This window comes from Ochotona princeps, chromosome 29 (assembly GCF_030435755.1).
Source record: "Ochotona princeps isolate mOchPri1 chromosome 29, mOchPri1.hap1, whole genome shotgun sequence".
Classification (NCBI taxonomy): domain Eukaryota; kingdom Metazoa; phylum Chordata; class Mammalia; order Lagomorpha; family Ochotonidae; genus Ochotona; species Ochotona princeps.
The window spans coordinates 20595060-20667148 of record NC_080860.1 but is presented as its reverse complement, the minus strand read 5'-3'; the positions used below and the strand labels follow the sequence as shown (position 1 = coordinate 20667148).

At 43.6% G+C, this 72089-nt stretch overlaps 1 protein-coding gene across 1 annotated transcript; it reads left to right on the top strand.

The window, feature by feature from the left end:
* The first annotated feature begins 39470 nt into the window (after positions 1-39470).
* Positions 39471-70101, top strand: LOC131478249 (zinc finger protein 345-like). Its single transcript, XM_058656654.1, has 6 exons — positions 39471-39787; positions 58222-58279; positions 64780-64906; positions 65135-65227; positions 67732-67789; positions 67953-70101. Exons 1-6 carry the CDS (start codon positions 39672-39674, stop codon positions 70027-70029), a joined length of 2529 nt encoding a protein of 842 aa, XP_058512637.1. The 5' UTR covers positions 39471-39671; the 3' UTR covers positions 70030-70101.
* The last annotated feature ends 1988 nt before the right edge of the window (positions 70102-72089 follow it).

The window sequence follows — 72089 nt, the reverse complement described above, 5'->3', positions numbered from 1 at the left end:
CAATATTTGGTGTTGACACATTTTATCTTAGATTTAGCCCTTCTAACAAGCAGCCTTAATGGTAGTTTTAATACAAATTCTTCTTAATGGCCAATGATGATGAATTCCTTTCGATTTGCTTGTTCTTCATCTATTCTTCCTCTTTGATGAAATGTCAGTTTCGTATCTTTCATCTATTTTCTAACTAAAATGGTTTTAAAGCTTCACTTTAAAAACATAATTTATTTGAGAATAAGAGTCACAAAGAGAGAGAGAGAGAGACAGAAGGAGGTCTTCCATCTACTGGTTCACTCTCCAAATGGCTATGATAGCTGGACCTGGGCCTGTTGAAGCCAGGAGCCATGAGTTTCCTCTGGGTTTCTCACATAGCTAAAGTGGACCAAGTGCTTAGCCCATCCTCTACTGCCTTCCCAGGCCATCAACAAGGAGATGGCAGCTGCAGCTGGCGTGGTGGCCTCGCAGCTGAAGTCCTTGCCATATGGGTGCCAGTTCTGGTCCTGGCAGCCCCACTTCCCATCCAGCTCCCTGCTTGTGGCCTGGGAAGACAGTCAAGGACAGTCCAAAGCCTTGGGACCCTGCACCCACAGGGGAGGCCAGGAGGAGATTCCTGGCTCCTGGCTTTGGATCAGTGCAGCTCTGGCCGTTGTGGTCACTTGGGGAGTGAACCATAGGACAGAAGATCTTGCTCTCTGTCTCTCCTCCTTTCTGTATATCTGGCTTTGAAATAAAAATAAATAAATCTTTTTTAAAAAGGAGGTGGATAACCTGCAGGCAGCAGCTTTACCCCTATGTCGTGGCATTAGCTCCTAGTTTTACTTCTTAAAAATTTATCTATGTATCTATCTATCTATGCAGCATGTCAATAGAGTGACTCAAGGAACTAAAGAGGGACAGACAAACAAACATGGAAGTCTGCTTTGACCGATTCACTCCCTACAGTGGTCTAGGGCTGGTGTTGGACTGGACCAAATACAGGATCCCAGAGCCCAGTGCAGATCCCCCATGTCGGTGGTAGAGATCCAATTGTGTAAGCCGTTATCTGTTCCCTTCCAGGGTTCATGTTGGTAGGAATACTGGCACTGGGATCTGTTAACTGTTCTCTTTCAGGGTTCATGTTGGTAGGAATACTGGCACTGAAAGTAGAACCAGAATTAAAACCCTGGCACTCCGACACAGGATCTGAATGTCCCAGCCTGACTTGTTAACCATTAGGCCAGATGCATGCGGCTTTTCCTGGACACTTACATCCTATGTTCTAGAGTGTGTCTGATACTTAGTTTGCATAGTAAGTATCCAGAATTTACTTTTTCCTTTTTGCTCTCTTATTAAAGCTTTTCACAGAATGCATGTTTTCAATCTGATGTTTCTCAATGAATCAATTTGTCTTGTGTAGATTGAAAGGGTAGTATCAAGCCTAAGAACTCTTTGCTTAACCCTAGGTACTGAAGGTTTTACATGAGAGTCTGTCTAAAAGCTGTACAATATCACATGTTATATCCAGGCCCAGGACTTAATTTTTGTAACAGAAATGTGATTTAGGTCAAGATACATTTTTTGATAAAAGTATAATTGATTCAGTAACACTTGTTGAAAAACGATCTCTCCCTCATTGGATTATTTTTGTCTATTTGTCAAAAATTGGTTTTCACAAATCTATTTCTGATTCTTTATGATCTCCCACTGATCTGTTTACCCTAACACTATGCCTTTAAACACCATAATTATTTGACTGAGGTAAGCATTAATTAGGGTAAAATAATTCTGCATAATTATTATTAAAAAAGTCTTAGTTATGTGAAATTGTGCATATAACCTTTAGGATCAGCTTATCAATGTCTGTACAAACACCTTCATGGAATTCAGATAAGAATTAGATAAAACATACAGATTAATTTAGAAAGAAATGATATCTTTGCTATGCTAAGTCTCCCAATCCACACACGTGTGTTCCTTCATTTATATCACTCATTCTTTTAGCAAGAGTTGGTAGTTTTGGTATATAAATCTTGTTTATATTTTGTTAAGTATATGTTTAATTGCTTCTTTTTCGTTGAATCAATTGTTTATGTTTTTAAGTTGCCTCTGGCGCTTTCGTCTTTATGATATAGAGATATAATTAATTTCACATCCATCCTGTGTTCTATAACCATGCTGGAATAATTATTAGGAACATTTTTGCAGATCATTTTGGATTTTTTTACTTAGATAAATATTTCATCTTAAAATAAAGATTGTTCCCTTTCTTTTCTTCCCACCTACATTCCTGTCCCATTTTTTTTTCTTACCTTATTGAAGTGGGTAGAACTTTTAATACTATGTTGAATAAGAATGTTGGGAACTGATTCTAATTTATGGGGACAGATTCTAATCTTAGATATGGGACGCTCCCTTCATTTTGTGTGGATCTGAAGCAAATACTCAGGCAACGAGGAAGAGAGAAACAAAATTAAACACTTAAAAAGATGTATTAGAGTCTCAGCCCCCACCTTCCTATGTGTTTTTAAAGGCAGTTATTACATATCTCATTAGTAAAATTGGGTCACACTGTAAAAGTTGAGGCTTTAATCCAATAATACTGATGTCCTCAAAAGAAAGGAAGAGGAAACTCAAGAGACACACTCCCAATGAGAACGTCATGTGATGAAGAAGGCAAAGAAGGATATGCGGACGCCACAAGCCAGGCTCTGCAAGGGTGGTGACCACACCGCCAGCAGCTAGGAGGAGGCATGCAAACGGGCTTCCTTACAGGTTTCAGATGGAACATGGTGCGTTGAAAACTCAACCTCCGCAACTGTGAGATACTCAGGTGAGCCAAATGCCTGCTGATTGGTTATGACTATCAAGGAAAACTCAGCATGCGTTCTTACAAACTGCAGTCACCTATCTCTAACACATGCATCTCAAGCCTCAGGATAACAAGCACATTGTATACCAAGCATGATTTAACTCACAGGCTATAGGCATGGAACTCCGAGAAAAAGACTCCCACCATCTCAACCCCACTATTTCCAACTCCACTTAGCCAAGCATGCACAGTTCCTAATCTATGTGCAGTCCAGATGGCCATGTCTTTGCTTTCTTCTTGCTGACAATACCACATTTCCCCATGCTGTTCTCATTTGCATGTCCATCTCCACATATTTCAGACTCTATGTTTCCTGTGCTCAAGTACGAGTAGCACACAGGAACTGCTGTATACTTCCACATCATTAATCTCCCGATGAAACTATTAGCCCTGTGTCATTCTTCTCCGTTCCTGGAAGGGAACTGTGTAGATTTATTTTTCCACTCACATACATAATGCCATGCAGAACACCTCAATCCCAAGTGAACAACCTTAATTGCCATGACTTTGGTATAGTAGTAGCATTATAAAACATCTTGATATTAAGACGAAAAAGGATGTCCGCCTTGCAGACTTGCTGTCAATGCTAGATGATAGAAATTATCCAGGAAAGCTTTCTGAATATCGTAAATGATTCAAGGCTGTTCACAGTTGTGACCAGCCTGAAAAGCCTTAATCCATGAATTTGTCCATCACCAACTCTTAACTATAGGACACAGGGCAGTGGAGGGTCTTCCTGTGTAGCTATACCAAGGTTTTGTTCTCAAATGTACATGAGTATATGATAGGATTGGAGTATTGAATACATTCACATAACAAATATTCTACATTAGTCAAATGACCATAATTCATCTCTCTGTTTAGGAGCTTTAAATAAACACACTGGAGAGCCCCTTAAGGGAAGTTTTAGTAAAAAAACAGTTTATTTGTGAGTCCCTTTTTTATGTAATCAGGTCACTGAAATTCAGATTCGTAGGTAAGATATGTCAGGATCAACAGGAAGTTTTCAAAGAGCAATTTCTCAGAGCATGTCTCCCTCCTCCTCTGTCTCCACTAGATGGAGTTTCTCTCATGGAGAAATGTCGTGGAATCTTCATTTCAAATTCCCAGGCAATCCCGTCACACAGGCACACTTGACGAGGACTACCTAAGCCAATCCCTGGTTCCCAGAGGATCAACTTGCAAGATAGGTCAAGTGTTCTTAAGGGATTAAATAAAAAAAGTTATTGAGACATAACAGGAATTTTGGCTTAACCCTCCCAGTAGAACTTTGGTGGAAAGAGGGTCCTTGTGATACAGTGGATTAAACCACTGCAGTGTCAGTATTTCAAATCAATAGTTTTAGTCCAGGCTGCCCTGTCTCAGATCCAGAATCGTGCTAACAAGCCTGAAAAGGCAACAGAAGATGGTTCCAGTACCTGAGCTTTTGTTGCCACTGATGTGGGAGACATGAATGAAATTCCAGGTTCTTGGCTTCAGTCCTATTGTGACCATCTATCTGGTGCAAGTTTACCTCGCAGGATCTGGGGAGAGAGAAACCAAAAATAAAATGGGGCATTGGGGCAGAGCTCTGACGGCTACTGATGAGGTTTATTTCCAGGGTTTCAGTTTTTATACCCTCAGTGGAGCAACAGTTAAAACTTAGTTCAAGCAGGTTAAACTTAGGTCACAATTATCAGGTTTTAATTGGCAGCTCGGGTCATTTAGGTAAGCAGGGACTTCCAAGAAAGCTAACAAGGTACCTTGACCAAAGCACTTGGATGCGGAGTACTAATAACGAGCACCACTTTGTTCTTGGACTGTTAGACGGATATCTAACTAGAGTGCAGATATCTGTTGTTACTCTGGAAGGCAGGCACCACATCCAAGGAGCCACTGTTGGGCAAAAGGGCGCTCTGCGTCAGGAGGCCCTCTGCCTCCTCCTGCATGGACTCTTTTCTCAGCTGTTACTCATAGACTTCTGCCAACTGAGCTAATTTGGTTGGATGCATTCTGACAATCTGGTGAGTGAATAAGAACTCTCTCTCTCTCTCGTCTCCTCCCTCCCCCTCCCCATTTCTCTACCACCAACCTCTAGTCCACATGCTAGTCAACCAGAACCAGGCCAAAACCAGAAGTCAGGAGTTTCTTCAGGGTCTTCCACATGGATACAGGTGCACAAGCACTTAGATCCTCCTCTGATGCTCTCCCAGGCATGTTAGCAAGCAGCTGGATGGGAAGTGGAGTAGCTGGGAACTCAAACTTTGGCCCATAGACCCAATCTTGGAATGTAGACACTGCAGGTAACACCTTTGCACACTGTGCCACAGTGTTTGCCCCATTCAATACATTTTTAAAAATATTTTTGAAGATGAGCCAGAGTGAGGAGATACCACCCGGAGGATGATAGAGGCTAAGCTGGGTAAGCAACATTCGTCCTGTAACTAGCCTTTACAAGGCAGCAGTGTGCATCTGGGCCTGAGAGAAGCTTCAGGAGGCGGACTACAGTTGGGCTCAGCAAAGAGCACTTGTCATGGGTAAAGCTGGAAAGTTGAGCACGTGGAGAACCGAAGGTGAGCAGAGAGAGGAGCCACAGAAGTGGAAGGAACCAAAAGGTCTTCCCCTGCCTTTTACTACTCAGGATATGCCAGGCTCTCATCTGGCCAGCCCCTAGAGGGCGCTCTTTCTGGGCGGGGACTTCTCCCTCTTCTAGAACTCTTTTCAAAGACGAGAATTATGAAATGGGAGGCTTCTGCTTTGACCCTCTGCTGGAATTAACTTTCATAGGCAAATATTTCTCCCAATAATAAATTTAAAAATAAATTGTTAAGCTCAGAAGCAAAATAATTTAAAGACGAGGAATGCAGCAAGTTGAATGTACTATTTTACCATTAAAAAAACACCTTTTCACCTTTTTTGCTTTGTGAACACCATATGTTCTTTGTAGGAAAAAAACATACTGCATATTCATGAAAGTCAATACATCCAGATTGTATGCAAATGCTGCTGAAAGGACTAACAAATGCCTAATCAGTTTAGCTCATTTCATGAAAACAAGTATATTTTTCAGCACTTTTTCCCTAACCCCAGTTCCTTCGAAAATAAAAATAATTTTCTCTCATTTTGATATCAGAGCATTTTCAATGTGATAATCCCCTCAGCTAATGGGTGCTTTTGTTGTTTTTCTCACAGATTATATATACATATATGCAAATAGCTGTTAAAATAGAATGTGATGTCTTCCAGTGCAGCTTGAGGGAGTATATTACCAGGACTTTTAAACCATAGTCACCTTCCCTAGAACAGCCTTGGATGAAATATGTTACCACCTACAATCTCAACTCCGACTCTTACAGACTGCTATTAGAATAAACGGGTTTAAATTTTTTAAACTGCCAAATGCAGCAGCCGCATGGCTATAAAAGGTGATTGAAAGTGCCTATTGGTAATATTGTTGCAGAGTGCCAGAGCGATCACACCCTACCAAGTGTAGGGTGTTAGGAGGAGCTGTTAATGCCCAAGGTTAGCAACAGCAGCTACTGCACCATGCAGCAGAAATCAGGGCTTTATAAGCACTCTTCCTCCAATCGGATTGAGAGCCGTACAGAACAAAGTTTCCACGCATGCGATTACTAAGTGCAGGAGTCAGGAAGGGAGTTTCCGGAGTCCAAAGTTTTCCTGTGGTTAACTCACCTAACCCTAACCTAACAGGAGGCAGGAGGGGCCAGGTGCATGGAGCCCCTGGAGTCATCTTACTGTCAATGAACTTGGATGACGTAGGAGGCAGGAAGGCCGGGGTGCACAGAGGAGCCTCCAGAGTGGGTTTCCTGCATTCAGTTAACCCGGATGACAGGAGAAGAGGTACAAAGGGTGGGATGTGGAAACTCTGTTTCCACACTGTCCGCATGTTGCATCCACTAGATCACTAAAACAGAATGTTACATACACCAATGACAAGGACAAGTTTTATTACAATGAAAGACAAGGCAACTGACTCACTGACCAGGACGGACACCCCTTACTAGAGTGCACCTGAACAGCACATTTACGGGGTTTTTATAGGGGCAGTTTACAATGACTTGTTGTAGCTGGGCAGCCCCTGCCTGGTTCTTCTCCGGTCCAGTAGTTAAGGTAACCGAACTCAGGCCTTGGAGCCACCTGTGAGATGACCGGACTGGGACCTTGATTCGCAGGAACTGAGAACTATTCTGTCCTGAAGGTCATGTCAGCAGCTCAGCCTGTGAGCTCACACAGTCACACAGTTCTATATCCAGGCAAGCAAAGCAGAAGTTACAAAAGTGAAAAGTATTGCAGTTAAGCAATGAGCCATGTTTATTCCATTTTGATTTCAACTCTACACATGGTCAATTACCCTTACAAGCTGGTGCTAGCCGGTAACTGGCTGCACCCCATCACGATATGAAACCGGCTGCTTTCGACTCTCACAGATGCTTATTTTCTGGTGACATTTTTGTGAAAATGAAAGGCTGTTGGGAGACTTGGCTCCACCCTGCTTTGATCAGAGACTGTGTTGTGCTGAGGGTTATCCACCTGATCTCCATGTGGAAAAGCATCTTGAATGAGGATATACTAGTTTAGTTTTCCCCAAAGTCATCCGGTGTGACTTTAATGTACAAGTCTAGATTAGTACTTTATTAAGATACATTTTGTTCATTCATCATTTGTACGTATGAGTTTCCCAAACTCATGATTTTCCTAGACTTTTGTTATGATTTTTTTCCTCTTCACTTTTTGTAATTGACATAATTGTTCTTCTTATAGATACTGCAGTGATGTATTACCCAAATTAATGAAAGAGTATGAGCTTCTGTAAGTATTGCTATGTGCTACTCAGAATATTACTGTTCTGCCTTAATTCTGAACCAAAGGATCCATGTAGAAGTCCTTGCCTTGCACAGGTTGCAATACCATGTGGGCACCGGTTCTAATCCTGGCAGCCCTGCTTCCCATTCAGCTCCTTGCTTTTGACCCGGGGAAGCAGCAGAGGATGACTCAAAGCCTTGGCACCATGCGCCTGCATGGGAGACCTGAAAGAGGCTCCTGGCTCCTGGCTTCAGATCGGCGCAGCTCTGTCTCTCCTCCTCTCTGTATATCTGAATTTCTAATAAAAACTAAAATAAATCTTTTTTTAAAAATGATGTGCACCTGCACAAGTCCTAATCATTACTGAACTGCTTTGCCTCTAAGAGTAGCTGGCATTGTTAGCCCCAAAGCAGGCAATGAAGATATTCTTAACTCCATTTCCAGAGATCTCATCATGAGATCTTCCTTTCCAGTACTGTCTCAATAACCAGTCCTTATGCCCTTCTCAAAGATTCAGTCATTTAATGGAATACTACTTTCATTAAAGTAACTTATTTCACATCCAACATAGCCAAAAAAATCTTACCGTTACACACGCTGTGTAGCAGGGAGAGGAATGGCAGAAGAAAGCAAAGGCAGGCAGGATTTAGATGATATTTTGGAATTCTTTCTGAGGTAAGATGCTGCGCGGAATGTCAGTGTCCTGTGTCAGAGCTCTGGGGTTCAACGTGTGGCTCCACTTTGTGTCACGGCTTCCTGCTAATGCAGCCTTGCAGATAGCATGTGATGACGCGGAAAGTTGAGGCTAGTTAGACTGACTTGTCAACTCCCAGCTTTCACATGACCCAGAGTGGATAGTTTGAGCATTCAGGATATCTCCAGCAAAAGCAAGATTCTCTGTCTTTTATTCTCTCTCTCCATCTCTCTAATATTCCGTCAGCCTTCTGGTCACGCCAATTTTTAAAAATAAACTAATGTGTTTTTTAAAAATTGTATCTTTGTTCATGAGAATTCAGAATAGTAGGAAAATGTTCAAAATGGGGTTAGATATAAAAAGCTATCAATATGTCAAAATAATTTTTTTAAATATTTAATTTATAGTTGGTAAAAATGATGCATGTTTGGGCTAGGAGTCAATAATGAATGAGGAGAAAATTCTAAGCTGTAGAAAACTCACTTTAATAACCCTACAAATTCAAAATACTCTAAAATTTGTAAACACGCCGTGTAAGCCATCCCTACTTTAGCATGAAGATCAAAAACGATAATAATAAAAATGATGGTAACTACATTCAAGTGTCGTAAGATAGGCAACATGGATAGAGAAAAATAGGACATCAAGAACTCAAAATATGAGGTGGAGTAGAAGGCAAGTGTGAATTCTAGCTTTGCATTTCTCTTTTTGTTTTGTTCTTTGGCTCTTTCATTATCCATATAAGTAATATCATATCCCTGTCATTTCAAAATAAACTCCATAACCAATGTACTAACTGTAAGCCTCATGCTAATTACAAATATAAATTTCGAGTATCCTTTTTATGATGAATAAAGAAGAGATAAAATTTTATTCACAAAAAAGTGTGGTAAGTATAAATCAATATTGCTGAGGAGGGAGAAAGGAAGAGCAGAAGAGAAAAAGATCAAATTGATAATTAGACCTTAACCACCAATAATTGCCTTGCATGAAATTGTAAGAATTTTCCAATTAATAGGCATACAATGACCAAATAGATCAATAAAAACAAAAAGAGTGGGTGTGGTACCATGCTAAGTCTGAAGTATTACAAGTCACATCAAAGTATCAAGGATTAAATCCTAGCCTTGCTTCCTGTCTAGCTTACTGCCTAATGTACGGGAGAAGGTAGCAGATGATGGACCGAAGTTTGCATCCCTGGCACAATGTGGGAGATTGGATGAACTGACAGGATTCTGGCTTCAGCTTACCCTAGCATGGGCTGTCATAGCCATGCGACGAGTGAAATAGTGGACAAATGATTCCCTCAGTTCTTTGTCTGTCTCTCACCCACACAGACACACCACTGAGAAACTTCCAGTTTCCATGCAAATAAGATAACATTCCACCGGAATTGCAAACTGTATCAAGTGTTCGAGATGTACTCTGAGGTGTGTATAATGAGGCCAAAAAACAGACTGAGAGATACATGAATTCAAAGCTTTAAAGAAAATAGGTCTCTCCAATAATTTTCTGACAGTAACTGAGCAGGCTAGATTTTCCTTACAAGCTAAAGAACACAAACTTCACAGAGTTAATTTAATAGTCCTGAAAAAGCAACAACAAACCCTGGAGGCAGGCATGGACAGAGAAAATCTGATGTCCAGATAATGTTATCTTAATTACCACTCTTGGAAGAAAGATTATGATACGTGCGAAGAAGCAGAAAATATTGGCCCACAAATTTACATTCAGATTAGAAATAAAGTGTCTTCTTTGCCCACTTCTATTCAACAGAAAAACAAATCAAATTGGAAGGAATAAAAAACATTTATTTGTTGATAGACTTACACACAAGATATAATCGTATGTGCTGCAAATGTTAATGAACTCATGAAATAAAATACTAGAACCAATAAGTAAGCTCAGCAAGATTGCGGAATAAAAGTTATTTTTCTGTGCACAAGTAGAGAAAAATATAAAACGCATTCAAGAAATCAATTACATTCACATACATTACGTTCACAGTACATGCAAAAAGATAAAATACTCAAAATAATACAAACTCTAAAAATACACATACAGTGAAGATTCCCAAATAATGCCAAAATAAGGACGAACCAAAGACATAGAAACGTCCTATGTTATGCTCCAGGTAATGTTAAAATGTAAATTCTCAAAAATGAATCTATAGATTCAAGTAATTTACATCAAACTCCCAGCCGATTTTTTTCTATCAAAATGCAACAGCAAATGTGATTGACTCCAGATAACCAGAATGGTCTTGGAAAGGAACCAACGGGTGACTCATGCTTCCCGATTAAAAACTTAAACACCATCAGCGTAGTACCCGGGTAAGGCTTCAAACTTTTATAGGTCGGTGTAATCTCGAGCCCAAAAATCAACCCTTACATTCAAGTTCAGTTGATTTTCTGCAAGACTGTCAAGAAAAATACATGTGGAAAGAACATAATTCCAAGAAGTAGTACTGAGACAATCAGATCTCTCTCTGTAAACGAATAGAGTTGGATCCCTTATGCTAAATCTTATGCATAAAGAACACAAAATAATTCAGAGACATGATTGTAAGGATAAAATCAAAATAAAACATTAGGGAAAAAAAAAAAAAACAAGTTGCGAATGCTTGTGACCTCGGATTACACAGTGGATTCTGACAGTCAAAGCACAACCGATCCAAGGGAAGTAGATAAATCAGGCCATTGAGATATTTGGAAAGTCGTGCTGCTAAAAAAAAAAAAAAAAAAAAAAAAAAATCACCTTAAAGAGCAAGAACAAATACCTACTAGAGGAAGCTCATATGAGATAAAGAACTAGTAATATACTGTTGCTTGTGATACCAGCAACCCGTTTTCAAGTGCTGATTCAAGTCCCATTTGGTCCACTTCCAATCCAGATTTCGTGCTACTCCTAGGGGAGTTGATGTATGCAGGTCAAGCACTTGGAGCCCTGTCAAACACATGGGAGCTCCTAAGTGAGTTTCTGAGTCCCACCTTTGGCCTGTCCCAACCCTGGCTCCCACGGCCACTGGCAGAGTATAAATCAGAGAAGTGAAGATTTCTCCGTTTCTCAATATCATCAGTCATTCAGGGAAACAAAGAATCAAAAGTGCAAACAGATGCTCCATAAATAATAGCTTCATGACTAAAATAAAAACGGAAAGGAATGTTCTATGGCATTACACATTGAACATGAGGAAAATTGAAACTGCTGGGATTGCAAAAGAACAGACAGCTCTTTACAAGTGACCAAACTGAAAAGGCTTGAAAATGTGATGGAACATTCTTCCAGAATTCCACCTCAAATCTGCTTAACGTTAGAGATTTGTGAAGTCCTTAAGTGTTATCCCAACCGTTTCAGTCTTTTCAATGGTAAAATTCTATAGTGATTAATACTGCCCTCTCTTACCACCTAATCTGTCGTATTTATTCCCAAGGCAATTTAGGGTCTTCAAAACAGAATCGTTGAAGTTAAAATTTGTTGTAAAGCATACCGTGAAATTACACTTTTGTATTTGCATCTGAAAAATCTATGTAAATCTATTGTATCACAGCTAGCAACTAACATTAACTTCCTTCCATAAACTCAATTATTTTTTGTTGGATGTCAAACAATTCTGGATTCACCCTAATGACATAGGTATTCTACAAAGACTATTTCAATCACAATTAAAAATGATGTGTGATAAGGATATCATTAAATGTCAATTAAATATTTTGATAGGGAAACTAAATTTATTTTGATTAGATGATAAATATGTAATTATTTTGACATAAATCTCCACCTGATGTTTTCAGTGTTTCTCAAATGTGTGGAAGGAATAAAAGAGTTTTTAAAGTCCTTAAAGCTTTTACTAATCTCTCCGTAACTGCCACAAGCTCTCAGTTCATTTATGATCAGTTTAATGCTTTTTGTTAACAGGCTCGGTACTGAGAAGACTTCAAGGCAATTTATGAACTGGGAAGAGTATAACTTTCTTCATATCATTAGATTTTCTTTCCTTACTGTCATTATAGAGTATTTTAATTTTAATTTTTTAAAGGATTTATTTGTTTTTATTAGGAAAGTCAGATTTACAGAGAGGAGAAACAGAGGAAGATCTTCTACCCACTGGTTCACTCTCCAAGTGACCACAACAGCTGGAGCTGAGCTGATCTAAAGCCAGGAACCAGGAGCTTCTTCCAGGTCTTCCACATGGAGAGAGGGTGCCAAGGCTTCGGGCCATCTTTCACTGCTTTCCTAGGTCAGGAGCAGGGAGTTGGATGGGAAGTGGGACCGCTTGGACATGAACCAGCGCCCATATGGGATCTCAGCAGTTGGAGGTGAAGGATTAGCCAATTGAGCCATTGTGCAGAGGCCCACATGTTTTAATATTCAAAACATTTCAACATAATCTAAGAGATGTATTATGTTTCTATAACAGTCTAAAAATTTTGCATACAAGGCTGAAGAACACAGTGGGAGATATACCAGTATGAATAGTGGTTTAAAAAAAAAGATGTCATGGTTAAATCTACTGTGTCCATAAATACACTTATAATAGCAATATGAATGTGACTTTCTCTCTAGCATGACAAAATTATCTTAACAGGTAATCCACATTTCTATGCATGCTACAAACCCAACATCAAGGTTTTCCTCGTCATTAGAGGAGATGGGGTCTAACAGCAGGCAAAAGAGCGGAGAATGAGCTCTGGAGTGGGTTATAAAGGCTTAGAGAGTGGCAGTATCAATTCAGAGGACACAAGAGGGCAAATCAGGAGCGGGAATGAATAAAGCGAACAAATTTCAGACCAGAGTTAAGTGACTCATTGTGTGACACTAGACAAATCAGTCTCTCCCAGCCTTATTCTCTTTCCTGGAAAAGAATAACAATGCACAGAAATATGAATGAGAAATCTTTATCAGAAACCTGGTTGAAATTGTCAGCGCAAGCAATGTGCTCATTATAAAATGCCTTCTATCCTTTTGATGTGAAGATAATGAAATACAGTTTAACTTTTAACTCAGTTCATGAGCAGCTTTGGGATGTGACCATTCGTGTTGCTGACCCTCCCTGATAAATTTAAACTCTTACAGATCGATATTTACCGACAAAGTTTTCTCCTTCCTGCGTAGTAGGAAGGACTCTTGTTATAGGGTCTCTCCAAATTGAAGTTACTCATTTTTAGGAAATACCATGTTTCTCTCTTTTTTTTTTTATTTGACTTGGAATAAGTCAATAAGCATGAAGAGGCTTAAGACAAGAATTCAGAAATCCTGCACTCATCTCTCAGCTTCCAGAGAAATCAGTGTTCTTCCTTAATGCGGAATTATAATTCCTTCTTTATAAGAGACTTGGACCCCACCAGTCCCCGTAGGCCATGCAGTTTGTGCCAAAATTCTCTCCAGCAGCTGTCTAAGACACACGTGGGAGACATAGAAGTGCTGTTTCTTTCATGACACTGGTGCCAGGATTCAGTGGGCATATATGCACAATAAGCAAAGGTTAAAGGATAGAGGACCTCTAACCTAGCTGTTGAATCTCCTTTTCGACCCACACCCAGCTAGTTACAATGACGCTGTTCACATAACCCAGAAGCTGTAGCTGGCAGTCTGAATGGTAATGTCTTAGGTTTCCATTCGACATTTACAGCCAGGGGTGTGCGTGGAGAGGGCTGCATGTGTGGGAGGGGTGCAGGGGGGTTCGAATCAGTCTGGAATAGTTAGAGCGACGTTCAGCTTCTCAGAACCTAAATCCTGGATCTTTCTAGTGTTTGATGCGACAGATGAGTCTGAATTTTGTTCAGTGCCAGACTCCAAGTTTGATAACGGGATAGAGGAAATGCAATATGGTGATTTGGTTATGGACTGGGAGTTCAGAGCCACTTTGCCTTGGAATGACCTTTGTTCTGTCTACAGGAATATTTTAAGACTTGGACAACCAACTTTATGTCTCAAATCCCTTACCTACAAAGTGAAGATTCGAAAGTAACTGCCCATAGGATTGGTTGGATAATTTTTTTAAAATTATATAAATTAGGAGTTTGATACAACACTTTGAAAATTATCAGTAAAAGAAAAAAGAAAATACTGGGGCCCGGCGTGGCAGTCTAGCAGCTGAAGTCCTTGCCTTGCACACGCTGGGATCCCATATGGACGCCAGTTCTAATCCAGCAGCCCCACTTCTAATCCAGCTCCCTGCTTGTGGCCTGAGAAAGCAGTCGAGGACGGTCCAAAGCCACGTGGGAGCCCAGAAGAGGTTCCAGGCTCCCGGCTTTGGATTGGCACAGCTCCGGCTGTTGCGGCCGCTTGGGGCATAAATCAATGGATGGAAGTTCTTCCTCTCTGTATATCTGCCTTTCCAATAAAAAAAGGACCCATTCTGTTTTCCAGTATCATCCAACTGAATCACTGAAAAATATCACACAGCCTCTCAGTGCCTTCCTCTCCGAACATGTCCTTCAATATCTTGCTCAGTCACCTCATGGCTTTTCTCCTTGAACCTGAGTGATGCATAACCACCTAATTTTTACAAATCCTGGTCCTGGAGGTGTCTTCCAATACTTAGTCCCTCTCCCTGAATGGACCCAAATGGAGCAGCTTTTATATAAAAGATATACATGGTGGTGTGAGGAGGTGGAAGAGAAAGAGAGAGAGACCCTGTATTTTGTGGTTCACTACTCAAATGGCCACAACAGCCAGGTCTGAGCCAGGCTGAGGCTAACAGCCAAGAATTCTTCCACGTGGATCATAATGGTGAGCCCTGGTAGGGGTCTCCATTTGTGTATTATCTCCGTGGTCCATGATGGCAGAGCAGGTATGTATGGCTGGTTAGCAGTCATAACCGAATGGATATTCAGGAGAGGAGAAGATACATGTAACAACACATTCCTTTGTGCTCTAATCCACTATTGAAACTAGCATGTATCTCTTCCCAGAATAGAGCCACCTGAGCCCCATCACATTTTCCTAGTCCCCACCTCTCAAAACTTCCTCAAGTTCAGCATCACCACACTGGATAACAAGACTTCAGCACACAAACCTTGAAGGATACATCATAGCAGCAAAAAGTATCCTGAAGTCTCCTCCTGGATTTCAACAGCATCTAGGTCCTGTAGTCTCTCTCTCTCTCTCTCTCTCTCTCTCTCTCTCTCTCTCTCTTCTCTCTGTGTGTGTACATAGAAACATCCTCCCCAACTGATGTGAAATAAGAGTAAAAATGATTCAAGATGAAACACATTTGGAAAATATGACAGCTAAATGCAAATTAGGAACCCTGATGTTTTGTTGATATTCTTCCCTATTAGCCTCAATGTGGTCATTTTAAAGATCTCCACCATGTCCAACGCTTTAATTTTCCTCCCTGTGTATAAGATAATTTGTTTTCACTTGAAGTAACATCTGTTTCTGTAGGTAATTAAGTTATTAGATGAAGATCCACTGACTAAAACCACAAGGCTGTCTTGACTTCTTTATGCATAATCACTGAATTTAGATGCAAAATGTGAAAACGTTCTTACAAATTATCTAAATCTTCTATTCAGAACCATTATTTCCTTATAGCACTCATGCAATCAGTGAGCTATGCAAACATGACATCCTGGAAACAATTCAGTCGTTATAGGGCAGCAAGAATAAGCCCTGGAAGCACAACCTTTCCTCTTGCCATTGAGTAGCAGTCCCTTTCCTTGGGGCCCTGGACATCATTCTTTTTAAGATTTGTTTATTTTTATTGAAAGGCAGATTTACAGAAAGAAGCAGAGACAGAAAGATCTTCCATCTGCTGGTTAACTCCACAAGTGGCAATGACAGCCAGGGCTGAGCTCATCCGAAGTCAGGAACCAGGAGCTTTCTCTGGGTCTCCCACGCGGGTGCAGGGTCCCAAAGCTTTGGGCCATCCTCGACTGCTTTCCCAGGCCACAAGCAGGGAACCAGATGGGAAGTGAAGCAACCAGAACACAAACTGGTGACCATAAGGGATCCCTGTTTGTACAAGGCGGGAATTTATCCACCAGGCCAATGTGCTGAGCCCCAGAACTTATTAAAATTTTTTTTATTTTTGATAATGTTGGCATAGTTGAGAAGGATGGATGCCCCCAAAGAAAAAAAGATACAAATAAAGCTACAACTGGGCCCGGCAACATGGCCTAGCGGCTAAAGTTCTCGCCTTGAACGCCCCAGGATCCCATATGGGCGCCAGTTTTAATCCTGGCAGCTCCACTTCCCATCCAGCTCCCTGCCTGTGGCCTGGGAAAGCAGTCGAGGACGGCCTGAGGCTTTGGTACCCTGCACCCGCGTGGGAGACCCAGAAGAGGTTCCTGGTTCCTGGCTTCGGATTGGCGCAGCACCGGCCGTTGCACTCACTTGGGGAGTGAAACATCGGATGGAAGATCTTCCTCTCTGTCTCTCCTCCTCTCTGTATATTTGACTTTGTAATAAAAATAAATAAATCTTTAAAAAAATAAATAAAGTTACAACTACAAATATGGTCAAACTAAAGAAAGTCGAATAGTAGAAAACATGTTCAGAGAAAAGATTGGGGAAATTTTAAAATTTTTAAATCCCTTACCTATAAACAGTAATAAAAAGTGAACTTATCAGAACTCACAGAAACAACACTGGAGTGGAGTAACGTACTGAAAGGATTGGCACGAATAAATTTCCACCTAACCACTCCGATTCTGACTGTTCCTGCAACAAAATCCTTGTCTGGCTATTGTTTCCTGCATTCACTCTCATTATTTGGCCTCCCTTCACTTCCAGTTCTGTGAAGACAGAGGGTGAGGTCCAGATCCACCAGCCCAGGCCAAAGTGTGACCTTCTCCTTGCAATGGACCCACTCTCACACCACTGAGCTTTTTTTTTTTTAACATCTTGTCTTTTCATCTTTCCCCCATGATGTCTCCTGTTTCTTGCAATTCATAAGCTAGTGTTCAGAATGCCTGACACTGCCATAGGATCAGCATTTGCTAAGTTATTTTACTTTGCCTGCAAAAATATTATTGTAAGACATACTTCACAGGTTTAATGTGCTACTGATCATAATATGTAACAAGTAAAAAGCAGGAAGACCACCATTATTAACTTGGATGCCAACTTTACTTCTCTTTTGCAGAAAAACTGCCATGCCTCCCATACATTCACCATCAACTATTGTTTGACAGATGAGCTGAAATCACTCATGGGAGTAAGGAGTGTCTTTAAAAGATGATATTGGAAAAATCGATTCTATGAATGTAGAAGAGTGAGACAAGATGCCGACTATATGCCCAATATGAGAAATGTTTAGAGATTATTTACTTTTTGTTTCCTGTGCACTAGTAGTTGAATATCAGAGAAAACATACGCTATTTGTCTTTGGGGGACTGGTTTGTTTCACTAAGCAAGAACAAAAAGTTCTTTTATTTGTTTAAACAGAAATCTAAACAGTGTAGGATGTAATACTCAGGATAATTTTATGACCATCTTGTGATGGAGTGATGATCCAGGGTATGATGATACACAATAGTTTTTAAAATCAGCATCACACTGAGCTTAACTTAATGCACATAACTTGAGTATTGGCCAACTGAAATGAAGACTTTCAAAGGAACAGAGACTGTATCTATGCACCCTTATTATCTTCCAATCATTTAGCACAAGGCATGCTATAATTGGCTTTGAATTCATGTTTTAATAGTGTATTGTTAATGAATGTAAAGTTAACCAGTGGGTAATATTTACCCAGTGACTTTGTAAAGCATTACCATGGCTAAGTTGCATCACATTTGCCAAAATTTGTTGTTGCACATGTTGTATCAGTTAAATACGTCATTGGGGAGTTTCTTGTCAGGTGTGGAGGACAGAGGGAAGGAGCAGCCAGTGACAAGCTCACAGCCATTGTGACTGATCCATTCACTTCCTTGACATGAGGATACAACAAATCCTGCACCTACTCTCTTTTTCCTGGATCCTTGAATCTTCCTGACTCCTGGGAGGAAAAATCCGGACTCCCAAAGGACACCCATACCATCGAGATAAGCAACACTGAGAGGGTTTGGTTTTTGGTTCACGATTTGGGGATTTGATCTCATGCCCTGCATTCCTATCTACCTTTGATACCCCGCACTTTGTATTTGCTTTCCTTTTCTTCTTGTATGTCAGGACAGACTTCAAGCTGTAGTATCAGAAGCAAAGATTACAGTCTTCGAAGAATGCCCAAGTGCTGGCACAATTCTGTAAGCCCATTCTCAGTAATGAATCCTTTCCTATCTCCTAACGGCTCTGTTCCTCTGCTTGAACTGATGCAGAGGGTTGATGCATTGCTCTGTGCTCATCTGCTTTGCTCTTCACACGGTTTTGCTGATAGCGAAAGCAGTAATAAGTAAGCAATGAGTAGTTTTATGGTCCTGATTCCACAAATAATTGCTTTAAGGCACATTTTAATAATGCTGTGATCATAACCTTGTACTCAGCTAGACTAAACAATTTCACAGTTTTTAATTGATTCGAGTACTACTTGTGCAGTCAATTTAAATGTTGGACACACACTGACTTATACAAGGGTGGCAGAACAAACTCTGCCATTGGAAGAGGACCCTGTGATTTTTGGCTGTTCATCTTGCTTGCAACTGTTCTTAATCTTGATTGCTCGTGGCCATGGGGTTTGGGATCATTTTGAGTAACAGACTTCTGCTTCTGCAGAACCTACAAATGAGACTTGGGCAATGGTATTTCATAATGACCGCAGTCAAGGACCACAGATCACAGTGTTGGCTCACCTCTGAATCTCTTTTCTAGGCTCTATACTGGAAGCGTCAGGATGTGCCATAGTGATGATTTCATATATTGCCAGAGAAAGGCTTACTGAAGAGGGCTAGAGGCTGAAGCCAACACAGACAGAGACTGCATTTGCCAAAATATGTGGTATCTTTGTTCCTGGTTAAAAATAGATCTTTCTGAAAACCAACAAATGGGATCTAAAAACCTGTCATAATCTGTAAAGGAATTAACAAATTCTAAAATTGGAACTCAGCATTCGGTACAGTCAGCATGCAAGAATGGTTTGTTGGTAGAATTTTGGTTAAACTTTGAAGTGATTATTCTTCACTAATCAGTGATTCTGTTAATAGTATTATGAAGCCATACTTACGGGAAAGAAGATCTCTGTTTAAGTATTATCAGATTTTTTTAAATAAGTGAATATTCAATATAGAACAGAACCTGAGGAACCATTTTTCCACAACAAAAGCCAACAATGACAGTTTTGTTTTGGCAAAACATAAAACATTTAAGTTAGTTTTGCTACTTTGCACCATATGGGTGCAATCATTTGTGTGTAACTCTCTTGATCTCTTAATTATCTAAGAACTGTAAATTAGTTATAAGCAAAATTTAAATATCCATTTATTTTAAATGTTCAACCAATATAATTAAAGGTGATTTCTATTAATAAAAATGGCCAAGAGAATTTTATTTTTCTCTGTAATAGAATTTCTATACACCAAGGAGACATTAAAATCCCTTTGTCTACATTTACACTGATTTTGATTTTCTTTATGATGAGCGAGCCACTGACCGCAACAGCTATTTTAAAACTTTTTATATATTTATGAGATGAAGTGTGAGAATCGGATAGATGTTTTCAGTGCATGACGACAGCATCACTTAGCATTTCCAACTCAGTCCTTTCAGGAATTGAGGATCACTGAGGAGCTATACACATTAGGATGCCCATGCTGTGGCACAGCTTGTGAAGCTGCTGCCCGTGACATGAGCATGTCATATGGGTGCTGGTTCGTGTCCCAGCTGCTTCATTTCCCATGCAGACCTCTGACAATGTGCCTGGAAAAGCAGCAGAAGACGATCCAAGTGCTTGGGCCACCGCCACCCACCTGGGAGACCCACAAGAAGCCACTGATCACTGCAGCCATTTGGGAAGTAACCAGTCATTTGCAGAGTAAACAGCAGATGAAAGAGCTCGCTCTCTCTCGCTCTCTCTCTCTCTCTCTCTCTCTCGTGTGCTCACGCGCTCTCTCTTTCTCTCCCTCTTTCAGTAACTCTGTACTTAAATAAGTGAATCTTTTCAAATAAATAAATATAACATGTGTTACGAAAAAATTTGGAACTAAATTGATTAGTTATATATAGCACAAAATAATTTTTGGAAACTACCCAAGGTAGTGTTTGGAGGGAAATTTCACAGTTTTAAATGCTTTATGTTAGTGAGGATGTGGAGAAAAGGGTACCTAAACACACTGTTTGTGGAATTGTAAACTAGTGTAACCATATGGAATTTGCATATTCCCAGCAGTCTGGAAATTTGTTTAGCATACTATTTAATCATTCCACTCCTGGGAATTTTCCAAAATAAAGCGAAGCAGTATACGCATTTTTTATACATCCACATTTATTGCAACTAGGTTCACCATAACTAAAATGTCCATCAACAAATGGCTGGGTAAAGAAACTCTGTGTGGGTGTGTGGGTGTGTGGGTGTGTGGGTGTGTGGGTGTGTGGGTGTGTGGTGGTGTGGTGGGAAGGATATGATTATGTCTTACCCAAAGGCAACATTAATAAACAGAGCCTTTGCTTTCTTTTACTGATCAAGCTGATTTCTTAAAAATAAATTGTCTACATACAATCCATATCCTCAGTCTTCGTGTCTCTGACAAAACATTTGCTTTCTCCGACATTGTGGTTAATATGGAGAAGCATCTTACTTTTTAAAAGGCAAACAGGAGCCCGCCGCAGCAGCCCAGTGGATAAAGTCCTCGCCTTGCATGCACTGGCATCCCATATGGGCTCCTATTGGTATCCCAACTACTCCAGTTCCCTTCCAGCTCCCTGCTTGTGGCCTGGGAAAGCAGTAAAGCATGGCCCAAAGCCTTGGCACCCTGCACCTGCATGGGAGACCCGGAAGAAGCTATTGACTTCGGGCTTCAGGATCGGCTCAGCTCTGGCCTTTGTGGCTACCTGGGGAGTAAACCAGTGAACGCAAGATATTTCTGTCACTCCTCTCTATAAATCTGATTACCTAATAAAAATAAATAAAATTTTCAAAGCGGAGAGGCAAACAGTGCCTTGAGTCTGAAGTGAGTGTCTCACATTGCAGCTACTCTTCATCGTATACCTAAATAAATTTTTCACAAACATCAGAACAGCAGAAGAAATAGCGTGCATACAGAGGAGAAAATTACTTTGGAAGCAATACATCTGATATACAGACATATATAGTCAGAATAGTATCATTTTTTTAGATTCATTTATTTTTATATTGGGAAGGCAGATTTACAGAGAGAGAGATCTTCCATTCACTGGTTTACTCCCCAAGTAGCCACAAAGGCTGGAACTGAGCTGATTCAAACCCAGGAGTTGGAAGCTTCTTCCGGGTCTCCCACACAGGTGCAGGGTCCCAAGGCTTTGGGCCATCCTCTACTGCTTTCCCATGCCACAGGCAAGAAGCTGGGTGGGAAGTGGAGAAGCTGGGATATGAACTGGCGCCCATATGAGATCCCACCGCTTGAAGGAATTCAGCCAAAGCGTCAGTCTGACTAGCTTCATTTCTTCTCTTGGAATCTCTAGTCCAAAAACACCTACATCAGCGTCCCAACATCCCTTTGCATTCACAGGTGACTGTCACCAAAATCACATTTCCTTTTCGGTTCTGTCCATTCAGTTTTAACCAAGTGTTCCCCAAGGACCATGTAGCAATATATCCATCCCCGTTTACCAATGGTACCTGCGGAGCCTGCAGCAGATCTGTGATGGAGGTCCTGTGTCAGTTTTGATAGTTGCCCATGTTGAATACCTCATTCCCTTCTCTAAAAGGCTTTACTTAAGCAGGGTAGAGTACATTTTAACTCACGTATCTTGAAGATGACTTAGAAGTTTTCATTGAGAGATGCCATTTTTTCCTTGAAAGCATGCAAGGTCCGGGCCCGGCGGCGTGGCCTAGTGGCTAAAGTCCTCTCCTTGAAAGCCCCGGGATCCCATATGGGCGCCGGTTCTAATCCCGGCAGCTCCACTTTCCATCCAGCTCCCTGCTTGTGGCCTGGGAAAGCAGTTGAGGACGGCCCAATGCATTGGGACCCTGCACCTGCGTGGGAGACCCAGAAGAGGCTCCAGGTTCCCGGCTTCGGATCGGCGCGCATCGGCCCGTTGCGGCTCACTTGGGGAGTGAAACATCGGATGGAAGATCTTCCTCTCTGTCTCTCCTCCTCTCTGTATATCCGGCTTTCCAATAATAATAAATCTTTTAAAAAAATAAAAAAATAAAGCATGCAAGGTCCAAACAAGCAGACTGGGCTTTGAACAAAGGGCAGATGGGCGGTATAGAAGGTTCAGAGAAGGTTCACTTCCTGGCCCCAAGAAAAGACTACAGAGCTAGAACGCAAGCTGCTAGGGAGAGGGAAGGGTGTTAGCTTTGTTTTCATTTAGGTTGGAATGAGTTTTGTTTGTTTGCATTTTTAGTTTGTTTCTTTCTCTTTCTTTCTTTTTCAATGAAACTAAATTGCTCTGTAAAGCTATTAGAAATGGCCTTTTAGCAGTCAGGTAGGACTGGAGTAAAATTTCCATTTTAGCCAAACTGACTTCACATACTATGCAATTTTCTCATCCCCTGTTTTAAATGAAGGTCCTACAGTGATATTACACTCAATCAAATCCATCAGGTTTGGGGGTTTGAATGGAGACTAAGTAGAATGGGGATTCCATTGTAAATGTTTCATTCCACATGCCCCACATCCGGGACTTAGGGTGGGCGGGAAACCGGGTGGGGCTTCTCCCTCAATATCCCCCTTTACCTCAGATACGTGATGGAAACAATATGGACATAATAGCATTACCCACTTTCCTATCCCCCTAAACCTTTTTTTTTTTCCTTCTTTTTCCTTTAACTGTAATTAACTATGTAAAGATTGTCAACAACAATACAATAAAAAGAAAAAAAATTTAAAAAAAAAATGTTTCATTCCAGTGGCATACTGCAGTATCTTGAAGAAAGTTTAAAAAAAAAAATTCCGTGTGTTGCTGAAATTGAAAAACAGCTTGTTCGTGTAATTTGGCACATTGAAATAAAAATCACCATTTGTTTTAACGGTTTCTGAATTACAGAGCTGCTTCAATGCGCTGCATTCTCTGTTGGTCTTCACTTTCCAGGGAATCTTAACTAGGACTCTCTCTGGAGATCTGACCTTCCTGAACCCACACACAGAGGACAGGGGCAAACAGAGGCTGCTTGTCTGACCATTCCCAGTTACTGCACTTAGCAAAAAATCCAGTTCATTGGATCATCTCTGGAGGGAAGGGAAAACACACACTTTGTTTCCTTCAGACTTTAACTACGCTTTCAAACCTGCTCTGTTTGGTTCAAGTGCCCTAAAACTAATTCCCTGAAATCAGAACCAAACCTGGAGTTCAGTGGTTGTTACAAATTTGACACATGATAAAGTGATCATTATTGTGCATGCCCATGTGTGTGACTATTGCTGACCTTTTGGAAGAGAAGACAAATTGACTGCAATAGGTGTTTAGCCTAGCAGCTAAGATACCAGGAAGAAGCCATGAAAGGCACTGTCCCATAACAGAGCACCTGGCTGCGATGCCTGGCTCAGGTTCTGAATACAGCCTTCTGCTAAAACGCTCACTGGGAAGAGGCAGTCTTCACGGCTCAAGTGTTTAGGTTTGCACCACATTAGGGGAAACCTGGGTTAAGTTTTTGGTTTCTACCTTTAACCCATCCCAGCACCTGCTATTATGAAGAATTGGGGTGAATTCTTAGTAGGGAGATTTCTATGTCTCTCCGCCTCTTAAATAAATAACTGAACGTGAAGTCCCTTGAAAATAAGATTTTTGTTACTCAGAGCAACAAAAGATGCTTTTGAAGACAGTTAAACAGACCAAAGAAAAAAGATCACATTCATTCAAACTTAGGAGATAGCTTTGGTATAGCACATCTTCAACTTAGGCATTATGGGTAATCTTAATAGAGAGAGATAAAACTAGTGACTCTAAACCCATGCTGTAGCTCACAGCCTTCACAGTTCAGATATTAAAAAGTGACCAGTGGGTAATGATCCAGAGCCAACACAGCATCCTGTGTTGGATGAGAATGCACTGCAAGTCCAAGGATCTGAGATCTCGCCCTCACTCCTTCCCCACTTAGCGATACGACAAGAGGCAGTATTTGTAAGTTTCCCCAGACACCTTCTCTGACAACAAAAGCAAAAGTGGTGACCCACCCTAGAAGGAGCACCACACATCATGTTTATAAACTCTTTGCAGAAATAAAACCTAAAACTTAAAATTAAATTTACCAGAGATTTCATAAAAGCCTGTGTCTGCCCAAGAGTGTCATAGAGGCACTCATGTGGGAGATAGGATGTGAGATCTGATCTATGAGTGAGATGTGAGAGTGAGACCAACGAAGCTTGCCTTGTCCCACGAGTAAATTTTTACCTCCTTGTAGGATTCTACCTCCAAAGTTACCTGACTGTATCACCAGGCCAAATTGGCCCTTCCTTGGTGAGGTAACTTAAGTTCTTGCTTAATGTCCAGTCCTTCCAACTCCAATCAAAATTCATGCTACTCTTTGCTAACTCTCATACAAAATTAACTCTGTATAGTTTCTATTGTTCGATCCTTTTTATATAGGTGAGAATTCTCATGTCTCTAACCAAACCACAGGTAACTTGTACCAAGATAACAAGGGAACTGTTTTCGAACTGATTTCCTTCATTTCAACCCATCAGTCCAACATGATATTCCTTGAATAGGCGCTTCTAACCGTGCTGCGCAAGAAAGGCACTGTGTAGAGCTCACTGAAGCCCAAGACAATGTTACAGAACAACTCTGCAATCACAAATAATACTAAGCCCTCTTATGCTGTGCTATTCATATACACGTCTATAATGAAGTTTAGCAACAGATTAAATGAGAGGTTAAAAAACACTAATGAAATAATTGCAATGGCAATAATCCTAAAGATAATGATTATAATGTACTATCCTAAAAGTTGTTTCACACTTCCAACTTGTTTCTTTCTGGATTTTCCCATCTAACTTCATCAGTCACACACCTCGAAACAAAGGTTTTGGTCAGCAACAGGTCACACAGAAAATAGTGGTCCTGCAGAATTATTTCCCTGAGTGACAATGTAGCCCATCTCACATGAAGACATGTGCCGTGATGTTCACATGATGATGGCACAGCCAAAACATGAATCGGTTAGAAGGTTTCTTTATACGTCATCAGTGCATGGTTTCCAGATCATGCAAGACTGAAAACTCGAAGCAGAATTCCGGAATGGAGTGGGAGGGGCTGTTGTATCCTGTTAACTGTTTACAGGATTGGATATAACATTTGCAAAAAGGCCTGACACTAAGCCTTCAAAACGCAGGCTCTAATGAACAGTAATGGTGCTCATTAAAAGCTCAGTATGTGGCAGCACCCTTTGGTTACACACCAGCTGTTCACTAACTTAAGCAGCAGATTTTTCATTTTTCGTTCTCTCTGCTTCCTCCGGCCATTCCATCACAACTTACTATTTCCAGAATGAAATGACCTTGTCTTTCAAACATACCTCTGCGTTTGTTGGATAATTCAAGTCTGGATTTTCTCTTCCACAAATGGATCCACACATGGAACTTCTCTATAGCACATTTCCCAGATGGGTTCAATCCCTTGACCCAATGGCCATAAGGGAAGTGCTCTCATTAATACGAACCCACAGTACAAACAGGACACATCAAATCCCTAAACACCTGCATGTCACCCTAATATCACACTAAAATGTTCTTCTAACCCTAAAAACTCAAGGAAACTGTAGTATAGGCATCAAGGTAGAAATCTGGAAGGGGAGGCATTGGATTTATATTCTGGAAGGTAAGTTTTCAGGAGTTTGGCTGGTTTAAATTTAGAATGCAAAATTCTTGAAATGAAATCTTGCTCTACGATACAACATGTACACACATATTGCTTACACGTGTACATCACACGTGTACACCTGAACTTGAATATGCACATGTCTGCATATGAACTTGAACTTATTGTACAAGTTCAGAGTCTACAATGCTGCCTTCAGCTCCAGTCCCTCTGTGTTTTACAGTCCTGTGCTGCTTTTTCTCGTGGAACACAGGATCCCAGAACACATCTCATTCATTCATTCATTGACTCCAATAGCATGCCTAAAATAGCTCCAGAATTCTTTTTTCACAAATCTAAAATAAGAAAACTTTCAAGTTCAGAATGTATGTGTAGCGCCCTAATCACTCATTCCTCGCTGCCCCCGATCAGTGAAATATTGTGAAATTCTTTCTTTCTTCTCCTTACACTATATACAGGACATTTTTGAGACAAGATTTGGCACTTTTGTTGCAGCTTCCAGTTTTATGTTTGCTTTTCCTGACATTCCAACTGATTGTATCCTTGAGTGTTAATACGTTTTAAAAGCTGAGCATTACAGAAGTTATTCTTGGAAAAGGCTTGCTCTCTGAGTCACCTCTCACAGCTATCTTCTTGTGGGCAACAAATTTGGTTTTTTTTAAAAACTGTATTCTCCCTACATTTCTTCTAAGTTAAACCTTTAATCCAAGACTTCCTTCAGCCTGAGATGCAGAAGTGAAAGACCCCTGCAGAGATGGCAGTGGGAATGAGCAGCTCAAAAGAAGCCATAGATTTCATATAAGGTTCCTGATCTTTCTGGACCATGAGACACTTAGCAGAAGGGATCCATGGCCTGCAATGAAAGTTTGACTTGCTTTTTCTACTCAGCTTAATAGGAAATAAAATTAGACTTTGGATTAATAAATTTTTCATGTCTAACAGGCTTAGTATAGGAAGGGATGTAAATTAAGCAATTCTCATTTCTCTAACATTGGAGTACAAAGGGTATGGCTTTATGAGACAGCCCTGAAGTGATGATGAGTGGCTTTGATTAAACAAAAGCCTGGATCCAGAAGCCCCATTGTCATTGTTTGGGGGAGAGTTAGTTATGTGAATAAGGAGAGCAATTCAATGTGTTCATCTCCTGGCTTTTTTAAAGATGTATTTTTATTGGAAAGGCGGATATACAAGACAGGAGGAGAGATAGAGAGGAAGATCTTCCATCCGATGTTTCACTCCCCAAGTGAGCCGCAATGGGCCGGTGCGCGCCGATCCGAAGCCGGGAACCTGGAACCTCTTCCAGGTCTCCCACGCAGGTGCAGGGTCCCAATGCACTGGGCCGTCCTCAACTGCTTTCCCAGGCCACAAGCAGGGAGCTGGATGGGAAGTGGAGCTGCCCGGATTAGAACCGGTGCCCATATGGGATCCCGGGCATGCAAGGCGAGGACTTTTGCCGCTAGGCTACCACGCCGGGCCCCTGATTTTTTTTTTTTTTAATCTGCATCTACTCAACAGTGTTCTCAGTGAATGCTTCATACGGCAGGTACACCTGATCAGAAAATGTAAAATTAAAGAAGACATTGGCCATATACTCTCAAACTCATTCCAAGAAGATGTGAAATTGTGTCCCACAGCAATTTAATGGGCAGGTTGATAACAAAAGGAGGCATTGTAAGGAAAAAGACCAGAATGGGGCTCCCTGAAATCAGGAAGAAAGGCAATGCATAATAACAGGAAGGCTGTGTGAAGGGTGTATCTCCAATTAAGAGTCATAGACCCAGGACAGAGTGGTAGACCTGCAGACCCATGAAGCAAGAACTTATGGTGGGGTCCGGTGGCGTGGCCTAGCAGCTAAAGTCCTCGCCTTGAAAGCCCCGGGATCCCATATGGATGCCGGTTCTAATCCCGGCAGCTCCACTCCCCATCCAGCTCCCTGCTTGTGGCCTGGGAAAGCAGGAGAGGACGGCCCAATGCACTGGGACACTGCACCCGCGTGGGAGACCTGGAAGAGGTTCCTGGTTCCCGGCTTCGGCGCGCATCGGCCCGTTGTGGCTCACTTGGGGAGTGAAACATCGGATGGAAGATCTTCCTCTCTGTCTCTCCTCCTCTCTGTATATCTGGCTGTAATAATAAAAAAAAATGAATAAATCTTTAAAAAAAAAAAAAAGAACTTATGGTGGCCATCCTGTGAACTCAAGAAGCTTGGCATTTAGGGACTAGGATGAGGAAAGAGTCAGAGGCACATACATCCCCAGATGGCAAAAGTACAGATGTGTGCCCAGCTCAGAAGACCATGCCACAGGGCTTACGTACGAGAAAAGTTAAATAAGGCATGAGGTTGAAGCTTTAGCTTTAGCTTCTTCAGAGCCATTATCACCAGCAGATGTCAGAGCTGAGACAGTCTGTGGTAGATCAGGAGCCTCCGTAAAGGGACTGGATGTCAATCAGAGATAAAATATGCCAAGGCCTGTCCTACAGGTCCAACCCAAGAATGCAGTTGGCGGCAGTGCTCAGGAGCCCTGATTGGTCCATACACATTCCCACACTCCGGATCATCCCAGAGCCTGAGTGCACAGGTAGAGTGGGAAGTGGTTGGCAAAAAGCAGGGCGGTCCCATATACCACAACTAAACCCAGGTTTAATGTCTTACAGTAAAGGAATTTTATGAAATTATTGCAGTTTCCTTGCCAATAACTCTGAAGAACTATGAGAACTATGAGATTAAATACATTAAAGATCATGTCTCTTCTCCAAGACTATTAAGAGCTTTTAATATAACAATGTGTATTTGGAATTTCAAAGAGGAGATGCAGCATGAATAATTTTTAGTGTCTGTTAGACAGTTGGATTTTATTTTTCCTTTTTTGTTCCAGCCCACACATGGATGAAATGCTTAAAAAAAAAAAACTGAAACATTATATGCAATCTAAGACTTCAAATATCTATGTAAAAACTTCAACAAAAGGTTTGGAAAATGGAATTAAACCGTAAAATTTGCGGTAAGATGTTTGACCTAGCACTTTGAGACATATCAAAGCACCTATAACTGATGTCCAGCTCCATTTCAGACCCCAGCTTCCTGTTGCCATAGACCCAGAGAAGACAGAGGATGACTCAGACCTTAAGGTTCCTGTCACATGTTTGAAACCCAGATGGATTTCCTGATTCCAAGCTTCAGTCCCTATTCGTAACAGGCATTTGTGGAGTGAACCAGTTGACGAAATGTGTGTGTGTGTGTGTGTGTGTGTGTGTGTGTCTTTTTATCTCTGTGTTTCTATCAGATAAATAACATATATAAGGATTCATTACAGCCCAGTACACTAACAAATCTCCCTTCACATAGTAGGCAATCAAGATATATTCATTGAGTGTATGCAGGTGCTGCTGCATAGAGAGTAAAGCAGCTCCCCAGGGTGTTGGCATGCCATATGAGAATGGGTTCAAGTCCTTCTGCTCAATTTCCAATCCAGCCCCTGCTAATACACCTGAAAAAAACAACAAAAGCTGCCCCAAGGCTTTGGGCTTTTGTACCTATGTGGGACACCTAGAAGAATATCCTAGCTCCTGTCTTCTTAGTAGCCCACCTCTGGCTGTCTCAGCCATTTGGGGAGTTAGTCAGCAGATGGAAGATTCTCTCTGTCTTTCAAACAAACAAAAATAATAATCATAAACTTCTTTAAAAAGATATGTCCACTACAGAACCATAATATGGAGCAACCCAGACCAGGCCAGAGGAAGATACCCACCATCATACATATGGCATACGTGGGGGGCAGACCAGGCTGAACCCATTCACATCAAGCTCTGGCGAATCTGAACACCAGCAAAGAGTGTGGGTCAGGCCAATTTCAGTTGCAACACATACCAGTGCACATTAAGGAATGCCAAGGTGAGGAGAGCTGTACAAGATGTGGTTGCCAAGCCCAAACAGCACACATGAGAACTGTGGGGGAGGAGGTAAAGCCAGCAGGAGAATGTGGGCTCCCCTCCAAGACAACCACTCCCACTGGAGAGCATGAGTTGGCATGGGGGCAGACCAGACCAGGCAGGGCTACAACACCTGTGGGCCTCATCTGAGCTAGATCAGGGAAAAACCAGGCTGGGCTGACTGTTCCGAATGGTGCAAGCAAAAATTAGAGTGGGTTTGGGTTGGTTGGGCTTTGCAGAGGCGGGCACTGGGGGCTAATTCTGTTAAGTTAAATGCCAGAACCACCTGGAGAGTACATAATCCGGAAGTTGGAGTGGCCTAGTAGGGAAATGGTGGGCACCTCCCTCTTGGGTAACCACTCCCATTGGAGGGCATGAAAACTAGGCCAGGGGCAGAGGTGGCTAGACAGAAAGGCACCTGCCAGTATGTGTGTGGGCTGAACAGTAGGTTGGTTGGGTTGAACTAGGCTTCAATGCCCATTGACAAGTACAAGACCTAAATGAGATGTGGGACAGACTGAACAAGCCTGCGGTGCATATTGGCATGCATGGAAACCAGTGTAGGGAGCAGACTTGATGGGAGTTATGGGGAGTCACCCCAACTAGGCTGCAGCTCCCACTGGTTTGCATAAGGACCGAGTATGAAGTGGGTAGGATAGAACTGGACTACAACACCCATTGGATCTAGTGGGAGACAGGGCTGGAATCAAAACTGACCCAGCAATTGCAATGGCCAGCATGTGCAAAGTTGATTGGGGTGACAGACTGTGCCAGACCCCGTACTGGCAAATTCACACAAGAATCAGGTCTGGGATCAGCTCAGACAAAGTTTCTTTCCAGATCCTTCCAACTGAACTGCTGATCTCAGAACCCCAACCATGAAGACACTATGTCAGCTAATGGATTCTTGAATAGGTTTCATCACTATTGGAATGGCGAGATTGGCAGCAATTCAGACCTGTTGAACTATCAAAACTGCTTGAGCAGGACCCTCGGAGCGTGCCTCACATCGGGGACCTGGGATGGGTGGGAGGCTGGGTGTGGCTTTTCCCTTTGTTTCTCCCCTGACACCAGATACAGGGGGGAGAAAATGATATTAGTGTGGAAACAATGGTAGTATCCACTTTCCTGTAGTCCTTGACCCTTTGTACCCTAATCAACTAAGTAAGATTATTTTAAAAAATAAATACATTTTTAAAAAACATGTTCACTAAAAGTATAGATAATAAGTTAAATACGTAAAGCTGTTCACTTGCACTGCCTCTTGCACTTGCAGAGGTGTAAAGTGCAGTTTCCCATTCTTACCTTTGTTTCTTAAAAAGGCTGTCTCTACTGACATACAAGTGACTTTTTCTTGTATGTAAATATCTGATTTACATGTAGGAAATGCATCCCTAATTCATCTTAACCCAGCTGATCGTTTTGCAAACATTCGTATTCCATTTGAAAAGCATTCAGAGTTCTAGGTCACGTGAGGCTTTGCTGTGGTTCAAAGTTCGAGTCTGAACGTTCAGGCGCTGCTGTGGCTCCGCAACCTCCTGCACCTGCTGTGTTTGCACTTTTGGACTCTTCTCTATGTTTTCTCCTGCCCCCATGGGGAACTACCTCCTGAACAAGGAAAAAAACATCAAGTCCTTGGTCTTTCCCTAAGCCTTTGTTCTCTGTACCGTTGATGTCACTGAGTTTTATAGTACCACACTCTCTCAATGATGTGTTCATTTCTTCCCACCCTCCCTTTACTTGACCCAAACTCCAGCTGGGTCGCTGGGTAGCTGAACAAGTCTCAGGAATCTCTAAAATAGAGAGAATAACACATTCCAGACTCTATCTATACTCTAGAAACTTAAATGCACTAACCAAAGCTAACCATTGCATAAATAGTCATGTGCAAGTAAGATGCGAAGTGTTACGCTTAATAAATTGGAGTGGAATAAAGGAAGACATCCCATTGCTCTTTTGCTTTCAAGAATATGTAATCCCAGGGTGCCTGGGGATGAACCATCCAGACTGCTTCATTGGGATTTTTTTTAACTGATAATGTTACTCACCATTCTGCTTTGGTCTTTTCTAGTTGACACAGTTTTAGAGAATAGTTTACAAGGTAGCCCTGTGAGTGAGCTTTCTTCTCCCATTGTCTCAAGCAACTCACTGCCCTTGTTAGACAGTTTTAATGATGTAATACAAAGAATCATTTTCAACTATGACTAGGCTATACATACTATTGAGTATTGGAACTGCAGTCAATTCATCTTTACCCCAGAGATTGACCAAGTGAATTTTAGTACTATGGCAAATGTTAGGCCACACAGCCCAGTGATTAGAGGCTTGGTGATTAACGTGGACCAGTTAAAGGTGTCTTGGTTGTAGACTGCAAAATTGATCACATTTTCTCTCCATGATAAATTGATGAGGAGACCAACCTTTGTGGCACATCGGAATGCCAGTGTCCCGTATTGAAGTGCAGGTGCTGAGGTCTACCAACTTCACTGCAAATCCAGCTCCCTGCTAACGACTTCGGAAGGTTATAGAACTGCTCAAGCACTGTAAAGCATATGGCAGACAGAAATTGAGTTCCTGGCTCCTAGCTTCAGCCTAACCAGGACCTGCATGTTGTGGCCACTTGGGGAATCAATCAACAGATGAAAAATCTCTCTCTCTCTCTCTCTCTCTCTCACACACACACACACACACACACAAACACGCTTCAATTCAAATAAGAAATTTTTTTAAGAAGTGGAATGTATTTATCCAGTTTTTTAATCTGGGTTGGTCAAAAAACTTGTTCTGATCAATAGATGATTAGGCAGTACTATAAAAACAGACACTTGCAAAGTATTTATTCAGCGTTACTTGGTCTGTACCCCTTCAGGTAGTGCTATACTACCACCAAGTGGAGGAACCTGAAGACAACTTCTGGAATGTGATGTGCCTGTTACCTTCCACTTTGACCACTGCAGACATTTACCAGATCACTAAGTTCATCAACAGACCCCCTAGCTGCCTACAGCACCCATAGGAACTAAAAAGGAAAAAAACCTGCCCAGGCTTCAAACAGAATGTCTGATGTAACTTCAAAAAGGTTGTAGAAAGTGACACAGAGGTTTAAAAAAAAAAAGCTGACACAGAGATTTCAAAAGATTTTGCACCAAAACAAACTTGTATTTTAATTCCATTTCCACTTAGTTTTGGAATTGTCTTCAAATTAACTAATTAGGTAGCTACCGCTTTAAATCATGGAGCATCGTGGTTGGTTTGCAAAGCAAGGGAAAAAAAAAAACAGAACTGATACAGTCACACTTCCCTAAACGTGTGATGGTGTGGTGGATGGGATGCTACTATTAAAAACACATGACACTGAAAATGATAATGAAACAGAGCAGGAGTGGCCAAATTCTTATTTCAGAAAAAAAATAGATTTTAAGGCAAAAATTGTCACAAGAGACAAAAAAGGACATTTCATAAGGAATGAGAGGGTTGATCTGTCAAAAAGATGTAGCAATTTTTTGGTTAATTTTTGGTTTTTTGGATTTTGGTCTTTTTATTTCAAGATGATTTATTTTCCAAACAAGTCCCAACACTGAGCTTCTGGCCTGTCTGCTATCAGACAAACTACAAACGCTTGCCTAGCAGTCAATAGGTCCTCTTTAGCAGCATGTTTGAAAAGTGAATAAAATTCATATAAACAAACATTTAGTTTTCATAGGTACACGGATAAGTGTGGCCCCATCTGCTAGCCTTCCATACCGCTTGCCAGCCCTATTCTTACACACATTTCAAAACCGACGGTCATTAAGTTAAGTGGTCCCCCCACATCCTATAAGTCAACCCACGGTCGCAATTCTCAGCAGCGCACCTGCGCCCCCTAACCTCGGGTGGCAAGTCGTGGCAGCTCTGGATCCGTGGCATGAGCTATCACAGGGGTCCTGACATCATGTAGTAGATAGTGAGCCTCTGGAAGCCTTTGAGTTGGAGGCCACAGCCACGGTGTAGGTGCCCATGTTCTCAAAGAGCATCCAGTCCCTGATATGCACCTCAGGCAAGCCGCAGGGCTCTACAATCGGAGCCATCACACGTGGAGCCCCCAGATGCTGAAGGAATAGTATTTCTCGTTTGGTTTGGGTCTCTTCTGCAGTAGGGGCCTCAGGTGCACACAGGCATACAGGATGCTGTTGAAGGAGCCGTAGACACAGTCATTGCTCTTCTCGTCCTCATCATCAGAGCCCAGATGGTAGATCATAAACAAGTTTTAACAAATTTATCGAAATTGAAATCCTAGTAGGCACTTTTTTTCAACAACATGAGACGCATTTCTTCAATTAAGACATCTGATCTTTCGTGAGAACAGTGAGATTCATTATATTTTTAATTATTTATTTATTACTTATAAATTGTACTTATTATTTATTTTGGCTTTGGATCGGGGCAGCACCGACCATTGCGGCCATTTGGGGAGTGAATCGTTGGATAGAAGATCTTGGGAAGTGGAGCAGCCGGGATATGAATCAGCACCCATATGGGAACCCGGTACATGCAAAGTGAGGACGTTAGGTGACCTAATGGCTACCATGCTGAGCCTTTTTTTTTTCTGAAAAGCAAAATTAGATACAGTGGCAGAGAAATCTACCCAGTGTGCCACCAACATGGGAACAATGTCTGGGAGCCAGGAACTTCTTCCAGGTCTCCCACATGGGTGAAGAGCCCAAGGACTTGGGTCACCTTCTGTTATTTTTCCACATGCATTACAGGGGAACTGGATGGGAGTGGAGCAGCCTGACATTTGAACCAGTGTTAAATGCAATGCTGCCACTACAAGCAGAGGCTTAACTTGCTATGCCACAGTGCCAGTGCCTAAAGCTCATCTTGGAATAATCGGGTATTGCCACAGGACATGGACAGAGCTATCCTGTGGTCATAGGACTTTCCTTATCAGAAAAGCAAAAGAGAACTCAAACTCTCATCAGAATGTCACTTAGTGCCTAGGAAACCAGATAAGAAGAATTCTTTGGAGAATATTGGTGATTAACATGCTATCATAGTGTGGTGCCTTAAAAGTGGCCACAAATGGAGAGAGGACATGTTACAGGATGAGGTCAGTACATCTAAGGCCAATAGACAGGAAAGAACTGAGCGTCGACTAATGTGGCTGGCAAATGTGGCAAGGAGAGGAGAGAGGCAGGGCAGACTGGGTAGAGGGGTCGTCAGCAAGGGACTTACTCTGGGCATGATGAGGACCACTGGCTTGTGTTGAGAAAAGATGCAGTTTGTTAGAGAAAGATTGATCTGGATAGAAGGAAGAGCATCTGGATGTAGATAACACCAAAGGGGGAATTCAAAAACCACGTGGGCACAGGATTGGTGTTGTGTTGCCGCCTGTAGTGTCAGCATCCTATGTGAACATCCAATTTCAATAGAGCCCCCTGCTAAATGCATCTAGGAGGGTGCCAAAAGATGGGAGTTTCAGGCTCTTGGCTTCACTCTGGTCCAACTCCATTTGAGGAATAAACCAGCAGATGCAAAATCTCTGTCTTTTCCTTTTCTCTCTATAATACTGCCTTTCCAGTAAATCTCTCTCTCTCTCTGTCTCTCTCTCTCTCTCTCTTTCTCTCTCTCTCTCTCTCACTCTCTCTCTCTCTCTCTCTCTCACACACACACACACACACACACACACACACACACACACACACAGTGCAAGAAGGTGCCAGAGCTGTGATGTAGTTCATTAATCTACAGCCTATGATGCTGGAATTACATATGGAAGCTGATTTGAGACCTGGCTGTTCCACTTCCCATCCAGCTCCCTGACAAGGTGTCTGGGAAAGCAGCAGAAGACGGCCCAAGCGTTTGTGTCCCTGCACCCACATAAGACACCTGGAAGAAGCTCCTGGCTCTTAGCACTGACCCAGCTCTAGCAGTTGCAACCACTTGGTGAGTGAATCAGCCAATGGATGATCTGTCTCTCCATTTCTCCGTAACTCTGTCTTTTAAATAAATAGATAGATCTTTTAAAAAGACTTTTAAAAGAGAAAGAAAATAGGTGGGCAGAGTGGCAGTGAGTTTTCCAAGTGGATTATGTTTATAAATCTCCTGGAAATCTTGTTCAAATGCAGATTCTGATCAGGACATCCAGGTGGGGGCTGAAATGCTACGTTTTCTTTTTCTGTTTCTTTTCCTTTTTCATTTTAAAAATTTATTTATTTATTTATTTGAAACTCAGAGAGGGAGACAGAGACCTTCGATTGGTGGTTCATTGCACAGATGACTGCCAAGTATTTAACAGGGCCAGCCCGAACGCAGGAGCTTCCACCTGATCTCCCACATAGGTGGCAGGGGCCTAAATAGACCATCTTCCATTGCCTCTCCCAGGCCATCAGTAAAGAACTGGATCAGAAGTAGAGCAGCTGGGACATGAACTGGCACCCACATATGATGCTGGAGTAGTATGGGGCATCTTTACTCGCTGTGCCACAATGCCAGATCTAAGCCATTGCGTTTCTAACAAACTCCCAGACAAGCTGCTGGTGCTATTCTGAACATCATGCTTTGAGTTGCAAAGATTCCTCAAAAATTAAAGAACTAAACAGAACTGACCCAGCAATTGCAATGGCCAGCATGTGCATAAGCTGATTGGGGTGATAGACTGTGCCAGACCCTGTACTGGCAAATTCACACAAGAATCAGGTCTGGGATCAGCTCAGACAAAGTTTCTTTCCAGATCCCTCCAACTGAACTCCTGATCTCAGAACCCCAACCATGAAGAAACTATGTCAGCTAATGGATTCTGAATAGGTTTCATCACTATTGGAATGGCGAGATTGGCAGCAATTCAGACCTGTTGAACTATCAAAACTGCTTGAGCAGGACCCTCGGAGCGTGCCTCACATCGGGGACCTGGGATGGGTGGGAGGCTGGGTGGGGCTTTTCCCTTTGTTTCTCCCCTGACCTCAGATACAGGGGGGAGAAAATGGTATTAGTATGGAAACAATGGTAGTATCCACTTTCCTGTAGTCCTTGACCCTTTGTACCCTAATCAACTAAGTAAGATCATTAGAAAAAAAATTTAAAAAACTCACAGGAGTTTCTGATTGGATGGGTTATCAAGTGAGAAAATATTGTTGATGATCAAGGCCGAACTTCAGCCTGAATATCTGGGTGAGGTGTTGCTATCCATAGATACAAGATGTAGAACAGGTTTGGGTGAGGTAGATAGCAATAACAGATAATATTTATTGGGTACAAAATGTTCCATGTGTGGAGCTCTTCATGGTTTATTTACTCTGCACAACTTGCTTGTTTGGCAGGTACTACTGTGATACTCATTGTGGAGTCTGAGGAAATTGAGACCAAGGTCAGCAGGAAGTGGAGCAGCCCAGAGTTAACCCCTGGCAGCCTGAAAATAGAACTCACGCAGCTACCAGATGGAGTTAAGGCACCTCCTGGAACCACGAGGAGCTCTCCTTGTGACACGATAACCTCAGATTTAAGATATTTCAGCTAAGGAGCTGGAAAGAATGAAGGCATTGGAATGAATGTAATTAATTAAGTTAAAGCCTATCTCTTCAGGGTGCTATCCGTTCTCTCCCATCTTCCTTGGGCATTTATTGCAGCAAGGGCATTTGAAGGAGCTAGTTTTCAGCTTTTTATTAAAAATGCTCCCCCTCTTCCCTGCATACAGTTGCTATTTGTTCTTTATCCCTAAAATCTAGCATTTTGAACAGATATGTCTTGAGGTTGATTTCAGCTTTTTTTTTTTTTTTTTTTTTCTGGCTTCTGGTGAATCCACTCAAGTTTTCACTTCTAACTCAGATCTTTTCAGGCCTAAGGAAACCTTGATTTTTAAAACTTTATTTGAAAAGCAGAGTAACACAAAGATCTTACATCTGCTGCTTCAGTCCCCAAATGCCCACAACAGCCAGGATTGAGCCACGTTGAAGCCAACAGTCGAACAGCATGTGGGTCTCCCATGTGGAGTTCAGGAGCAAAAGAACAAGGGCCAGCTTTTGATGCTTTCCCAGGTATATAGCAGGGAAAAGTATCAGAAGTGAACATAGATTGGATGGATCAGTAGGGACATGAACTGGCACCCATACAGGATGCTGACATGTTAGGCAATGGCTAAATCCATTATGGCCCGGGGGGGAGGGGAGGGAGTTTTCTTTCATTAGTACTTTGATTTTTGCTTCTAAAAGATAAGCTCTTTTGGAGAGTGGGTGCTTATAGTTTAAATCTTGTTGATGTTCTCCATTCCCATTAACTCTACTCTTAAAGAATTCCAACACTTGTTTTGGATTCTCGAAATTTCTCCTCACATTTATCCTACATATTGCTGGTTTGCTCTTAGGGTAGCATCAAGTCTTCTTTTAACTCCTTCAATCATTACTTTTATCTTTGCTATTGTGATTTTGATTTCCTGTTAGACTCCATTTACCTCATCAGTCTATTATTTATTTATTCATTTATTTGAAGGTCAGAGTTAGAGATCTTTCCGATCTCTCCCCAGAGGCAGTTGGCCAGACCATCTTCTGCCTCATTGTCTTAGCTTTTCTTTCATTCATCTGCTTCAGGATTTCATCTTTTTCAATATTTCATGTGTGGCTATATTTAAGCCCCGGGGTGTCTGTCTCCCTTTCTGTAAATCTTGATGTCTCAGTTCCAGCGATTCCTTTTGTGTATGTGTGTCCCAGTTTCAGTATGTCCTGTGTCCAGGTTTGTATCCATCGTCCTAATCCAGCCTGTCTCTTAGAGCATCACGGTCTTGCTCAGGTGTCTCAACCCCCGTGTCTCTAAGACCTTACTCGCCTTTACATCTCTTCATAGAATTTATCCCAGTTTGACTATACGATGTCTGTGTCTAGAAGATACCTTTGTGAGAACATGCCCCCTGTGTCTAGAAGATATCTCCCGATCATCTATTTCTGGTTTCCGACCTAGTCTCCAGGACTCCTACAGTTTGGGCCACAGACCCCACAGGCCCGAAGCCCGCGCCTGCAGCCGTTGTTCCTCCTCACACCAAATGAGGACACTCCCTGGATCTGTCAGGACCGGGCCGCGAGCTCTCCACGAGGACACTTCCTGGATCTGTCAGGACCGGGTCTCGAACTCGCTTCACCCCTGGCTCTCTCAGATTCCCCGCCCCCGGCGAGTCCGCGCCTGACCCCTCCCTCTCCCTCAGCGTCGGACGCACGTGACCGCGCCCTCCGGCGTCACCGACGCAGCGCTCCGCCCTCAGCTCGCCTCTTCCGCCAGCCCCGCGAGGCCCCGCCCCTCGCCTTGGGCAGCCAATGGGGGCGCACGCTTCTTGGCCCCGCCCCGGCGCCCTCCTCGGCGCGCGCCCCTCCCTCCGCCCGCCGGCCTGCCCGTCAGTCAGACAGGCGGTGGTTCCGAGCGCCGCCGCCGCGAGCTCTCGGCCTTCTCCTGAGCGGACGCGCTTCTCTCCCGCGTCCCGGTTGGCGGCAGCGGCTGCTGCGCGGGCGGCGACGCGGTCCTTCCGGGAGGCGCGACGGGAGTGGAGCGGCGGCCGCGGAGCGACGAGCCCAGCGAGGCGGCGGCGGCCCGGCAGCCAACATGGCGGCGGCGGCGGCGGGCGCGGGCCCGGAGATGGTCCGCGGGCAGGTGTTCGACGTGGGGCCGCGCTACACCAACCTCTCGTACATCGGCGAGGGTGCCTACGGCATGGTGTGGTGAGTGTCGGCGCCCCGTCCGCAGGCCCGGCCCGCTGCACCGCCCGGGGGCTGCAGCGGCGACCCCGGTCCCGGGGTTCGGTCGCAGGTCGGCGCGCCCCGAGGCCCGAGGTCCGAGGTCTAGGTGCCGCTCGCTGCTGCTGCTGCTGCTGCTGCTGCTGCTGCTGCTTGGGAGCTTGGGAGCTTGGGAGCTCGTCCCGGGCCAGTTCTCAGTGCCTGCTAAGGGAGAGGTTGTAGGGGGGCGGAGGCTTTTGGCACTGATGGAAACGATTTGGCAAATGCCATGAAGGGCAGGTTTTACCAGTTACCTTAGCTAGATAGAAAAACAGGATCCTTTTCCAAGACTCCTGGAATCAGTCAAGAGCAAAATGCTCTCCAGTATAAGCTCCGGAAACTGACAGGCGCCCACAACTTAGAAGCCAAAGGAGAACTTAAAGAATTAGGTCGAACCTCAAAGAAAATCCAGCTCCAGCGAGTCACTGGGAGAAAGTCCCGCGCAGGGCTTCTGGGTGGCCACACTCATGCGGTGACACCCGCGTGGAGTCCATCGGGAGCTGGGTCTCCTTGGCAGAGGCTCAGGATTGCCTGTGTCCCCTGAGCTCTCCCGTTAAAAAATACATATGTATCTTAAGTGTGGACTGTAAAATGTCTTCTGGATAAGTCAGTTGAAAGATTGTTGTTCCTTTAGCTGATAAGATTTTTTTTTTAACCGATCTGAAAATAATGTAGATTAGGGAACTGTGTCGTGATTACGGACATATTTGACATCTGTCTCGATTTAAGTGCTGAGTTCTCTGTAATTTTCACTTTCTAAATAAAATACAAATACACTGGATATTGGATCATGGGAGTCCGGCTTGTGGCCTTTTATCTTCAGGATGGTGATGGGACCTCACGTTGACTTGATCTGTTTCATTGGCATCTCATCAGTATAAGCAGTGCCGGAGTTTTGAAGACTTTGTGGTTGAAGTGGTAATGTTTTGAATAGCCATTTTTTAAACACTGTTAGACTCAGAAGTTTGTTAATGTTTTGCCTTTTTTTTTCCCCCAATTTTTCAACAAGTTCCTCAGGATTTTTGTTTTGGTCAGCGCCCCTTTCTGACCACTGTGTGGAAGCTGTAGAGATGAAGAATGAGGCTTGAGTTGGGCCTTTAAGAGTGGGCGTGAGTTTGACAGGCAGAAATGGAAGCAAGTGACAGCTTGAGCTGTGGAATCTAATCCTGGAAAAGCACTCAGGTGGCGAACCATCGGGGACCCTCAAAACCCCACATTTAGCAATGTGTTTGTGCTGTGGGGGAAGTAAGAATGTTTTTGAAAGAGGCAGTCACTTTGTCAATTTTGAATTTTTGGAAAAGATGGCTTCCCTGGTGGGAACGGTAGGAAGAGCAGCGACTGGAGTGGTGGGGTGTGTGAGGCCGTGGTGGCCTTGCAGGGCTGAGGGGCTGTGTGGAGAATGGGCAGCAAGGGCCGCTGCTGGAAGAGTGGGAGGGAGAGGTCCCATCGTGGCAGGCAGGAGCAGGAATGAAGGATGAGGCAAAGGTGTGAGACGTGGGAGGAAGACAGAACTGGTATCTCCTTGTTTTATTCTAGTTTATCAGAAAGGCTGGAAGAGAGACCCCTGAGAGCCTTCTTCCACTGACTGACTCCCCAAACTCCTGGAACAGCCAGGCCTGGTCCAGGCTGAAGCCAGGAGCCCTTGACTGCTCCTGGGTCTCCCAGCCAGGATCTGAAGCAGGGTAAGGCCTGAAGCAGGCACCCAAATGAGGGGCGGTCGTTCTTAACTGCGTCCCCACTGCTCTGTCAACTCCTGCCCCCAGGATTGCTGTTTTCCTAAAGGGTTGCATGTTTTTGAAAGATGGACTTAGAGTGTTCTTGCATCTGTTGGTTCATTGCCCTCAAAGAGCTGGACTGATCTGAAGCCAGCAGCTTCATCCGGGTCTCCCCAGTGCCCAAGCAGTTGGACTGTCCTCCGCTGCTTTCCCAAGTATATTGGCTGGCCGGGAGCCAAATTGGGGGTGAAGCAGACAGAGCTGGAACCGGCCCTGCATACCCAATACAGCACTACACCAGCCCTTGGAGTCAGCATTCGAGGGGGATTTCTGAGATGGGAAGAGACAAGGTTCCATGAGTGAGTGGGTGTGAGCATAGCTGTTCATCCAGAAAGCCTGGGAGGATGGGGTGCCTTTATCCAAACAAAGGAGGCTGTAGGCAGAGCAGGTTTGTCAGGGAGAAGTGGTAAGTACTGGTCTGGACTTGAATTTGATGGCCTAGATGATTAGGGGTGGGGAACCCTTTTTTTTTCCCCCTGCCAAACACCATTTGGATATTTATAGCATCTTTCAAGGGCTGGGTGAAAGTATCAACTTAAAAATCAGCTTGCTGAGGTGTCCCCAGACCAGATTCCTGTATGTACTAGCGAGCACAGGGCCCGGCACAGTCCATCACCCCGATCAGCTGGTGGTTGCAATTTTTGGGTTGGTTCTGTTTTCAGCCCCAACTTCCACTGGAACCAATGGGTGTTGCAGTCCAGCCTGGTTCTGCCCAGCACGTACTCGGTCCTCACATAAACCAGTGGGAGCTGCAGCCAAGTCAGAGCGACCCACAATAACCCCCACCAGGCCCGCCCCTGCCCTGGTTTGCCAGTATGTGTAGCAGACTAGTCCAGTCTGTCCCACATCCCATTTGGCTCTCGTGCATGTTGATGGGTATTGAAGCTTGGTTCCATCTAACCAACTCAACTATCCAGCCCCTGTCCTAGTTTTCGTGCCCTCCCGTGGGAGTGGTAACCCAAGAGGGAGGAGCCCACTATTTCCCTCCCAGGTCTCTCTCACTCCAGGATTATGCACTCTTCGGGTGCCAGCTTCTGCCAGCTGATGCTGCAGCTAAGCCCAAACACCCCTCACCCACTCTAATTTTCTTTGCACCAGTCGGAACATTCAGCCCAGACTGGTTTTTCCCTGATCTAGCTCACATGAGGCACACAGGTATTGTAGCCCTGCTTAGTCCGGTCTGCCCCATGCCAGCTAACGCTCTCCAGTGGTATTAGCTGTCCAGCAAAGAAACCTTGCCTTATTCCCACTGCCGGCTCTGCCCCCTCCTTTCCTGGTTCTCACCAGGAATGGCATGCTGGATGGGCGCTGCGGTCACATCCGGTACAAGCAACCTTGGCATTCTGTATTGTGGACTGGTTTTTGTCGCAACCGAACCTAGCCTGACCCACACTCTGTTCTGGTGCTCAGATTTACCAGTGGATGATGTGAACTGATTCAGCCTGGTCTGCCCCCGATCCATGCCAAATGTATGCCAGTGGGAAACTTTCCATGGCCCATTCTGGGCTGTTTCCTATCATGTTTCTTGCGCTTACCTGCAGGGTGTGTCCTGCCAGAGGAGTTGACCAGGCTCCTCCATCAGAACCCCTCCCATTGCCAGATTTTGTGCATACCAGGGGGTCCATGAGCCAGCACCACTCAGTTCACCTCCTGTCCTAGCAGGAACAGTGGCTTTTCCTGACTGGCCTTCAACCCAAGCTGGTTCTTGCTGTTGGATGTTTCAGCCCAGCCACGGCTCGTCCATACCCACATATGGCTCACACGTGGTTCAGTAGGGGTTGAGACCTAGCCTAGCCCATCCCACATCTACCCTGGTCCTCCAGGACACCAGACGGCATTGGGGTCTGGCCCAGCTTGGTGCATCCAGTCCCAGTCCACACTTGTGCCAAGGGAGACTGCAACTATATCCTGATCAGAATGCAGCCCCCATTCCAGCACATGCGCCCCTTGGTGGGAACCTCAACCCAGTTAGGGTGTCCCCTTGGCTCCCCAGCCAGGCCAGTTCCCAGCCATAGATGACGCACATGCCAGTGGTTGCTCTGACTCAGCTTGGCTCAGCCTCTGCCTTTGACACTGTGGCTTAGCGTCCCTGACTCACGCAGACGAGTAGGTGCAAGAGCCTAGCTCGGCATGACCTGTGCTCCATCCTGGTTTCTAGTTTCGCTTGTGGGCTAAGATTTCTCAGTCCTGCCCAACACATCCCATTCCATTACCAATTCACACATTAGCCAGCTGTTGGAGCTACTTTGCCCAGCTTGTCCTACCCCCAGGTCTGGACCACATGTTCACCAGCGGGAGCTATGACTAGCCAGGGGAGTTTCCCAAGTTCCTCCGCTTGATCCACTCCCAGACCCAGTTCTCATTTTTAATATGAATGCTTAATTTTTGTGAAGTTTTTTTCCTGCCTCCCTGAAAGGAATGTGAGTATGTAAATATCTTCTGTGTGTGCAGTCAAGCTTTGGGTCTCTTGTTACATTTGAACTGGTAACTGGGTATTTTCTTTCCGTTTCTACATTCTGAAATAGCACTGGGCCTGCCTTCCCTTTAAATGTTAGAATTTCTGGTCTGGTGCAGTAGTTCAATGGCTAAATCCTCACCTTGCAATTGCCAGAATCTCATACGAACTCTAGTTCATGTCTCAGTTGCTCCACTTCCCATCCAGCTCCCTGCTGGTGGCTGGGACAGCAGTCAAGGAAGGCACAAAGCCTTGGACCCTGCACCTGCGTGGGAGACCCGGAAGACGCTGCTCCTGGCTCCTGGCTTTAGATCAGCTCAACTCTGACCATTGTGGCCATTTGGGGCAGTGAACCAGCGAATGGAAGAGCTATCTTTCCCTCTCTGTAAAATCTGATCTGCCTCTCCAAGAGAAATAAATAAATGTTTCAGTGTTACAGTCTCCCTCTGAAGCCCTGGGCCTGGCTGCTTTTGTGTTCTTACACATCAGTCGGTCCTGTCTGCTGCTGTCACACCCTGCTGCCCTGCCAGCTGTTGCTCTGAGCACTTAGCCACCATTCAGCACCTCTCCCTGGTTTTCATTGCCTGTGTGTGCTGTAACACAGGCCTGGGGGTTTTCAATAAGCTCAGGGTTTTATGTGGGGAAACCCTGCTGTATGTATGTATGAACTAGCTTCTTACTCATGTACATCTTGTATTTGAGGGCAGGTGCTTTGTGAGCATCATTGATCATGTGTGTCACCGTTTACCCATCGTGGCATGCGTGGACAGGGAGTATTTACTGTTTGGGCACCCTTGTGCCTTGCTCCTGGTACTCAAGGCAGCCCCCAGGTTGCCTCTGCAGAGGCCTGTGCTGTGTTCATGTCTGTCTTGTGTGCTTTCTTCCTTGAACCTTAGGTTTGTTGGTGCCAGTGCACGTGATACGCCTTTGCTTTGTCTATTGCAGCTGGCTTTTTTTTTTAATATTTATGTATTTTTATTGGCAAAGCAGATTTACGGAGAGAAGGGAAGACAGAAATGTCTTCATCTGCTGGTTCACTCCCCAAGTGGCTACAACGGTTGGAGCTGAGCCAATTTGAAATCTGAAGCCAGGAGCCCTCTCTGGGCCTCCCATATGGGTGCAGGGTCCCAAGGCCTTGGGCCGTCCTCTACTGCTTTCCTAAGCCACAAGCAGGGAGCTGCATGAAGTGGAGCAGCCAGAACATGAACTGGCACTCATATGGGATCCCAGCATATGCAAGGCAAGGACTTTAGCCACTAGGCCATCTCGCCGGGCCCATATGTTTGGCTCTTATAAACTGACTGTTTATGTAGTAAACCTACTATTTTCTGCAGTCATTGTTTGAATTATGTAGAACAGACCTGCCATCCGAAAATTGTGACCATTTAAATGATTTTGTCCATTCTGTACATGTTTCATACATACAGTTGCGCTGACCAGCCCTTCTTCCATTACAGAGTGGAAGAGCTGTGGTGATAGGGTCATCTCTGACTTGTGATGTGAAAAGCTGTTTTAGACGTGCTGGGACTGTGCCACAGTGGGTTAAGCCTCTACCAGTGTTGCCAGCATCCTGTGAGCACTGCTTTGAGTCCTGGCTGCTCCAGTTCCAGTCTCGCTCCCTGCTTACATCCTGGGAATGCAGTAAATGATGGCCTTATGAGACACTCAGGTTATGTTCCTCGCTTTGGCTTCCTCGGGGCTGGTTGTGCCTGCCATTTGATGTGTGAACAGCAGGTGGAAGGTCTCTCTCTCTCTCTCTCTCTCTCTCTCTCTCTCTCCTGCTACTCCTACCCTTTCTGTCCCTATTCTCTGTAAGTCTGCTTTCCAGGTAAATAAATATTTTTTAAAATGACCTTTTACTGAGTGACACTGGCTGTAGGTTTTCCATAAAATTTTCAGGTTGTTTCAAATATTTTTTTTTTTACTCTATATAGTCGAATTTCTACAAATGATTTTTTTAAATAAGAAAATGGACTGTAATTTGCTTTTCATCTACTTGAGAGAGAAAGTGAGATCTCCCATCTGCTGGTTCACTTCCCAAAAGCCTTCAGTAGCCAGGTTTGTTGTGAGGATGTGGTCCCAGCTGTTTCTATTGCAGGTTCTTGTCTGTCAGAGAGGGATTCAGAAAGTGCAAGAACAGAAGCAGAATTTATTCAGAGAGATAGAAGGGGTTTGGCACACACTCCGCAGTGCATGTGGGCTGCCCCAAGAGGGGGACTGCCTGCACCCCAGTGTGGCTGGAGCCTGGATTGGGTGGAGGCTGGTGCTCTAATTGAGTATCCAAATGGGGAGGGGTTTGGTTGTGATGAGGACATGTGTGTTCCTCGTGGCATCTTCAGGATGGCAGCTCAAGTGCATCATGGGAGGCAGGTGCGCTGAGTTGGCATGGAACAGGGAATGTTTTTGTTTCTTTGTTTTCCTTTAGCGGTGCTGGGCTGTGGCACAGTGAGTGCTGGAGACCACAGGCTCTGCAGTCACGAGCTCCCTGCCTGACCCGGGTCAGTGTTGGTATTGAAGTTGGATAGCTCTTTGAACATGAGTTAGGAAGCACTCCTTCCTTGTTCCTATTCTGTTTCTCTGAAGTTAGGGTTAGTGATCCCTGAAAAGTTTGGTCGAATGAGCCCGTGGGGCCCAGCACGATGGCTCAGTAGCTAAATGCTCACTTGGCACGTGCCTGATCCCAAATGGGTGCTGGTTCATGTCCTTGCTGCTCCACTTCCCATCCAGCTCCCTGCTGGTGGCCAGGGAAAGCAGCAGAGGATGGCCCAAAGTCTTGGGACCCTGCCACCCGCATGGGAGACCCAGAGGAGTTCCAGGCTTCTGACTTCAGATCGACTTGACTTCAGCTGTTGCTGCCACTTAGGGAATTAACCAGCAGATGGAGAATCTTTCTCTCTGTATCTCTGTGAATCTACCTTTCCAATGAAAAGAAATTATTAAAACAAAACAAAAACCCTCTTCAACATATGAGATTTCCATGTGATAGCTGGTGTTGACAACTGTCACGTTGCCGATTGTAGCGAAGCCATGTTCAGAGGTGGGCCTGTTGCTGCTGGTTGAGTTGATGTAACATGATTTATTACATATCAGCACTACAGCTTGGTGTTCACTATTCTCATCTTCTGTAATGTAATCACTGTGTCTTTTTTGTTTTAATTTATGTATTCTTATTTAAAAGGTGAGTTTACAGAGAGAAGGATAAAGAGATCTTTTCATCTGCTGGTTCTGAACGTATGCCACAGTGAGTCATTGTGAAGCCAGGAGCCTTCGCTGTATCTCCCACACAGGTGCAGGGTCCCAAGGACTTGAGCAGGAAGCTGGATCAGAAATGAGCAGCTGGGCCCGGCGGCGTGGCCTAGCAGCTAAAGTCCTCGCCTTGAACGCCCCGGGATCCCATATGGGCACCGGTTCTAATCCCGGCAGCCCCACTTCCCATCCAGCTCCCTGCTTGTAGCCTGGGAAAGCAGTCGAGGACGGCCCAATGCTTTGGGACATTGCACCCGCGTGGGAGACCCGGAAGAGGTTTCTGGTTCCTGGCTTCAAATCGGAACAGCATCGGTCGTTGCGCTCACTTGGGGAGTGAATCATCGGACGGAAGATCTTCCTCTCTGTCTCTCCTCCTCTCTGTATATCTGACTTTGTAATAAAAATGAATAAATCTTTAAAAAAAAAAAAGAAAAAGAAATGAGCAGCTGGGGTGGAAACCGGCACCTCTATGGGATTGAGACTTAGAGCTCCACCATGCGGGAGTTCTGTAAGTGTATTAATCTGGGGTCTGCATTGTGCTATAGCACATGAAGCCTCTGCTTGCAGTGCCTGCATCCTATGTGGGTGCTGCTCTAAGTTGGCTGCTCCACTTCTAATCTGCTTCCTTGCAAATGTCCTGAGAGAAGCAACAAAAGATGGTCCAAGTGCTTGGGGCCCCTGCCACCCGATGAGGGACCTAGATAAAGCTCCTAGCTTTGTCCTTTTCCAGCTTAGAATCTTAATTTTTTTTTTAAGATTTTATTTATTTTTCTTGAAAAGTCAGATATACAGAGAGAAGAGACAGAGAGGAAAATCTTCCGTCCGATGATTTACACCTTAAGTGACCGCAATGGCTGGAGCTGAGCCAATCCAAAGCCAGGAGCCAGGAGCTTATTCCAGGTCTCCCATGCAGGTGCAGGGTCCCAAGGCTTTGGGCCGTCCTCCACTGCTTTCCCAGACCACAAGCAGGGAGCTGGATGGGAAGTGGGGCTGCTGCAATACGAACTGGGACCCATATGGGATTCTGGTGCATGCAAGGCGAGGACTGTAGCTGATAGGCCACTGCACCGGGCCCCTTGATTTTTTTTTTTTAAAAGATTTTCTTTTTAATTGGCTAGGCCATAAACAGGGAGGTGGATCAGCAGTGGCTTAACTGGAATGCAAACTGGCACCCGTATGGGATGCCAGCAGCTGCAAGGGGAGGATTTAACCAGTTAAGCCATCACACCAACTCCAGGAGTAAAAATTTTTTAACGAAAAGCCAAAGATACCAAAATTTTAAAAACAATTTCTCAAAAAGCAAATATTTTATAACACATACTATTCAGATCAGGCCTTAAAACCCACAGGCTAAAATTTAGACCCATACTTATAGAACATTCCAGAAATTTAAGGAAAAGTCCATTTCCCAGATTTATGTGAAGTGGCAATAAACAGAGAATATGTGCAAATCCTAATTAATATTACAACTCAGTCCCTGAGTCAGATCCTGTGACATACATCTTTAACCCCCAGGTGTGTGCTGTTTCCCAAGCCCCAGTTATTCTGTGGTGCCCGAATATAATTTTTGCACTGGTAGGATTACAGCCACCCAGAATACTGTTATGTTTTGGGTTAGGGCCTTGTTTGGATGCTGTAAATGGGTCGTTGTGGTTCCGAGGGTCTCAGTCTGACAGCCCCAGGCAGCACAGTGGTAACTTCCTACTTCCTGACAGTTTGACTCACCATTTGTGGGGTACGCGTAGGCGTCTGTCGCTTGGAGACCTCTAAGTCTAGATCCCGCATCCCATAGAAGCCCCAGTGGATTCAGCACATCCGTAAGCCCCGCAACCTACAGTAAACCATTTGAACCAGTTCTCTCCAAATAAGTCACACAGTTTCACATGAATTCAGACTGGTCAGAGGTTAGCAATGTGAATATTACTCTCCCAGAAGTAGTGTCTCAGTGTCCTTCTTCAGCTGGCTGTTAGGGAACCATTTTCGTTTTCCAGCTACCTTGACAGCCGCACATGTTGCCAGGATAACAGTGAATGGTCCCTCTCACTGTGCCTCCAGGCGCGGTGAGTGATGATACAGGATGCAAACCAAGTCCCATGGGTCAAACGGAGACTGTTTTCTCCAGACTACAGGCCTGGCCAGTGGGCCTCTAACGCACCAGTGGGTGCCTGTGGTTAAGAACCTGTTGGAGAGTATGCGGAGATTTCAGAAGATTATGATACCAGTAAGTTCCTCTAACCCCTATTTTGGTACACTATTTCAGATGGGGTGGGGTGAGTTCCTTAGTACAGGGAGTACATTGAACCCTCAACAAGGCATAGGGCAGTAGGTTCACCCAATTATCGCCAGTTTCTAAGACTGATTTAGTTAACGTTTCCTTATACTCTGTTCAGGGGCCGGCATGGTAGCCTCGTGGCTGAAGTCCTCACCTTGCATGCACCGGGATCTCATGTGGGCACCAGTTCATGTCCGAGCTGCTCCACTTCCCATCCATGCTTATGGCCTGGGAAAGCAGTCAGGGGTGGCCCAAAGCCTTGGGACTTACGTGGAGACCTAGAGGAGGCTCCTGGCTCCTGGTTTCGGATCGGTTCAGACCTGGCCATTGTGGCCATTTGGGGAGTAAAACAACGGACAGAAAATCCTTCCTCTCTGTGTCTCCTTCTCTTTGTAAATCTGACTTTCCAATAAAAACAAATAAATCTTTAAAATTGTTTTAAAGATTTAAAGAATCTTTCTTACATTTTTTTTTATAGTAGACAATTTATTTTTGATACATTTTTGTCTATTTGATTAGGGTGCGAAGGTTCAAGGGCTAGAGGAAAGTGGGTGTGACCATTGTTTTGCCATTCTCTTTTTTGCTTCCTGTATCTGGGAGAGGGGAGAGACAAAAGGAGAATCCACACTCAGCCTCCCAGCCATCCCAGGGTCCCCGATGTGGGCCATGCTCTGAGGGTCCCGCTCAAGTGGTCTTGATAGTTCAACAGTTCTGTCCTGCTGCCAGTCTTGCCACTCCAATCATGATGAAATCTCTCCAGAATCCACTGGCTGACACAGTCCACCTTAGAGTCAGTTTGCCCAGGTATTCACTGCCGACTCTTGCCTGGGGTAGTGGATCGATTTGTTCTGTCCTCCGTCCTCTGTTATGGTACCAGGTGTCCTCTGCAGGCTCCAGTGTCCTGCCATATCCTCCATGTGCCCCTGGATATTCTGTCCATTGCTCCAGTCTGAGCCACCGAGGAGGCCCAGCTCTGACACATGCATTCCACGGTCAGACCATGGAACCTGCAATTCCATTCTCCATGGTTGGAGTTTTGAGTCCAGCGGTTCAGTTGTGGAGATTCCCAAAGCAACGTCATCTGAGGTGATCCCAGACCTGATTCTTGTATGTGTCTGCCAATACAAGGTCCAGCACAGTCTGTTACTCAGGTTGGCTACATACACACTGTTACTTGCAGTTGCTGGGTCAGTTCTGTCTCCAGCCCTGTCTTCTACACAAACCAATGGGTTTTACAGCCCAGCCTGATCCTGCCCACTGCACACTCGGCTCCCACGCAAACCAGTGGGAGTTGTAACCTAGTTGGAGTGATCCACAATAACTCCCACCAGGCCCACCTTCTGCCCTGATTCCTGTGCTTGCCAGTACGTATAGCAGACTGGTCCTGTCGGTCCCATCTCCCATTCAGTTCTCTATGTGTCAATGGGCTTTAAAGTCTGCTTCAAACCAGCCAGCCCCACTATCCAACCCACACATGTGCTGATGGGTGCATTCTTATCTAGCCAAACCTAGTTTTCATTCTCACCAATCAGAGTGGCAACCCAAGAGGAAGGTGCCTTCTGTTTCCCTACTGGGCTCACTCCCACTCCTAGATGTTGCACACTACAGGTGGTACTGCAGTTGAGCTTGACACACTTTGACCCCTATGCCAGCATCTGCTAGCTGATGCTGTGGGAAAGCACAACCAACCCTCACCCACTCTGGCTTATGCATGTACCAGTAGGTACAGTCCGCCAAGCCTGGCTTGTCCCCAGTCCAGCTTAGATGCAGGCCAACAGGTGTTGTAACCTTGCCTGGCCTGGTCTATCCCTGATCTCAGCTCTCATGCACATCCATGTAGTAAAAATAGTGGCAGCTCCCTGCAGCCCCTATACCGGGTTGGCCCACTCTCCCCCAGGTCAGACGTGTGCTGGCTGGGTGCTGTGACCCAGTCTGGTATGTATGGCCTGCCTCACCTAGGCATTTGCCAGTGGGTACTGTAGCCTGGCCCGGCCTGGCCCATCCTTCAGTTCCAGCTTACCCTGGTGGAGACTACAGCCTAGCTAGCCCAATCAGCCCCCTCTCCCAGCCCTAGTGGGTACTGGCTGGTGTTGCAGCCAAACCTGGCATGACCCACACACCATTCTGGCTCTCACATTTGTCAGCAGGTGATATGAACTGGCCCAGCCTGGCTCGCCCCAGACCTGAGCCAAAGATAAGCCCAGGGGTACCATTCTCTGGCCTGGTCTGGGCTGCTCCCTTTCTTGGTTCTCGTGCTCACCTGCAGGGACTGTGTCCCAACAGAGGAGTTCCCCAAGATCTACCATCAGAACCTCTGTCAGTGCCTGATCTCGTGCACACCAGTGGGTCCATGGGCCAGCCCTACTTAGTCCACTTCCTGTCCTAGAAGGAACAGTGGCCTTTCCTGACAAGCCTTCACCCATTCTGGTTCTTACTGTTGTGTGCTACTGCCCAAGCCTAACTTGGTTCAAACCCAGGCACAGCTCACACATGGCTTACTGGGGACAGAGACCTAGCCTAGCCCATCTTACACTCAGCCTGGCTCTTATGAGCTCCAAGGGGTGCTGGAATCTAGCCCAGTTGCACGCCACAGACCCAGTCCACACCCTTGTTGCCTGCTTGTTCCCAGCCCCAGTACCAGTGAGCATAGGTGAGTTCCATGATCATGCATCACTCAGCCCATCACCATCCCAACTCTCAAGCTAACCACCAGGACTCCACTGTTCCATAGGGTTGGACCAACATATCCCCCACAGAATCCACCCCCAGACCTGGTTCTCATGTGTGCTGGTTGGTGTCATGGCCCAGTCTAATGTGGTCCATCCCCTAATCTGGCGCTCACTGTCATGTACTGGGATCTGGCCCTGCCAGACAAGCCCCAAGCCATAGCTTACATGTGCACTGGCGTGTGGTAGTCAGCCATGTTCCATGCAAACAAGCCCAACCCAGGACTTCCATGTGGGCTGTTGCATCAGTCAACTCAAAAATATCTTCAAGTCTCATCCCTCCAAACCACCAGGTCTCAGTCCCCTCGTTTACCTGCAAGTACAATGACCCTGTTGTTGGGTGTCACTCAGGATTCATTCCTTGCTTACATGTACTGTGGCCTTATCCATGGAAGTCCCTAGGCAATAATTCCACACACCAATAGCCTAGAGCTTGCCGCCTGGTGGCCAGTGGGCAGAGCCCAGTGCTAGTTGGTGCTCTGGCCACCCACAAGTCCAGGACGCTCCCCAACCTAGCAGTGCTGCATGAGGAGCTAGGATCCCCAGCAGGAAGTCTGGGCCAGACACCTGTGCCATGCCGCTGCTCCAAGATTTAAAAAAAAATCTTAAAAAAAAAAATTGGCCTGAGCTCTGAGTTGGTAAACATAGTGTAGGTGCCACTCGATCCTCAGATTCTGGGAGATTAATATGGTCATTTGGGCTATGAAAACTGGCCCATTGTCTGACCCTGTACGTAATGGTAAACCAAATCGGAAAATTATTTCATGGAATAATTTTTTTTTTTTTTGCTACTACCCAAGCATTCTCATAATGACCAGTATTTCAGGAACATGTGCTGTGCTTTCCTTCTGAATTTAGTAGTCCTCTCCGTTGATACAGAGAACCATGCACATGGGCGGTAGTGAAGGCACAGCAGCTACCAATGTGAATGTTAACAACTTTTGCCTCTGATTATCTCAAGGCCTGAGTCAGAGCGATTCGCTGAGCCTTTGGGCAGAAACCCTGTGGTCCAGAGCTTGTGTCCAGACAGTCTGTTCCTCATTAACAACTGCTGCTCATCCATACCTGACTCCATTCTGCACACACCTGCTCCTGTCAGTGTTCAATACCTCATCTGGGTTTGTCCAAGGCATATTGGTCAGATCTGGATGCAGACCAGGAAGATTTTCCACGGTGTACACACACGATAATGCGCTGGGTTATCGGGGTCGTCATCAGGAAGTAGTGTGGCAGGATTGAGGGCTGAAGTCTTTTCCTGGGATGATCTAAAAGTAAAGCTTGGTATTGAGTTAGGCGAACATTTATTAACCATCTGTTTGGAGAACTTTGCTGGAGGGTTTCCACTGAGTGCAGGGTCACAAATTGGGAGATCCTGACCCAGAGTCAATTTATCAGCCTCTCCCAAGTAAAGCCGTAACTGCTGTCGATCAAAGGCAGGATGGTCATCCGGCTGCTTACTGGAGCCAATCTCTTTGATAAATAAGCCATTGGTCTGTCATGGACCTGAGGTTTGAGTAAGAACTCCTTTAGCTATCCCTTCCTTTTCTGCCACGGACAGTTGGAAAAGTTTGTGCAAATCAGGCAGTGCCAATGCAGGTGCTGACATTAGGGCCTGTTTTCAGAGTCTTAAAGGTGGTTTGGGTTTCCTCTGTCCACTGATGGGCAACTCCCAACCCCCTATACTTGTGGGCAGGGGATTGGCAATTTCAGCAATTGTCACTTTCCACAGGCAACAATAACCCACAGCCCCTTGGAACTCCCACACCTGTCCCTTAGTGGTAGTGAGAGGGAAGAGTTTAAAATTGCTTCAATCCACCGCTTTGATAAGTTTGTTTTTCCTGCTTTCAGGCTGTACCCTAGGCAGATAGCTTCTTTAGACCATATGTGGGCCTTTTTGGCAGAGATCCAACACCCTAGGGCTCCTTGGCACTGCAGCGTTCCTGTAGTTGCCTTTTAATATTCTTCCTCTGTGGAAGTGGCCTGGAGGCTGTCATCCACATACTGCAAAAGTGTTACCTCCTGGTGTTGTGCTCTATAGCTTGTAAGTCCCTGCTAAGATCCTCATCGAATAGGGTAAGGGAATTTTTTATCCCTGGAGCAGTCGAGTCCAGGTCAGTTGGTCCGAGAAGCCCTCCTCAGGATATGCCCATTCAAAGGCAAAAATTGGGGCCCGGCAGCGTGGCCTAGCGGCAAAAGTCCTCACCTTGAACGCCCCGGGATCCCATATGGGCGCCGGTTCTAATCCCGGCAGCTCCACTTCCCATCCAGCTCCCTGCTTGTGGCCTGGGAAAGCAGTCGAGGACGGCCCAATGCATTTGGGACCCTGCGCCCGCGTGGGAGACCTGGAAGAGGTTCCTGGTTCCCGGCTTCGGATCGGCGCGCACCGGCCGTGGTGGCTCACTTGGGGAGTGAATCATCAGACGGAGGATCTTCCTCTCTGTCTCTCCTCCTCTTCTCTGTATATCTGGCTGTAGTGAAATGAATAAATCTTAAAAAAAAAAAAAGGCAAAAATTGGGTGGCTTACCTGCACCAGAGGAAGACTGAAGGAAGCATCCAGTAAGTCCAAGACCGTGTACACCTGCCAGTCTGGAGGCCAGAGTCTTAACAGGGTATAAGGGTTAGGGACAGCTGGGCAGATAGTTTCTACCCTCCTGTTCACCTCTCTTAGGTCATGCACCAGCCTTTAGTCATTGATTGCAGGCTTCTGAACCAGCAGCAACGGGGTGTTCCACGGTGATTGGCAGGGTACCAGAATCCTGGTTTTCCTCAGTCAATGAATATGCACCTCAATGCCCTTCTTAACCTCCAGGCTTACTAGGTGCTGCCTTACTCATACTGGGTAGCATGACTAGTTAACGGGATCACCACTGGTGGGTGCTGGCAGGGAGCCCTGTTGAATTAGTCTCAGCCCATACCCCAGGAGTATGCCAAGGAAAGGAGATGGCTTGTGCTTTCCCACTGCAGGCGCAGTAATGAGATACTCCGCCCCACATCACAGATGGTTGTCCTTCCACAGCAAGTGAAGTATGGTCCTGGAAAGAGATGGCGGGTCAGGGTTTATGTAAGAGGTCTCACCCCAATAAGGGATAAGGGCAGTCAGGAATAACCAGGAAGGAATGAGTGCCATTCTCTTTCCAAAGTTGTCACTCTGGTTTCAGTCCAGTGGTATTTCTGTCTTTCCTGTAGCCCCCTGGATGGAAGTAGTTTCCCATAATAGAGGTCCAACTTTGTGATTTAAAACTGAATAGGTTGCGCCAGTGTCCACCATCAAATTAACAGCTCCCCCCCCCCCCACACACACACACACACACGCACGCTTAATGATACCATGGGCTCTGGAGTGGTCTACTAGAACCCGGGTCTCATTAGTTTGAATTCACCAGTTCCAGGATCCTGGGGCCCTTATTCTTCCTTTGTGGGCACTCATTCTTCCAAGGACCGATTTCCTTACAATAGGTTCACTGATCCCTCTCTGACAGAGTCCTTTGTCAGGCTCTTGGGTTTCGCACCTGATTTCTGACTTCCTGCTTTGGACTTCTTTCTACTGAGTCCCTTAGTACTGCCACTCGTAGTTTGTCTGTGCTCCTCAAAGTCTCTTATCATAAACCTCCTGGGTTATTTCATTCAGCTCAGATAGTAGTTTTCCTGCAATTCCTTCCTGTTTTTGTCATTTTTTTTTTTTATATATCTGGAGTGGACTGTGATACAAAGACAAGGTTGAAAGCCTGTCCTCTGGAGCCATGAGGTCAATTGAGGTGTAAGTTTAGTAGGCCTCCAGTCGCTGCTCAAGAGACATGGCAGGTGACTGATGGGGCCCTGTCTAGTTAAAGTGACATGAGACATGTTAGTGGGCTTCCAGGTGGCTGCCTATGCCCACTAACAGAAAATGGTGATAATTGGTGAGTGCTGCCCGCCCACCTTCTGAATTATAATTCCAGTCTGGGTGGGGGACGGGGGTGGCCTGTTCCAGTGATCTTGGATCATCACACGGTGCCCCATCCAGACGCTGTACAACCTTTTGATTCTCCCCTCTCATATCAGCTCTGACCCCGGCCAGCATAGCCCAACCGCTGTCTTGGCTTATTGCCATCAAAAGTTGCAGACTGGCCTGGCCCGGCCCACCTCCAGTCCCAGCTCTCCCAGGTGGGTGCTGTAACCTATCTCTGCCCAGCCTTCTCCCATCTGTGGCTTTCATGTAAACCAGGAGGTGTGATAGCCTAGCCCAGCATGGTCTGTGTTTCATTGTTTGGATTCAGAGAAGGCTCTTTCACTATTTTGAGTGAAACCTTAGTGAAAGTCTGAGCCCATGTTTTGAAATGTTATTTTCTTCCTTGCAGGTCCACCTATTCACCTCCTGGAAGTGGTTTCTCTATGGAAAGCTTTGTTTGCTTGCTACAAGTACAGGCTTACCCCATCCCCTGAGGGCTGTCTTGTAGTGTTTGTGGACATGTGTTTGTGGGTTGTTCCGTTTTTATATACAGGCAGCCTATCTCAGCTCTTTCTTATTTTATTTTTTTTTAAAGATTTATTTTTATTATAAAGTCAGATATACAGAGAGGAGGAGAGACAGAGAGGAAGATCTTCTGTCTGATGATTCACTCCCCAAGTGAGCTGCAACGGCCGATGCTGCGCCGATCCGAAGCAGGGAACCAGGAACCTTCTCCAGGTCTCCCACACGGATGCAGGGTCCCAAGGCTTTGGGCTGTCCTCCACTGCTTTCCCAGGCCACAAGCAGGGAGCTGGATGGGAAGTGGAGCTGCCGGGATTAGAACTGGCGCCCATATGGATCCCGGGGCTTTCAAGGCGAGGACTTTTGCCGCTAGGCCACGCCGCCGGGCCCAAAACCATATATTTTTAACACACACACTTCAGCAAAACATTTCAGCAAATTCCATTATTATATTCCATCAGCAAATTTCATTATTACATTCGGTTTAATAATCTTTATTTCTGCAAGTAAACATATAATTGTGTAAATCTTTGTACTTTTTATGCCATAGCCTAGTACCCTAATAAAAATACTCATTTTTCTTTGTTTTCATCTGATGAATGTTAATCTTACTAAACAGGTACTGTTTGCAAATAAAGCTACTCTCTGCAATTAATTAATAAAACATCACTTGAACGAATGCTTTACCTGCAGAGGAGACCTAAAGTGAGGATCCTATCTGTGCGTTGTCCAAACAACTTCTGTTTCTTCCGTTCAGACTAATCCGGCTTCCAATGACTGTGACAGAAGTGTTGCATTAACTTTGAGAAGGACAATAGGAGTGAGTTGAGGAGGAGAGGCAAGGGCCTAGGAACTACATCAGTATCATCTTTACTGGCGTCCCATGGACTAGGCAAGTAAATTAGCAAAGCCATGTATCATTGAAGCCTTGGGAACTGGAGGTGTCAATTTGGACTATTAGTAGAAAGCTGTATATAATAAATATGTACTATATCCATTTTTCCTATACTGGTGTGGACAAAATTGCTCTGACTTCTACACAATTTTCAGTATATAAAGAGGTATTCCAATCAAAGTCCTAATGTGGAGTTCTGTGCGGTACAACTGTAGAAATAGGGAAATGTATAATAGCACCCAAGTATCTTTTGTTTAGATTTAATGACAGTATGATGCTCTTTCTCTGCTGTGTTGCAGTTTGAGCAGTTGTCTTTGAAAGAAGAAGTTACTTCCTGGTAGAAAGTTTTCAACATAAGTAGTAAATAATGTTTGCATTAACCTAAGGATAGCTTGTGCTTAATTTCTTCCAATGATTGAAATTATTATTCCTTCAAAGAGGTCTTCCCAACCCTTGCCATCTGTAAGACACTATTCTTGCCCAGGGAAGCGGATTGTTTTTGCATCTGGTATCCTGTATCAATTTCTGTCATAACTCTGTGCATTCACCTTCTCTTCCAGGTATAGCCCTGAAGGCCACTGCATGTGTCCAAGGCTAGAGCCGATGAACACACAAGCAGTAAGTTGTTTATTCCTCAGCTTATTCACATTGTAGTTTAGAAGCTTTAAGAGGGTGTTTTAAATACAGTGGAAAAACAGGTATATACTAAGCAAAATGGTCAAGACTAAGACCTTAGAGCTATCAAATCTGATTGAAACCTGATTGTCTCCTGGTTTTCTGATGCCTTCACAAGACATATGTAGTGCATGTTTCAAATTGGAACTTAGAAGTTTTTATTCTTGTGTGATGCTAGTTTTTATTTTTTTTCCCTTTTTTAATTGGAAAGTCAGCTATACAAAGAGGAGAGAGAGGTTTTCCATCCGATGATTCACTCCCCAAGTGGCCACAAAGGCTAAGCTGCACCGATCTGAAGTCAGGAGCCAGGAGCCCCAGGGGCTGCAGGGATACAAATCAGTGCCATTATGGGCTCCCAGAGCATACAAGATGAGGACTTTAGTCACTATTCTACCATGCTCAGCCCTCTTGTGTGATATTAACTCTGAAATCGTCTTTGCTGGTGTTATAATAATGGAAGTGGTTTAATACAAATCTCAAAGACTCAGCATTTTGCAGTGGTAAGAGTTACCTAGTGTTGAACAAAAAAAAATCAGTTTTAAGTTTTCAGTTTTTGGGAATTACTGAAATAGTGTGATTTCTAATGGCGTTTGAGGCTATATTACACTCATGAGCTATGACAGGATTGTGTGGGGACAGTATCTGCTACGCATCTTTTAAAAGATTTTTTGTTCATTCTTTCATTCGGGCATTTTAAAAGCTTAGTGGCAGAAAGGAAAGGAGAGAGAGAGAGCAGACATGTCTTCCATCTGTTGGCTTATTCTCCAAATGGGCAAAATGGTCCAATGTGGGTCCCAACAGTGTTCCGCCAAGAGGAGAGGAATCGAGTGTTTATTTTAAGCTCCCACACAAGTCTCCCACCAACTTACTTGGCCATCTCCCACTGTTTTTTTATTTTTTCATTTTTTTATTATCACGTTATGATATAGTTCCGTAGGCCCTGGGATTTCCTCTACTCCCTCCCCAAGTATTCAACCTCCATGCCCGCCTCGCTACTTAATTCTCCCATATCATTCCAACAGCACAGTTCCTCATAAACAGACATAAGTCCGTCATTGCAGGCATGGACAGTGGCAGAGTCCAGCATCCCATTGTCAAGACACAACCAACAATTTCACTGAGAGCCCACCCTCAATTTGGAAGTAGTAAAGCACAGTGCACGCATTTCCACTGTTTCCAAAGCCACTGTTTTCTGATCATCAGGAAGTTGGAGGTGGAGCAAGTGTTAGCTTAATGTGCTGTGCCACAGTGCCACGTCCAATTGCAGGTTCTTTTTAGAGAGATTTGCTTATTTTAAAGGCAGAGCCACAGCTAGAGACAAGGAGGGATCTTCCATCTGCCATTTGTGGAATTGGACATTCTGAAGCCATGAGCAGGAATTTCATCGAGGTCTCCCACTTAGTTATATGGACACAAGTTTGGGCCATACTCCAATGCCTTTGTAAGCCATTCAGAAGGAGTCTGAATCAGAAGTTGACGGTCTAGGACATCAATGCCCATATTGGGTGCCAGTTAGCTTTCCCTGCTAAACCACAGTGCCAATCTCCTGTTGCATGTTCTTTATAAATTTGTAAGTAAGAGTTAGGGAGAAGGAGAAGCAGAGAGAGAAATCTTCCATCTGCTGGTTCACTCTCCAAATGGCCACAGTGGGCAGAGCTGAGCATATGTACAGCTAGGAGCCAAGAGCTGGGACCCAAGGACTTGAACCCATCCTCTGCTGCTCTCCCAAGCAAAACATCAGGATCAGAAATGGAACAGCCAGGACACAAAGCACACCCATGAGGAATGCTGGCACTGCATGTAGAAGCTCAGCCCACCATGCCACAGTGCAGGCCCCAGGACTGACAGGCTTTAGAAAGAACAGAGGGAGGTTCTGGAAACACTTCACTGCTCTTCTGTCGTGTGATGCCCTGTGCTGAACCTAAACTTTGTGAGCTTAAAATATATGCAGTCCTTGAATATGGTTTTCCATATTTCATCATCCCTACACTTATACCAGTGATACGTAATTTTAATTTCTCTAAATTTATGAGTGTTTTTTTATAAATGACATTGCAGTGGATATGAAGTGATGTCTCAATATGGTTTTCATTTGCAGACACCTAATGATAAGTAATGTTGAGAATCTTGTTAATTTGTTATTTGGTTATCTATTATAGAAATGTCTAGTTCTTTCTCCATTTGAAATATGTTTTTATTACTTTTGACCTGTAGTAATATTCTTACATATGATATATTCCTCATATATGATCTCATATGCTAAATTATTTCCAACTATTTTCTCATTAACAGATAACACAAATTAAATTTAGAATGTCCAATAACTCTACTATCCTTTGACCCTAATGACTTTTTCAGCTTCCAACTGTGCTAAATTCTGTTTTCTAAGCAAGTTTCTCAAACAAGCATGCATGGAACATGCTTTAGATTATACCTCAAATGTAGGAATAGGAGAAAAATTTTGATGATCACAAATCTATCTATAATGCCATTTTTTAAGATTTATTTATTTTTATGGCAAAGTCAGATATACAGAGAGGAGGAGAGACAGAGAGGAAGATCTTCCGTCCGATGATTCATTCCCCAAGTGAGCCGCAAGGGCCGGTGCTGTGCCTATCTGAAGCCAGGAACCAGGAGCCTCTTCCGGGTCTCCCACACGGGTGCAATGTCCCAATGCATTGGGCCGTCCTCTCCTGCTTTCCCAGGCCACAAGCAGGGAGCTGGATGGGAAGTGGAGCTGCCAGGATTAGAACCGGCGCCCATATGGGTCCCGGGGCGTTCAAGGCGAGGACTTTAGCCTCTAGGCCACTGTGCCGGGCCCAATGCTATTGTTAAATGCAATTTGTTTCCCTTGTGATTTTTTTCCTCATAAGAGTATTATGTTATTAATCATTTATATTGAAAATCCTTGATTTTTAAAATGATTTCTGACTTAGTTCAATATGATTGGAGAGACCACATAATGGTTTTAATCATTTTTCATTTATTCTTATGTCTTGTGTCCTTAATATATCTTAAAATATTTTTCACCATCTATTTACTATGTGAAAGTCAGTGTTACAGAAAGGTGTGAAGAGAAAAGTCTTTCCAACCGCTGGTTCACGTGCGCAGAAGCTGCAGTGGCTGCGGCTGGGCAAGTGTGGATCCAGTACCCAGGAGCTTCTTACAGGTGCCCCAAATGGGTAGTAGGGGCCAAGCACTTGGGACATTGTCTGCTGCTTTTCCCAGTCCATTAGCATGGAACTGGATCAAAATGGAACAGCTGGACATGAAGCAGTGCTCATAGGAGATGTTTGTGATGTCAGCAGTGGATTTATTCATTATGCCACCATGCCAGCCCCATGATTTTACCTTTTTTTTTTTTTTTTCTTTTTTAACTCTATCAGGCAGCTTTTACAAAGAGAGAAGACCAGAGAGAGGTTTTGCATCTGCTGGGTCACTTCTCACATGGCTGCAATGGCCGGAGCTGAACTGATCCAAAGCTAGGAGCCAGGAGCTTCTTCCATATTCCCACATGAATGCAGTGTGTCAAGGACTTGAGCCCATCCTCTGCTGCTTTCCCAGGCCATAAGCAGGGAGCTGGATCAGAAGTGGAGCAGCCAAGTTGTGAACTGGTGCCCATGTGGGATGTCAAGCACAGGTGGAAGATTTTCCTTCTACATACCGCACTGGTCCTGATGAGCTCACTTTGATTTATGGTTCAGTATATATTTTGTCATGGTTCCACAGTGGTGTATAAATGTTGTCACTTTACGTTTAGAATTCACCGATTTTTAAAGTCTCTTTTTCTGCGACTGTAAATAGATTTCCTAACACCTTGTCTTTTTTGTTGTTGTTTCTTGTTTAATTGTGTGTACTTTTGTTTCATGTCTTAACAGCTTTTGTCTTTAATTAACATTTGTAATTATGCCATTCTGGTATATAATCTGTTCTGATGAATTAGCTCTCTATCTGGCATATATGAATACATGTCTCTGTGTGTGTGTGTGTATATATACATATATACGTATATATGTATGTATAAAGTTTACAAATTTCACATGAAACAAAATACAAAGTTGAATGATACTTGCACTTTACCTCCTGCCTGTATTTCCGACCCACCCTCCTTGTGTTGCTGTCGTTTTTACAATAGCATATTTTGCTTTGATTTCACAGTCACAAGCTTAATACTCCAATGGGTGAAGATATTACCACATGGAAATGGAAAAGAATAATCACAAAGAGCAAAGCCCTACTTTTCCTTAAGAGGATAAACTAATGCCATGCACAATGATCAAATCCCAGAATGCAACTCTTCACACATGATGTTTGGTTTTGTTTGTTGTTGTTGTTGTTTTCGGTTTGTTTGTATGCAGACTTACTTATTTTTTGTTGGAAAGTCAGATTTACAGAAAAGGAGAGACAAAGATCTTCTGTCCACTGAGTCACTGCCTAACAGGAAGTGAATTTCATCTGCAACAGCTGGAGCTGAGCTGATCCAAAAACCAGGAGCTTCTTTCTTCTGGGTCTCCCAGAGAGGTTACAGGGTCCCAAGACTTTGGGCCGTCCTTGACTGCTTTCCCAGACCACAGGCAGGAAGCTGGAAGGAAAGTGGAGCATCTGGCACTCAAACCAGCACCCATATAGGATCTCAGAGTGTGCAACTTGTTATAATTGGCATTTGTAACAGTGTGTGATTTGTTTACTTTGGAGACAGAGAAAGAAGGACTGTGAAGTAGAGGTATTAGATATTGGTTTATTTTCCAGATAATTGCTTAGTTGAGACTGTGTTGGACTTGAACAAGGAATCAGAAAGAATTCTAAATAACATGTTTTACCTGATGGGAAGATTTTTTTTTTTCAAATGGTGAAGAATGATTGATTATCTGTTATAGTTTCAATGATCTGTGATTGTTTTTTTAAAAATGTATATCATTGAAACATCTTTTCATTTGATTGTTTTATAGTCCTGTTACTCATGTTACCTACACTAATTTTACTTGCTTATTCAACTCTCCACTTAGTGGAAAATAAAGATCTTGAGTGTAATGTAAATTCAAAACATATTTTTTCAGTTGCTTCAGAAAGCAGCCAGCTGTCAAATGGGAGGATGTGAAACAAGTATATTCTGAAAATAGTGTGTATAAGCTGTATTAATTCTGTTCTTCATTAAAAATAAGAAGTAAATAAGTAACTAGGAAAAATGAATACCAGGTCATTGTTTAATGTCAAAGTGCTATCCAAACATAGACATCTATACATGTATTCACATACATACCAAATATGTGCATCTATGCAGAAACAGTGTGATTGATTACAGCTAATAATTTGACTTAAGTATATTTTCTGTGCATTGCTTCTCGGCCATTTGGCTAAGATCAAGTGTATATTGTCTGCACAATTGACAGCCTATGACTGGCTCAGAGCCCACTATTTGCGACAAGAAGATGTTTTTCAATAAGGCTACAGTTTGTCACCCTAGTAAGTTTGTAGTTCATTATGTAGTAATTAATGTTTTAGTTGAACTTGATAGTTATTGCATGAAAATGGAAACAAATACAAAGCAGACATGATTCTAATAAGTACATCCTCAGGTAAAAAAAATTATGATATACATATTTAATTCTAATGTAAATATGGAAATATATACTTACTCAAGTTTGGTTTAAACAATATTTCCAAGTATTTAATTTTCCAAGTTGGAATCAGAAAATTGAATTCTATTAACATTAGTAAGACTTTTTAACCACCTTAGATGTGTCACCAAAGAGTTTTCATAAATTATTAAACAGTTTTCTTATTACCTTGACCAGCATAAAGCACGTGTGTTGCTTATCTAGCAAGTTATTCAGGTCTTGAGTTTCTACTTATGTCTACAGACTACGCAGTGAACTCATTTCAAAATCATTAGAGGAAAAGATTAGCTATAGAATAATAAGGTAAAAATGTATTATAGTTTTGGTATTGCAAAATTAATACAGGACAGAATGTTTTCATTTTGATTTACCATATGTTTCCATATAGAGTGCAAAATAAGCTAAATCTATGGAAGTTGCAAAATAAATATACACAGAATGGCCCCAACACGATAGTCTAGTGGCTGTTTATGTGCTGGCATCCCATATGGGCTCTGGTTCATGACCTAACTGTCCACTTCCTGTATAATAAGACCCTGCTTTTGGCCTGGGAAAGCAGCACAAAATCTTGGGTCCCTGCACCCACATGGGAGACCCGGAAAGAGTTCATGGGTTCAGATCGGCTCAGTTCCATCCATTGCAGCCACTTGGGGAGTGAACCAACATATGGAAGATCTTTCTCTATATATATCCTTCTCTCTTAAATCTACCTTTCCAGTAACAATAAATAGATCTTTGAAAACACACTAACACACACGCACAAGATGGATTTACTGTGTCTTTCTGCTTGGTGATCTAGAGCTGAGGAGGAATGTTCTGTTACAGGCTTTGGTATCATTTGAAGACCTGGTTGTGCACTTTACCCAGGAGGAATGGACTATCATGGACAATGCTCAGAGGACCTTGTACAGGGATGTGATGCTTGAGACCTATAGCAATCTGCTTTCCTTGGGTGAGTGAAATTCTGCCATGCACAAGCAGAATACCTTCTTCTCAGTTGACAAAAGAAAGAGCAGTTTATAAATCATAATGCTTGGGGCAATAAAGAATGAGAGTTTCTACCCTGCAGGAGATGATTCATAACAGCCTTTTTGTGTCATAGATCCTGGGACCAAGCTCTTATCCTGTAAGTCTCCAGGCTGTTGATTTCACAAAATCTATTATCATTTCTGATTAACAGGACACAACATTATGAAGCCTGATATGATCTTAAAGTTGGAACAAGGAGCAGTGCCATGGAGTGTGGAAAGGCCTATAAAGCAGCAACTTTCAGGTAGGTCAGCACATGCCGGGCAGAAAGGTTGATCTAATTTAGGACTCATCCCTAGGGACAGTTAATGTCATGCATTAGACACACACATTCCACAGCCTCCGTGAAGTAGAGAGAGAGTCATGCCTCAGCCACCAGCATTCTACAATCTGTGAAAGGAGATATATAAATATTACTGGAAAGGCAGATTCACAGAGGTTCACACCCAGGTAGTTACAATAGCCAGAGCTGGGCTGCTCTAAAGCCAGGAACCAGAAACCAGAATCTTCTTCTGGATCTCACAAGTGGGTGTGGAGTCCCCAGGCTTTAACTGCTGCCAGCAGAGAGCTAGATGGGATGTGGAGCAGCTACAACATGAATTGGCCCCTGTATGGGACCCAGACACCTGCAAGGAGAGGATTAGCTAATTGAACCATCATGCCAGACCCAAGGCACTGAGTTCCTTCACTTGGTGAATTGTACTTCTGCGTTTGGTTAGCTACAATACTTGTTCTTATTGGAAAATTTCAGGAGCTGTGTCTTGTGTCATTATTGATCGCTTCATTCTGCTTATCTCTCTGATGAAGTAGTAAGTAAAAAAAAAATTATAACCTTTGGAAACGTTTGAAAATTAAACCAGCATAGGGTTCTATTTGTCTCTCTGGAACAGTGAAATAATGAAGAGAATGAAAAATGTCTGTATTAAAGCCTATTTCAGAACATCAGAAATCATAATGTTAAGTGTGACGCTGCACTGGAATGCTTAGTAAGTCATAGACTCACTAAGAGAATTAGCAGATTCTGCTTTCCAAACCCAAATGAACCTGGAGCCAGCACTGTGGCATCATAAGCTAAACCTCTACTTGCAGTGTCAGTATCCTATATGGAGGCTGGTTCATGTTCCAAGGCCGGATACACCAGTTGAGTCATGTTGAATAGATCAGTCTTTTCTAAGATTTTTTTTATTATTATTTTTCAATGAAAAGTCAGATATACAGAGAGGACGAAATATAGAGAAAAGATGTCCTGTCTGCTGGTTCACTCCCTAAATGGTGGCAGTGGCCAGAACTTAGCTGATCTGAACCCAGGAGCTTCTTCCAGGACTCACATATGGCTGCGAGATCCCAACATTTTTGCGCCATCCTCCACTGCTTCCCTGGCCATAAGCATGGAGCTGGGTGGAAAGCGGAGCAGCAAGGATATGAACCGGATCACACGGGATCCTAGGGAGATGCAAAGTGAGGATTTAGCCATTAGGCTATCACATCGTGCCCGTACTCAGCTTTTTCTAACTTATTATGCCAACTACCCCATCTCTTTCAAGTATAAACAAAACAAATCAGAAATACAATACACAGAAAACAAAGGCCTCTATGAAATTAGAAGCAATTCATCCTCCAATACAGAAATCAACAGCTTTTAGGATTCAGACTATTAAAATATTTGTGCACACTAGAAAGTAGTAGGAGGATACAGGATTATTGATATCCCAAGGAGTTAGAAAACACATTTTGAAAAGCTGAGTACAACCTCAGTTGCAGACACCTTTTCTTTATACCAGTATGGACATCAAACTCAAGATGATATATTGCAACGTTATTTCTTAGGGTGCTGAGGTAAGGATATCAGGTTTTCTAAGGAAAATGGAGAAAGCTGCCAGTATGGAGTCTAGGTGAAAGGAGGGGTTACTCTTGAAAAATCCCAGATAATATAGTCAAGCCCCTCGGAAGACTAAGCATGAGCCGTCTCTTTATATATATTCTGCTTTTCATCTGTAGTCTTCAGTATAGTACAGGCTCATGTCCCACTGCTATACCTGTAACTAAATGCCGCAGAGATTTTTTCACTTGAGAGCTGAGAAATCTAGAGAACCACACATATACAGTTTTATCACAACAATGTCTACGGAAGAAGAATGTGGGAAACGACTATTGAAAAGCACTTAACTTGCTGTTACAACCAATGAGTAAATATGTTTGCTCAGTGTGGAAATGCTTCCTTATTTTCATTTAATTGAAAACCAGAGTAGAAGTAATAGAGTCACAAATTAAGAGTGATGTCTTCCATTCACAGGTTTATTCAAATGCCTTCCACAGTTAGACTTAGGCTGAGCTGAAATAAAAAATGAAACAACACATTGAGCTTTCATGTGTGCCACATGATCTCAAGCATCATGATGTGACACGTTAAGCACAATAGAGAGAACTCGAACTGGCACTGTTAAAAGCTGCAAGGGATCTCAGACATTGGTTTCACTTTCTGTACTGCATCATCTACCCTTCCTCACTGCTACAACTTCACATATAAAATTTGAAGTAATTAAAAATATTACTTAATAGTCATAAAAGTGTTTGTTTCCTAGCATTAATGAGAAAAATTGTAATGCTCATAAGTGAAGACATGTTACTTATGTATTGAAATCTGATCCATCTAGAGGAACAAGAAACTTCATTGGCCTTACATGAGCATTTGAAAAGAAATACTTAGATGTGATTCATGAAAATAGTTGCTTTCTTCCCTCATTTCAGATACCCACAGAGAGGATGAACTGCTTGGAAATCAGAAAAGTCAAGAAATAAACTTCAGGTAGGTTGTAATCACCAAAAAACAATGTGATAACTCATGAATGTTCAATTGTCCAAAATGCTTAATTAAGCACTGACCATATTTGAAACTGCTAACATGAATGGGAAATTGTACAAGAGAGAAGCTTGAATATAATTTATTCCAAAATGTGCTTTTCTTCTAGGAAGCTTAATCCGATGCCATGTGGGGAGAAGCATAATGCCTCTGCTGGACCTGGGATCAGATGCCAGTGTAAAGAATATCAGAGTCAGCATGACAAGATGCACACTGGTCAACAGTTTATTGAGCACATTGGGAAAGAGAAAACCTCCTGCAGGAGGAAGACAGTTCTTACATGTAAGGAGCTTTGTATCAAGGACACCTGTAGTAAGCCACCTGTTCTTGTGGAAGAAGCCATTCAGACTGAAAAGAAACCCTTTCATAAAAATCTCTACTTCAGTAAACATCAGCAGACACATTCAGCAGAGAAACAAAGTGAGCACTGTAAGAGTGAAATACCTGTTACTTACAAAACAGAGCTTACAGAAAACCAGATAATGCATTCATCAAAAAGCCACTACACATGTAGTTACTGCAAAAAACTTTTCAGTTGTGACTCTTGCTTTAGCACCAAACACAGAACATACATAGGAGAAAATCTTAATGTATGCAATGAATGTAGGAAAACCATTTGCCAGAAGACCAACCTCACTAGAAATCACATAATTCACACTGGAGAGAAAGCATATGTATGTAATGAACATGGAAACATCTTTTGTAGAAATTCAATCCTCCCTACATATCAGATAGATCACAAAGGGAAGAAACCTTATGAATGCAATGTGTGTGAAAAATCCTTTTCCAGGAAGTCATTTCTGATTACACACCAGAGAATTCACACAGGGGAAAAACCATTTGAATGCAAAGTGTGTGGGAAAGCGTTTTGTCACAAGTCAGCTTTCAATAGGCATCAGGGAATTCACACAGGGGTCAAATCTTACAAATGCAGTGAGTGTGGAAAAGCGTTTCGCCAGAGTTCAAGTCTCATTGCACATCAGAGCATTCACACAGGGGAAAAGCCATTTAAATGTAAAGAGTGTGGGAAAACATTTTGCTGGCAATCACACCTAATCACACATCACAGAATTCACACCGGAGAGAAACCTTATAAATGCAAAGAGTGTGGAAAAGCGTTTTGTGACAAATCAACTCTTGTTACGCATCAGGCAATTCACACTGGGGAGAAACCTTATGCATGTAGTGACTGTGGAAAAGCATTTCGCCAAAGATCAAGCCTCATTACACATCAGAGAATTCACACAGGGGAAAAGCCTTTTCAATGTAGAGAGTGTGGAAAGGCCTTTTGTGACAAATCAACCCTTGTTAGACATCAGATAGTTCACACAGGACAGAAACCATATGAATGTGAACAGTGTGGAAAAGCCTTTTATGATAGGTCATCTCTTGTTAGACATCAGGCAATTCACACTGGGGAGAAGCCTTTTGAGTGCAATAAGTGTGGGAAGGCTTTTAGCCGGCAGTCAAACCTAATTACACATCAAAGAATTCATACAGGAGAAAAGCCTTATGAATGTAAAGAGTGTGGAAGAGCCTTTTATGATAAGTCTTCTCATATTAGACATCAAGCAGTTCACACTGGGGAGAAACCTTTTGAGTGCAATAAGTGTGGAAAGGCTTTTGGCCGGCAGTCAAACCTAATGACACATCAAAGAATTCACACAGGGGAAAAACCCTATGAATGTAAAGAGTGTGGGAAAGCCTTTTGTAACAAGTCATACCTCATTAAACATCAAGCAGTTCACAGAGGAGAGAGACCTTACGAATGTAAAGAGTGCGGAAGAGCCTTCTATGATAAGTCATCTCTCATTGCACATCAGAGAATTCACACAGGGGAGAAACCTTTTCAGTGTAGAAAGTGTGGAAAAGGTTTTTGCCGGCAGTCAAACCTAGTGACACATGAAAGAATTCACACTGGGGAGAAACCTTACGAATGTCAAGAGTGTGGAAAAGCCTTTTATGACAAGTCATCTCTCATTAGACATCAGGCAGTTCACACTGGAGAGAAACCTTTTGAGTGTAAGAAGTGTGGAAAAGCTTTTGGCCGGCAATCAAACTTAATCACCCATCAAAGAATTCACACAGGGGAAAAACCTTATGAATGTAAAGAGTGTGGCAAAACCTTCTGTAATAAGTCATATCTCATTAAACATCAAAGAATTCATACAGGAGAAATTCCATGAATTTAAGGAGTGTGAAAAAGCCTTTTGCAGAATTCACAGTTAATCAAGCACTTGAGAATTCACATCAGAGAGAAACCTCAGTACGGGAAATTCTTTCGCCAACAGACTGGTCTTATGTATCATAAGACATATGTGTCAAATTCACACGGAAGAAACCTTTAATGAGAAAATTCACTGATAAGAACCCTTCAAGTGCCAGAGTTATTTTAAAAAAAAAAAAAAACTGCCACAACTGTCAATTCAAGAAACATTAACTCACAGAAAGGAGAAATATCAGTGCATTGACTGAAAAAATCTTTCTGAAGTCAATTTTGCACATTTTCTACTTCTGAGTAGAAAGGCATGTAAAGATAGAAAAATCTACTGTTATAAGCCTGCCTTCACTGTTATCAGAACTTACACAGCGAAAGAAGCAAGTATTAGCGTAAGTATAACTGTAAAAGTATAATGAGTGTGAAATATTTTGAAAGTCGCATCTTAGCAATTTTTGAGGAATTCACCCAAGAAAATATTGTATATGGGAGGATGTGTTCTTAAAGCTTTTGCGGTGCAATCTGTGGTCTCTTTTGTGAGTGGGAAATGTAAATGAGCTCTGCTTTCATAATTAAATATATTAATTCTATCTCACTTGTTTGAAATACCATCATTTTTATTTGCAGTTATTTGTTGTAGATGTTTCACAGTCTTACGGTTCTCCCACATTATTCTGCTGCACTAGTATTGCAATCAAGCATATCAGCTGATGCATGTGACAGATGTAACCCACAATTTTAAAGTAACATTTTGTTCAGAGTTGTGAGAAAACTTTCTTTACCTTATACAGGTCTTATGATTTTGTCCATATTACCATATGCCGGGGGTAGGTTGAAACGTGTTTAATATGTTCTAGGGAAAATGTTCTAGGATTGAGTCTATGCCAGTGTTTACAATTATTTTTCCCCTCCAGAGTTACATAATTGGTTAAGCTGTCAGCAGACTCCACCATCCCTAAAAGGCTACTTTTCAATTTTTAACTTCTCTAATTCTGAGTACAACTGTCTATTGAACCCAGGAATGTATCAGAAGATGGCCCAAGTGATTTCCCTGACACCCACATAAAGAGACCCAGAAGGAGTTTCATGGACTTTGACTTTGGCCTGGTATAGTCCCCATTGCGGCTATTTGTGCTTAAAACACTTTGTAGAAGGTTAATTTTCTACATCTCTCATGGCCACTAATTCTTACTCTACTGTATGATCTGGGCACTGTTTTACTTGTAAAGCTTATTTCAAAGGTGAGGGAATCATAGAAACACTTTGAGCCATTTTCAGGTATGGGGAGGACTAGAAGGGGAAAAGTGAAAGAGGCAAATATGGCTGTGCCCTCTAGCCTATGTCTTCTGGAAAAGAGTTCCTTCATATTGCTGGAGCACATATGTGCCTAGAAAGCAGAGTAGTCACATGATAACTGCCCTCAGTTTTTGGTGGGGGGTGTATGTCTTGTGAGAGTATTGGGTAGGGGTTATATCAGCTAGAGGACAGTAGCTACCAACTTGTGACCATAAACTAGCTACATAACTGTCTTGGAGATTTCCTTAGTCCTGATGGTTGCATTCATCACATACTTAGTTATTTCTTACTGATTTGGCCAATGAGTTGCTATTGCCAGGTTCTGAAATCTCTGTCATCTAATGGATAACTCTCATGAGCCAGAGTATTTCCAGTTAGTGCCTAAGGCTGTGTTCCTTCCTTTTATATCACTGCTCTGAGCATTGACAATTGGGCATGGCCCAGTAATGGAACATGTGTTCTGAGGCCAGATCTCACCCTTATGGGCTCTAATTAGTGACATTGGAGATCCTGATGTGTTTATGGACAATAACACATGGGAGCATGCACTAACTGCAAGTACAGAGAGCTATTAGTGTCCCTCAGCAAGTGTCTGCTGTCACATGGCACGCATTGCTCCAGCATGCTGACAGTTGAGCCCCCCAGGCTGGCCACCCCTAACCTCAGTTCCTGTGCATGCTGGTGGATGTAACTCCTTGGCTTGGGGAGGCCTTTGGTGCTAGTTCTTTGAGC

Coding starts and splice junctions, on each gene's coding strand:
- LOC131478249 (XM_058656654.1), top strand. CDS start 39,672: ATGGCGGCGGCGGCGGCGGGCGCGGGCCCGGAGATGGTCCGCGGGCAG. Junction 64,907..65,134: donor TAGCAATCTGCTTTCCTTGG/GTGAGTGAAATT, acceptor TCTGATTAACAG/GACACAACATTATGAAGCCT. Junction 67,790..67,952: donor AGTCAAGAAATAAACTTCAG/GTAGGTTGTAAT, acceptor CTTTTCTTCTAG/GAAGCTTAATCCGATGCCAT.